The 71094-nt window shown below is 50.0% G+C and overlaps 1 protein-coding gene across 1 annotated transcript; it reads right to left on the bottom strand.

The window, feature by feature from the left end:
* Positions 1-45429: 45429 nt before the first annotated feature.
* Positions 45430-60394, bottom strand: Spesp1 (sperm equatorial segment protein 1). Its single transcript, XM_020182190.2, has 2 exons — positions 60331-60394; positions 45430-46550 (listed from the first exon to the last, which is right to left on the bottom strand). Exons 1-2 carry the CDS (start codon positions 60392-60394, stop codon positions 45430-45432), a joined length of 1185 nt encoding a protein of 394 aa, XP_020037779.1.
* Positions 60395-71094: the final 10700 nt, after the last annotated feature.

Genomic DNA, 71094 nt, shown 5'->3' with positions numbered 1-71094 from the left:
GAGGGAGAGGACCTTATGCATTCACTGCCCAGGGCCAACCGGAACTGTCTCCCAGCCAAATCTGGGGCCAGGGCAGGAAAGAGAGGAGAATTTGTTCCTTAATTTTTCACTGCCGTGCAGCTCTGGCCCCACATGTCAGCAGTGACCTTGCCGCTGCCATCCCCGCTGATCTGGACCGGGCATGCAGCCTGTGTGTGTGTGTGTGTGTGTGTGATGTGAGCATGTGTGAGGTGTGTGTATGCATGCATGTATCCATGTGTGGCGTGGCATGTGTTTATCTGTGTACGTGTGTGCACTCCAGTCTTTGAAGTTGAACTCAGGGCCTCATACTTGGTGGACCTTTTGTTTTAGTTTGTTTTTCAGACAGGTTCTCTTGGGGACTGTCCTCTCCCTGTCCTTCCCAAGTGGTTGAGATTACAGGCGTGAGTCAGCACACCCTGCTGGCTGAGGGAGATCTTGACCTAAGTGTGTCTGAGGCAGGTTGTCACCCACGGTGTGTGTGCCAAGAAGTCCTCCTGAGTCTGCAGTTCAGATGCAGGACACCTGTCCTAGGAGTCCTGGTGGCCCCTCACAGTACAGGTGTCTTGCAGCCTCCCACCTTTGCTCCAACTTATCTAGAGGAGGAGGGCAGGTCCCCAGGCCCTTCACCACTCCCACCTGGCCCAAGGGACTGACATCCAAGGGACCTGTGTTATTTCTCCACTTTGGGGCTGGCTCCATGAGAACAAAAATTTGAGGGCCTTGGGGGCAGCTGGATCCAGGTGGCACCACGCACATCCTGCCTTTGTGTCTTTCTCCACGTGCTCAGGCTGTTCCGGTTCTTGGAGTGCCTGTGCCTACCCTGTACTATCCATTCGAGACAGGATGCAGAGAGCTGTCTCCCCATCCCGATCCATCATTCCACATCCACAGTCCCAGAGGCCTTGCTTCTGCTCCAACAGAAAAACTCCACACTGCGTTTATCGCTGTGCTCCGTACTGGAGTGCCTCTCCTACAGGAGAGACAGGGATCTGGTTTATTTATCACTTGTCCCCATATCATAGAAGACATTCGGTAATGCCAGGAAAGGGAAGGGAAAGGAAGGGAAGGGAGGGTTTCCAAGGCCATGTCTTAATGCCCATCTGGGGATTGCAGGAGAAGACCAGGGCCTCCTGCAGCTAAGAGCCCGCTGGCTACTGTGAAAGGTAGGCAGCAGGTTCACGTCTGGGCCAAGCTGCAGTTGTTACCCTGGCCCTTTCTCCCCCCTTCTTAGAAGAGCCATATGCACTCAGCAGTGAATGAGGCCAACCTGGGAGTGTCCTAAACTCAGCAAGAATGTGGGCCACAGGAAGCAGCAGGTGTCCTGGGGTTGGCTCAGCAAGGCCGAAGAGGGATGGGAGGCTGGCAGGTGGCTCCCTCCAACAGTTGTAACCCCCGACTTCCATTGCTCTCGGAAACCAGCTCTTCTTTGAAACCACAGAAGAGAAAGACAAAAACAAAGCTCCCAGGGAAGTAAGATGGTGAATCAGGGATGAAGGACTTAGCTTATCCCCTGAGCTCCTCTATGGGCAAAGCTGAGTGACTTCTATGTGATGCGCACATAAAGCTGAGTGTCCTCCTCAAACCCAGACCTCAGAGCTGTTCAATGAGGCATTTGGGCACTGAGCGTGACACAGTGAGGACTGGCGCATGTGTAGTGATCAGATAGTGACCAGACCAGCTGTCACTGGGGAGACACAGACCAAATAGAGGGCAGCAATGGTGGTGGGGACTCAGGCCACGTCAGGAACCACAGAGAGGCCTCCTTTCAGAAATCAGGGATTCAGTCAAGGAGAGAGGAGAGAATTGAGAATAACTGTGAAATGCCTCCCTAATACTCCCTCCCACCCCCCCACCCAGGGCATCGAAGGGCACAAGAGGCAAGAGCTCAGCAGTAGAGACTGCAGAGAGGCCTGTCTGCATCCTGGAGGGCCTACTGCAAGTCACGGAGACCAGGGTCAAAGCCCAGCTCTACCACCTGCTAGTGCTGTGACCTTAGACAGGGCACTTGAACTCCCCAGGCTTACATTCAATCATCTACTGGTAATAAGAAGATTTGGGCTATTGCCTGAGGCTGGTGAACGGGAAAGGAAGAGGCTCCCAGCCTGGCATATTGGAGGTGCCCTTCCTCTACTCCATCCCCATCACACGACAGGAACCTGCCCTCCCAGACACTCCCTGCCAACACACCCAGGCAGCCTAGCTCCTGTCAAGTCAATGATCCAGTTTTACCTGCATGGAAACCCTCTGTGAGGGAGTGGCTCATGGAGTCTCCTTGGTGTAAAGCAGGGTTTCTTACTTGTCCCAAGGAATAGCCATCCAAATACAGATCATTCCTCAAGCTGGAGCAGGCTGGGTTGGAAAAGCATCCTCCTTCCCTGTCATGGTTTTATTGACTCTAATTGCCTCTCTGTCCAGACTTCCAGCCTCCCAACTTTTCAGCTTCAAGTGATTCATCTCAAAGGCTCCCCGCATGAGCCCCTTGCCTGCTGTCTAATTGGAGCCAGGAGTGCTAGGGGCTCCAGGGCTTTAATTGCTTTTGTTAATGGGCAGGTGCAATTATTTCTGCCACGCTCCTGCACTCGGCCAAGCAGACAAAGATGATTGAGGGGTTCTGTGAACTTCCAGCTCCCCGCTGCCCTCTCCGCTAATTGAGCAGTGGGGAAAACGATATTGAGCTGTCTCGCTCCTTTTTTTAAAATTAGCTCCTGGCTCCAAAGTGTTCCTTGGAGCAGGGCATTGGCCACATGGCTCAGAGCGTTCAGTTCCAATCTGTCACCTGTCACTTAGGCACGGGGCCCAGTCAGATCATCAGCAGGTCCATCCATCATCAACAGGCCAGGAGTGGGCTGAGGGAAGAGAGGTGCCTTTAAGGACCCCAGAGGGTGACATCATCCAGCCTGACAAGAGCACCTGACTTAACTGAGAGGTGATCCCAAGGTGCCCTACTGTCCTCTGAGCCTTGGCCACTTACACTCAGCCCATTCTGCCCATCACCATGGCCTGCTGGCTGGTGCCCACTTCCTGATTATGCAACAAGAACCCTTCAGTGATTTCCCAATTTACCCAGAATGCAATTCAAGCTCCACACTGTCACCAGAAGGCACTGGTGACATGGTGCCTGGCACCTTTCCATCCTCAACCTATATCCCTCTAGCCCTTGCTTATGAAGTTCCAGCCATGCTGGTCTGCTCACTCCGGTTCCTCAAACACACTAAGCTCTTTGCAGCCTCAGGACCTTTGTACCTGCTCTTTCCTACTTGGGAGACTTGGACTTCATCCTTCCCATGGTCAGCCTCTTCTCACCCATGATGTTCTGATTTATCACAGGCACACAGCAAGGGAGCCAAGTGACCATGGACTGAAACCTCTGGAGCTCTGAGCCTTTCCTCCTTTTAAGTTGTTTTCTAGGGTATTTTGTCATAGTAACAGAAAGTTGACTAACATGGGCTGTTTTTACCATCCACGGCTGGCTCTCTGACCCTAGGAGTTAGGTATTGAGAAAGGAGAAAGAGAAAGAGAGAGAGAGAGAGAGAGAGAGAGAGAGAGAGAGAGAGAGAGAGAGAGAGAGAGAGAAAAGAAGAAGAAGGAGGAGGAGGAGGAGGAGGAGAAGGAGAAAAAGGGGGAGGAGGGAGGGGAGGAGTAGGTAAGAAAGAGACAGAGAGAAAGGGAGAAGGGAGAGGAAAGAGGAGGAGGAAGGAAGGAGGGAGAGAGAGAGGGAGAGAGAGAGGGAGAGAGAGCACTGAGAGGTAGAAGATCAGTGAACCTGGTGGATGACACTGAGAATGGATACTCAGAAGCTTCCACCTTCCTGCTCTCCATGTCCTTTTTCCAACCACTGCTGCCTCCCACGTGGCCCTGCTTCTCTGGGTGGTGCCCCCGTCACACAAGTCACATCGTCCTTCTCTTTGCCCATAGACACTTCCAGCCTGCAGCCCATTGCGGCAGGGTGCCCTTGGGGTTTGGCCTGCCTGACATCCATTGCCCTTTGTTCTTGAGAACTGCATTTTCTTTGGGGACCAATCCTTAGCCCAGTGGGCACCGCCTTTGTAGGACTGTGCGACACAGCAGCCTGCCCTCTCCCAGCTGACAGGTGACACTGGCCCTGTCCCCAAAGCCTGAATCCTGAGTGAAGAGACAGAAAGATTAAAGATGGGAGTTTGTCCATTCTGATGAAATGATCATCTGGCACCTTGGCCCCTGAGGCTACCCTGCTGCCTTTCCTTTCCTTCTGCTGCACACCATGGTCCTAAATCCTTTTGTTTCTGGTAGTGGGAGCTGGTTTCTGTCACTTGCAACCAGAGCTTCCTGTCTGGTGCCAAATGAGCTGTCTCAGTACAGCAGACGTGTGTTCACTGGATGAACTTGGACTAACTGGATGAACTCGATGACATGGTTTCCTACTTGGTAAAATGAAGTCAACACTAGCATGTTCCGTTAATGTGAGCGAGGTTTAACAGACTTGAAGTGGGCACTTGCAAGTGCCCAGCAGCCCCTCTCCTCCCGTGCCCACCTCTCACACAAGTCCAGGGAGGGAGATGTGGTGAAGCAGGTGCCACAGAGGTTGCTATGGGAACCCCGGCCACATGGGCAGCGTCCCTGGGGTTCCCGGGAAAGGCTTGCCTTTCAGGGCAGAGCGCCTCAGCCGCTCCAGTCTCTGAGCACAGGGCTCCAAACAGAGCAGATGTGCAGCTTCAGAGACCAGAGCCGGAACTGCTCCTGGCGGCTCTCAGCTTCCAGTCTCCAGGGCGGCGGGTTGGGAGAAAAGCTGCACCGCGCTAAGGATCCTCAGATGGAAAGAAGCCTTGGGAAACCATTTTGCTGATCAACCCCACATCCACCCGCCAGTGAGCCAGTTCTGGGAGCCAAGCACCGAACGGTGGAGGGAGTTGGAGAATCAGGAAACCTCAGTGGAAGACTTCAGTGAATAAAGAAAGAAATTAAAAGTGGCTGCCACAGCTGTGGTTTGTGGAGTGCCACTGTGATTACCACACCACTAAGTTCATGCTACGCATCTCTACAGCCCGTGCCAGCAACTCTGCGGGGCGCGGTTAGCATTCCCTTCACCCGTGTGGCTGTGGCGCTCAGAGCAGTGAGCGTGTGTCCCCAAGGGTTATCCAGCCTGCAAGATATCCCAGTGACAGCCATCTTACACCCTACTTCACTTGTGCACTCACCCAGAAATGTGCCCACCACGAGGATGTTTTGGACTCTGTCCCTGACATGCTTGGAGTCGAGTGGAGAGGTGTGTGAGCACACAGCTGATGATGGTAGCTGAGAGGCCCAGGAGGGCTATGAAAGCAAGGGGAAGACCAATGCAAGGCCTTGAATGTCAAGGTGAAGCAGGAAGACCGGCTCCACTGGGCCTTGGAGGATGGATGAGTGACAGTTGGGCAAAAGCAAACGTTGAAGGGGTGGAGGTTACACAGTAAACACAGCCAGGGCCTGGGGGCCCTCGCTGTGCAAGGGGCTCATGCCAGGGCCTGAGCCAGGTCAGGAGCCGGAGGCTGGCCACACACAGGAGGTCAGGTGATTCATCCTGAGGAAAGGGGAGGCCTCTGAGGAGTGTTAACTGGAGTGATATAGTCACATGGGCCTTTTAGCCAGGTGACCCCTGCTCTTGTGTCGGAAGGGTCAAAGGTGGGCTGGAACTGGGGGTCCAGCAGTCTGGGTGGGAGTTAGAGGGCCTGGAGCATGCAGCATCTTGGAGGTCTTGCTTGTGTCTGTGCAGGTGAGTCTGTGTGCCCTTGGAGCCCTGCACACCTGTGTGGCTGCATTCGTGTGTCCACGGCCTGTGTGCAGCTATGAATGAGGCCCCACCCTGGTGTGCTCCAGCTGGCTCTGGGCAGGATTCTGTGTGCTAAGCACCCCCCAGGGACCTAAGCTGCTTTAGGGGCTCTCACAGCTTCAGCTAGCTGCATCTTCCTTCCGTTTGATGCTGCAACAGGAACCCAGCATTTCTTAAAAGGGAGCGGCTGGGGGTGGAGAGAAAGCCAGTGCTCATCCATAGGATTAATCTGGGTCCTGCCCCATAGGCGAGCTTTGATTTGACAACTTTCCCCCTAGGCCAGGATCCAGCAGCCCAGGAGTTCTGGGAACAGAGAGAAGGGCAGGTGCCATATCTCCCTAACCCCATCCCCACTCCCTGTCCCCATGGTTCCCACTGTCTGGGTCTTGTGAGTCCCTCTCAAGTGTGGAACAGGCTGCCAGTGGGCCTGGCCTCAGGCATGGAGAGAGAAGCCCTCTTTCCTACCTCTCTTTTCTCTCTTCTCCTTCCCCCCTTCCCTACCATTTCCAAAGGACACTGGGACTTCAGACTGACTCCTCTCCGTGCTATCTCTGACATTCATGGTTCTGTGATTGTGGGCAAGTGTGCTGTTTTAAAAGATAGCTCTTTTCTCCTCACAGGGTGTGTGTCAGCATTAAGAAAATCCAGGCATGCCCAAGGACAGCACATGCCAGGCCCACTGGAGGAGCTGAGCAAAGGGGCCATCTGCATCAGTCAGCTTTCTGTCGTTGTGACAAAAATCCCTGAGACAAGCAGCTTACGAGGAGGAAGGGTTTGTTTTGGCTCATGGTGTCAGAAGTTTCAGTTCACAGTCGCTTTGGGCCAGTGGCACCATAGTACATCACTGTGGGAAGGCATGATACAGATGGCCTGATGGTGATCCGGAAGTAAAAAGAGAGACAGGAAAGGTCTGGGGTCCCCATATCCCTTCAAGGACACACCCCCAGTGACCATGACCAAGCTTCCTTCCAAAGCCCCGCTTCTTCAAGGTTCCACCACTTCCCAATAGCACCGCAGGCTGGGATCCAAACCTTCTACACACGGCCTTTGGAGGACACTCCAGATCCAAACCACAGCACCGTCACAACTGTCATTATCACTGAACAATGATCATCACAGGACGTCGCTCCATCTCAGCTTGTTCTACAGCAGGTGAACCAAGCAGCCGTGAGAGGTCTACAAAAGTCAGAGCCCCAGGGTGCTTGGAGGGCCTCGAAGAGACAGGGCCCAGCCCTCCTGAGAGACGCAGGGGAGGGGACAGCTTCCTGGAGGACCTTGGATGTCACCGGGTCAGCGTAGCCTCCTTCCTGTGTGGGAAGTTTGTCTGCAGCCTGGGGAGACGGACATCAGATGATGTGTGCTGGGCTGAGGGGTCTGAGAAGACCCTCCCCATTCAGGCACAGGTTAGGGCCACCTTTCCCCAAGGATTACCTCTGCTGTGGGGCAGCAGAACCACAGTCCTGTGTCTTCCCAGGCTGTCCACATCCAGGTACTGACCAGTGCTGAGGCCAGAGGCAAGGCCACAGTCAGGTGAGGGCTGCTCTGAGGAGCTAACCCAGCTCCTGGCTCAATCAGGCAGTCCTGGAGCCTCTCCCCAGTTGATCTTTCCCTCTGCCATGCTGGCTTCTTTCCCTCCCTCCCTGGTGTGTCCCACCTGCCCTGAAATTCCATGAAACTCCTTCTCTGAGTCCCTTATGATCCCTTTGGGACAAGTGTTTCCTTCTTTTCTTCTCCCCAGCTCTTGCCTTTTTTGTTTGTTTGTTAATGAAACCTTATTTATTTAGGCAGCACTGGAGTTTGAACTCAGGGCCTCACACCTAGGCAGGTGCTCTCACTGCTGGAACCACTCCGCCAGCCTACCTTTTTTTTTTTAAAGCAAACTTTTTGTTGTTGAAGTACAACACTCAAGAGAAAGATACGAAACTCAACCAATTTCATGCATTACCCATCTGAGCAGAGGACGGGCCTGACCAGGGGCAGGTCAGGAAGCAGAAGGTCCCAGCACTCCAGAGTCCCTCTGCACGCTCTTCCCAAGGGTCACCCCGTCCTAGGTCCGAGCACCACAGGCTGAAGGCTGGCCTGCCTTTGCACTTCACGTTCATGGAATTACGCAGTGTGCCTCGTACATGTCTGTGTTCCTTCACTCAGCGTTACTTTTGTGAGATCTGTCATGTCCATTATTTGAATTCTGTGTTTCATTTCTCCATTTGCCACCGATGGACATTTGAGTAATTCCCAGTTTATGACTTCTACAAGCAGGCGGACTGACTGTGGACGTTCTTGCACTTGACTTTTGCTGGATGCATAAATAAACTCGGGCTCAGGGTTTTTGGAGTAGGTGTGACTACAGTCAGCTTTAGCAACCTCCGGACTGTTTTCCAAAGGGGCTGTGCTGATTGGCCCTGACCCAGAGAGTCCCGGTCAGCTACCCATCTTCATCAGCACTCCCTGTGGTTGGTCTGTAATCTCAGCCGTTCCGGAATGGTTCTAATCTGAATTTCCCTGGTGGCTGTGAGGTTGACGTCTTTACATGTGCTCGAGGGTCATTTGGATACTCTCGTTTGTGAAGTGGCTGTCCTGAGTGTTTTGCTTAGATATTTCTGGAATTATTGCCTTGTTGGTTTGTGGGAGTTCTTTATATTTTGTGTAAATGCAAGTCCTTTGTCGGATCCTATTAGGCTTTGGATAAGAGATGCCCCTCAAAACTGATGTGTTAAAAACTTGGTCCCCAGTGCAATACTCAGAGGAGGTAGTTGGATCGTGAGGGCTGACGTCAACAGATTACTTCACTGATGGAGTTTGGCAGTATTGGCAGGGGGTGGAAGCCAGGACGTGGGGCCTGGCTGGAAGAAGTAGGCCACTTGGGGACATGTGCTTGAAGGGTGGACCTTGTCTCCGGTCCCATCCCACAGTCTTGTATTACTTCCTGGCTGCTTTGGTCTACCACTCCCTTCAGCCATGACACTCTGCCTCACCATAGGCCCAGAAATGACCAGGCCAAGATTCCCAAGGACTGAAACTTCTGAAATGGTGAGTGCAAACAAATCCTTCGTCCCTGACCTTACCTCAGGTATTTTGTCATAGCAATGAAAAACTAACACAGATCCTTATGCTCCTTGTCCCCAGGGTAGGGTGAGGCCTGGCATTACCAATGCTGAGTGGCCAAACTGCTTTCTCCCCTCTCTGGGACTGTGAAGCCCCTCCAGAAAGGAGAATGCAAGTCCTCTCACCATCTTCCTTTAGCTGGGAGAAGCTGAAATACCAAGGAGGGCACACAGAAAACAGCCTTCCTTCCTTTCTTCCTTTCTCCCTCCCGCCCTCCCTCCCTTCCCACTCAGGCATGTGCTGAACACCCACTGTGCCTCAGGCCCTGTGCAAAAGTCAAAGTGAACAGACAGACACACAGCTCTGCCATCACTTGACTCACATCCTGGTGGCATGCAGGAGACGGTCTCTGAGCAAAAGGTCATCTGGGGACTGGGAAGGTGAGGCAGCCACACTTGTGTTCCTGGCACTGCAGACACCCCGTGCCCAGCAAGGAGGGTGGTGGCCCATGCTCTTCTTAGGGAGAGACTTCAGTGTTGCTGGGGAGCCCCAAGCTACAGGCTGCAGTTGCCAAGCACCCCAGAAGACACCTCCCCTTCTTCCTGGCTTTTGTCTGTGAAAACACATCAAGCTGGATTGTCTAAAAGGGGGGTGGGGGTGGGGAAGGAGACAGGTGAGATGGAAGCAGTTGAAGAGATTGGGGGGGTCTTCTTGCCACTAGAGATGGGGCAGATTTGGGAGGTGGGTACGGTGCCCTGGGGAACCTCAGACGGTAGTGAAAAGCAGGTCTTATGTGACAAGGCTCTTGACCTTGGCAAAGATGCAAGCAATTCCCCCAACCCTCCTACACCCCAAAGATAAACTTGACAGGGACGTTGTAGGGCCTCCAGCTCCAAGGACTAAGAAATCCTGAGCAACAGTCATGACCTGTGTCATTTAGGGGGTCCCTTGCCTGAGTGATGTGGCTTCTGTCTGTCCCTCCCCCAGGCCCTTGCTGTCCTGGGGTGTAAGCCCCATCTCAGCTGAGAGGGGTGCTGTTCCTGGCAGCGCACCCCCCTTCCCTGTACAAACCTCCAAGCCTCTGAGTTCTCACATTGTCTCTGACTGTCCCCGCGACCCTCCACTCCCTAACCCCGAAGTCACGTCTACTTTTCCAACCTTTTCCCCAAGTCTGAGGGTTTGGAGGGGAATGGTTCTGTGGCGGGCATGGGGTAGGGGATAATGAAACCCATGTCCCCATTTCATTCAGTACGGTGCCCGGCAGGTGGGCAGTGGCCAGTGCACGCTGGCTGTGCAGTGGACACTTTTCCAAGCGAAGCACGGGTGCGGGGGCCGTAGCTTGCCCACGAACAGCGGGTCAAGCTCCTGGGAGGGCAGCTGAAGAGGAGCGAGGGGCAGGGTCCACGCATGCGTGTGAGCACACGCGCCACTCTGTGGCCTCTGGGGCCCTGGCAGATGTCTCTGTTTTTAAGCAGGACTATTATTTTTATTTTATTTCCTATATGTGTGTGGTACTGAGGATTGAACCCAGGGCCTCACACTTGCTAGGCAAGTGCTCTCCCACTTGAACTGTGCCCCCAGCTCTTGTTTTTGATACAGGGACTCCCTAACATTTTCTTTTTGCCCAGGCTGGCCTCCAGCTCACACCCTCATATTTCTGCCTCCCAAGTCGCTGGGATTATAGGCGTGCACCTGCACACCCAGCTAGGACTGTGTATTTTGGGCTACAGTGAAGGAAAGGGATCTGAGTTGGGGAGAGACTCAAGACACCTTAGGTGCCACTGTCGCTGGAGCGTGCAGATGGCATAAGGAGATGGGGAGGGAGTCTAACCTATTTTTCCAACAACATCTCCTTTTAAGTGAGAAATCAGCTTTAACATCATGTCAATTACACTGTCACTCAGAGAAAAAAAAAAAAAAAGCCTGTAAAGAGACTGCAAGGTAGAAAACAGGAAGTTGGCAATGTGGCCCTGGCAGAGTGATTTGTGGACGGCAGCTCCCCTCCTGCCTGTCTCTACTGTCTGGTGGGGTTTCTTGCTCAGCCTATGCAGCTCTGGGGACAGCTCAGATTGCAAGGAGCAAAACAAACAAAAAGACAGAACCTCAGCTCAAGCTGGCTTCAACAGTAAAGAGATATTAGTGGCTAGCCTAGCTGAAAGCCTACAGGTAGGGCTGGTTTCAGGTGAAGCTTGACCTGGTGGCTCAAACGTATCACCTGAGACCCGATGTGTGCAATTCAGGCTTCCTCTTCAGGCATCCCAGAGAGGGAGAGAGAGAGAGAGAGAGACTCCAGGCTTTCTCTTGCAGTTATCAGTAGGTGCATGGGTGCCTTGTGTTTTCCAGGCAAGGTGGTCTCATCCACTGGAGGAATCCCTCTTTCCCAGAATTCTCTATTTTTCTTTTTTTGGAGGTTCTGGGGTTTGAACTCAGGGCCTGTGCTTGCTGGGCAGGTACTCAACCATTTGAGCCATGTCCCCAGCCCTTTTGCTTTTGCTTATTTTTCAGTAAGGTCTCATGTTTTTACCCTGGCTGGCCTCAGGCCTTGAGTAGCTGGAACCACAGCTACTTAATGCTATTAAGATGAGGTCTTGCTAATCTTTGCCTCTTGAGTAGCTGGAATTACAGGCACAAACAACCATGCCTGGCCCCCAGAAGTCTCCTCTTGGCTTTCTGCTGGCTCTTAAGTCACACAGCCATCCCTAAACCAGTGTAGGAGGTCGGGGCTGGGCCCTACCATCAGCTCAAGCTCTGCCACCCTCACTCACAGATCAAGAAGGGAGGCTATGGACAAGGTAGCTATGGCTCCCCTGCTCCCCGTGTCCCTTCCCTTCCTAGGACCCCTCTCTGGACATTTCGAGGCTCACTTCTCCTCCCACCCTTTGAGTCCAGGGTCTTCCCAGCTCAACCTCTCCTTCCTTCCTTCCTTTCTTTCTTTTTCTTTCCTCCCTCTCCCTCTCCCTCTCTCTCTCTCTCTCTCTCTCCCCTTCCTTCCTTCCTTCAGCAACACTTGCATTGGCCATTTTTGAGACAGGGTCTGGCTTTATTCCTGAGAAAGCCTGGACTGTGGTCTTCTCATTCATGATTCCCACAGTAGCTGGGGTGACAGGTGTACACCACTACATCCAGGATTTAGATGGGGGTCTCAAACACTTTGTTTTCTCAGGCTGGTCTTGAACCATGAACCTCCCAGTCTCCCTCTCCTGAGTAGCTAGGATTACAGGTGTGAGCCACTGTGTCCAGCTTCACTCTTGCCTTCACTGACCATCCATTCGCTGGTGACTCCAGATCCACAAGCCCAGTAGGGACAACACTCCTGTGCTCCAGAGACATATATCCCACTGCCATGGGACCTGCCACTCAGCCGTCCCACTGGGGCCTGACTCCCACATAGCTAAACTACAGGTCATCCCCCCCACCCCAAGTACCCAGCTGCCATCACCATCGCCACGGAGCAGCAAACCTGGTCCCCTCCTTCCTCTCCCACTCTCCCCAGGTCGACTCTGTGACATCCACCTGCTCAATTCTACCCACTCTCCAGCAAGTACTGGGCCCATCCTGGATGCGGGGCCTCCTTGCTACCCCTGGTGGCCTCGCCCTGAGGACAGAGTCCACAGCCTGGTCACTGCAGCCCAGGCCAGAGCCCAGGTTGGGGCTCATGGAAATGAGCAGAGCATGATAAATGACCAGATGAGAGAGAGCGAGTAAGGGGAATTTTTCTTGGGAGAAGGAGACCATTTCCTAGAAGACCTGGGGAGTCCCAGGAGCCTCAGGGAGGCTGGCCCTCCCTGGTCAGAGCTCATCAAGGGGGCTGCCGCTCTGGGCAGGGTGCTGCAAGGCTGTGGGTGGAAGGCGGCCAGCAGATGACAGAGAGAAGAATGCTTGGAGAACTCTGTTCCTGGGTTCCAGGTCCCAGGGCAGTACACTGGGCCCCAGATCACTTGCTCCATTTCCTGTTTATCCGTGTCACAAAACCAGCACATTGCAGCAGGGGTCTGGGAACAGCACGCCTGTTCTCCCCACCTTGGCACAGCTGGCAGGCAAGTGGATTAATGACACCTATGATCCCACTGTGGGTGACACTAAAATGTGGCCATCTAAAAGAGGCTTCTAAAAAAAAGCTTATGAAGTTTCTGCAGCCGGGCGGAGGTGGCAATCTGGAGGCACACACGCCAGCGTGGACATGGACACACAGCCGGGTGGCTTGCGTTTGCTTTGTGAGGGTTCTGTGCTTTTATAGGTGAGGGCTTGCTCTTACCTTTCTCCTGCGGAACAGGCGTCGCCATCCTCCATGGAGTGGAGGTGAACAGAGGAAGGAGAAGGAAGCTTGGTTCTCTTGTGTTCCTGCCCGGCCTCTCCCTCTGCTGGGCTCCTCACCAACACCATCTTACTTGAGCCTCACAGCAGTAAGAAACCAACATTCTCACCATCCCCAATTTTAGACAAAAAGCAGAAGCTCAGAGAAATCCCCTGACTTGCCCAAGGTCAAATGGTTGATGAGTGGCTAAACTTGGTCTCGAGTGCAAATCTTCTCTCCCCAAGGCCCTAGAAGTGCAGTGTGGATGAGCCATCGTGCTTACCTCCCGGGGATATTGGTGACTCCTGGGGAGATGGCAGGAGCAGAGCGACCTGGGGTCTATCACACTTCTGACTCGGGCCCCCATGGAGAAGGCTGAGTATTAAACTGCACAGAGCAGCCTGTCCTCCTATCTGCAGGGAGTTTTATCGGTGTGTAGCAGGATAGATTTTGGTACTTTTCTCCCCAAGTGGAGTGTCTTATTATGCTAGTTGAAACTTTTTTTTCTTAATAGAGAGAGGAACCAAGAAGAACACCAAAAGTGAATCATAATATCCCTGGTCAGATAGCCTTATTGACATTTAAAAATCCAAAAATAAAGTCATAAAATTCAGATAGCAAGAGAGCTTTAAAATTAAATCCATGTCTTCCCTGAAGCCAGTCTTTGCTAGCATTCTCTTGTGACTCCTTCCAGCACAAGGGAGCAGGGTGTGTGACTCTATTTTGTTTTTGCAAATGGGATCACGTACCCTGGAGGTATCAGAGAGAAACTTTCCATTTTAGCACAGAGCAGCTCACCTTTCTTTTCCGTTTTTTTTTTCTTATCAACTTCTTTGTGAGTTAATTAGTTCTTCATCAATCTTATCATTGTGGGGGGGCGGTGCTGCTCCAGGGGCTCATTGCTGGTTTAGGAATAAGCTCATGAGACACGGATAGTGCACACACAGGTAGATTAGAGAAAGGAAAGCTGCAGCTGGAGCAGTGCAGCGGAGTCCGGAAACCGGTGGCTCCCTGCTCAGGTGGAGGCTGGGGCTTTTTATGGCTGCTTTAACTCTGGAGTAGGGTGAGGGTCGGGTGGGTGCTTTCCATTGGCTGTGGAATCATGTGCGGGCTGTCTTCAATGAGCTGGTTTGTTTGCCCCTTATGGGGGGGAACAACCTTGAGAGCATCCTATTTATCAGCCCCATGGTAGATTTAAGAGACCCTGTATCTCCTCCTCAGGGTGCAGGGCTTATAGTGCTGTCCATGGGGGATGGGATCCTTGCTTATCTATCCTGTAGGTCCCCAGACCCAACATTATGCTACAAATATGTTCGCCTTGTTTTTCACTGCGGTAAAACTTCAAATAAACGCTAGCATTTCCTTCTGACTATACTGGATTAGTTTGTTTTGTGTTATAGTAACAGAATAACACATGCTGGAAACTCTATAAAGATAGGAGGTTTGTGTAGCTCATAGTTTTAGGGGTTGAAAGGCCCCAACTGGTGAGGGCCTCCTGGCATATCACAATATAGTGGGTAAGTGGGGAGGGAAATGCCACGTGCAGGTGAGCAAGCATGTTGGGTAGAGCTGCTTTGTAAGAGCCTGTGGTCCTACTCTAGTCTTGAGAGAGCTAGAGCTCCTGCCTGACAGCCTTCATCCCTTCTGCAATGATGCCCCATGCCTATCCACCATCCATGAGGCCACTTCTCAAAGTGGCCCCCTTTCCACCTCCATTCCACCACACATGAACCTTGGGGGACACAAGCTAACCCCAGCAGGTGGCCTCAGGAAGATCACAGCAGGGAGAGGGTGTGACAATGAAGAAACACAGATAACCCAGGAGACAGCTGAACGTTAGCACAGCTTTATCCAGGAGAAACAGGCAGACGAGTCTCCAGCAGATGCTACAGCCCACGGCTGCTTACAAACTCGGGGTGGGGGGGCGGTTATAGGGGAGGGAGGACCTGGTGAGGACTGGGGGAGTTTTTCATTGTGGCTTGTCTGTTGTCCATTGCTAGGGGTAATCAAGGAGCCGGGTCTTGTGTTCTGGCACAGGTGCTGGGAAATAAGACATTTCCCTTGGGGGCCCATCTCTACAGGAGCCAAACAACTCTAGAGTCAAGCAGAGTGTAAGATGGCATTAGTGATGTCAAGTTGAGGCTTAACAGAGGGAGGTATCAGTTTCCTATAGCTACTGTGACAGATGACCACGAACGTAACAGCATGGGTTTGTTTTACAGTTCAGGAGGTCCTGTGTCTACACTGCCCAGCAGGGCTGTGCTGTTTCTGGGAGCTCTGGGGGGCTCTTTCCTGGCTTGTGGAGATCACCTTGGCACACGTTCTCTTCCCTTATCTTCAAATCTAGCACCATAGCAACTTCTTTCTGATCTGTACTTAGATCCTACGTTCTTCTTTTTTATTATTGTACTAGGAGTACATTGTGACATTTACAAAAGTGTTTACCATATATCATAGTTGAAGTCACCCCTCCATCACTCTCCTTTATCCCCCTACCCCATTCTTGAAATAGTTTTAACAGGTTCCATTTTTCCATTTACATACATGTGTGTGCGGTATTTGCACCATATTCACCCTCCTACACCCTCTCCACACATCCTTTCCCTCCTACTGTCATCAAGCCCACAGGCAGGACCTGTTCTGCCCTCCTGTGCTCTGTTGCCATTATATTTAGGACGTGTTTGTTTGTTGAAGATAATAACACAGGCAGTTTCTTTATGACATTTTTCTCCTCTCTCTCCGAGCCTCGGACTTCCTCCCACAAGATCTTCGTGGTCACGCTGGGCCCACTCAGATGACCAGAGATAATTCTCCTTCTCAAGCTTCTAAGACCCTGGCCATGAAAGGCGACACACTCACAAATCCAGAGATTAGGACAGGGGCATCTTGGGGGGAAAATGGGGCGGAGGTGCAGAGGAGTAGTTTATTATTATATTATTCCCCTCACCTCTGCAGTTCTGGAACTTTCTACACTTCATGTGATCTAAGCATCCAAAAGGTGACATCCTTGTCCCGCCAGGGCCAGCGCAGCACTGTGTTTGTCCTTGTTCACTCCACCCCTCCCACATACACACATTCAACATGGGGTCCTTTCCAGGAATGAAGCCCCATGCAGGGATGCTATCTTTCCAGCTGGATCTCACCTCCTTTTAAGGTTCCAGCCCCTGGAAGCCAGGGCCAAGTGGGCACCTGGTGGTGGTTATGGCAATGGTTATTGTACCCCACATACCATGCCTGACATGCACCCATACTGATTAGAGAGAAAAGGGAGGAAGGAAAAAGGAAGGGCTCATTCTTGGCGCAGCTCTCCCTGCAGCCAAGCCAGGCTCAGCTTGCCTTCCCTGTCTTCATGAAGCCATCTAAGTGGCTATTGTCCACTGGCAGACAGGCCATCTAGCAATGACCATGCCCTGGTTCCCGTGCACCCTTTTTCTGGAACCAGGAGATGGTAAGGTGTCACCTCCTGTGGGATTTGGCTGGGTGGGGTGGCTCTGACGCCGTTGGCAGGGGTCAGAAGGCAGGGGAAGGGCTGGATGACCTCTCCAGGACCCTCCCCACCTGCGTTCGTTATCACAGGATGTCATCCCTGGAAAACCACCTCCTGCTTCTCACTTTGAGACCCAGCCTCGCTGTCTCCCTGAGCGGTTGGCCACGGAAGTTTTAACTCTGCATTACAAAAACAGCATATACCTCTTAATACTAAAAGTCTGGCCATTCAGAAAAGCACAAAACAGGAAGATGCCTGTAGGGAACCGTGGTGACTTGTTGACCATTTCCTTCTGCTCTTTTTTTCTAGGCATGTTTTTGGGACAGGCTTCTTTCTGGGGTCTCCTGAGAAGAGTGAGCCAGGAGATCTTGCTACTGTACGGTGGCCGCTTCATGCCTTGGGTCTTTTCTGAGGCTGCAAAGCCTTTCTCTGTGGCGACCAGGACCTGAGGGAGGTGTCAGCTGCACACTGAACGAGAGCAGAAGGTTGACTCCAGATTTCACCCAGGCAGAATCCTATTTGGTGGCGCTGGGAAGGAGGTGGGTGTCCCATGACGTTCTGCAGACGTTCACGAGGTCCCCTACATGGACCTCCCCTCTCTCTACTCTTCTGGCATTCACTTCTTTTCCCTAAGAAATCCAGCTCACCCCTCTGGGAGCCCCCTCTCCCTAGAGCTAAGGAGGGAATCAGGAATCCATGTGCCTCCTCAACTTCCCAGCTCTGCTCACTGTCACGTCTCTCCTCCTCCACTGCCAGCTGCTACTGCTCCAGAAGAGGACAGACAGGCTTCTCTGGGGGGGGGGGGAGAGGAGGGGGCTGTCTGGGGTGCAGGGGTTGCTCTTCCCCTTAAACCTTAAATAGTAGCTGCTTCACTCATATAAAACAAAGCACATCTCACTATCCAGAGACTAATTTCTTCCTGGAAAAACAGAACCTCACAAATCATATTCAGCCACATAAGAAGTTAACATTTCTCCCTCTCGCTAGACTCATAACTCCATTTCTTGTGAGCAAACAACACTGTGACCTTATTGGCCTGAGAGAGCATTTGCCTCCCTCCCTGTCGAGATTAGATACAAGACAGCCTTTGTTCTCTGGACAGAAAGCAATAGTGCGCTCCACTTCAGATCCCTCAGTCTCAGAAAGGAACCGCTGGTGGGAGGGCAAGGTGAGAAGTCTCTTTTCCTTCAATCACACTTATTTTTAACATGCTTAAAATTGTACAATTTTGGCTGTCTGTGGTTGTGCACCCCTGTATCTCAGCTGCTTGAGAGGTGAAGACAGGAGGATGGTGAGTTTGAGACCAGTGGGTGAAAGTTAGGGAGACCCTATCTCAAACACAAAATGAAACAAAAGGGCTGGGGCGTGGCTCAGGTTTTAGAGTGCTGGGCACCCTGGGTTCAATCCCCAGTACTGCAAAAAAAAAAAGGAAACTATATAACTTTGTTTCCTATTATGTTTTATTCCCCACCGTATCGTAAGAACACTCCAAGTTTTAAAAGTTCCCTAAGTAATCTGCCAAGTATTTTAGGTTTTTTTTTTTTTTTCTGGCAGTGCTAAGGATGGAATCCAAGTTGATGCATACCAGGCAAGTGCTGTACCACTGAGCCACGCATTGTCCCCCACCCCAGCCCTATTCATAGTCTTGTATGTTTTTTTTAATTTTAACTCTTGGTGGTACTTTTTCTTTTTTGGTGGCACTGGGATTTGAACTCAGGGCTTCACTCTTGATAGGCAGGTGCTCTACCACTTGAGTCACTCCAGCAGCCCTTTTTTGTGTTGGGTATTTTCAAGATATGGTCTCTCAAACCGTTTGCCTGGGCTGGCTTCGAACCACAATCCTCCTGATCTCTGCCTCCTGGTTGCTAGGATTACAGGCGTAAGTCACTGGTATCCAGCTCTATTCGCAGCATTTTAAATGAGGACATAACTATAGACCACAGCTATGGTTCTGGGATGTTTAGGAGCGGAAAGTCCTAAAGACTGGATGATCCAATATGATTCTTGCTAAAGTAAAACCTTAGAAGTCCTAATAGCTATTTCTGATGATTTCCCATATAAGCACATAGAAGGACCAGTTTACCTTAGATGACTGTAAACAGCACTCAGGCCGTCAAAGTTGTGTGCAGAAGGCATGGAGGCCAGGCTAGGCCGGAACCATGAAGGTGGAGTCAAGAGGTAGACCCTGGGAGGATCCGTGGTAAGAGAGTACAAGCAGAGGCAAAGGATCCAGCAGGAGGAGTCTTCTCATTCCCGGCTGCCAGGCCAACCCAGGAACAGAACTGAAGCCTTTCATCTGGACACGGGCAGCTGTGTTACTGGACACAGGCAGACAGCAGAGCCCAACTCTGACTGTCTGAGATTGTGCGCCCTCTGTTCTCAACTCTGGCTACACATTTAAAAAACATGCCTAGGACTTACTGCAGCTGATCAAAGAAAATAATCTGATTTTCCTTTTTTTAAAAATTTTTCTTTGTAAAAAACATTTTTTTTCTTTGGTCCAGACACCCCATTGAGACAAAGTCTGGGGCTTGCTGCTGCAGCCTGGGGAGCCAGAGTCTTTCTGGAGGCCATGGTGTCCACTTCTGTCCCCAGGAGGTCAGGCACCGAGATTCCTCGGTCAGGACTTTGTGCCATGCAGTTTCATTTCATTTGGGTTCATCTTGCAAATCTTATCTTTGGGTCTCACCGGGGCCATAGATGAGTAGGACAACAATTTTGGAAGCTGAGGAATTCAGCTTCTGCCTGCCTTGTGTCTTCTCCAAGTTCCCAGAGTTCCAACCAGGGATCTTCAGGGGACCCTCAAGGGAGGTGTGGGAAGCTCATTGCCTCTTTGACCTTCCTAGATGGCCCAGCCAGACAGGTGTGGCTTGGAAGTTGACAGGGGGTTGCAGAGTGGACCAGGAAGTCCACCTCCATGTGAGGTCCCACAGCCATCTCTGAAATACCCTTCTTCCTCCTGATCCACCCCATTGGTCAAATCAGCCACATCCCAACGTATACCAAAATCAGCTCCTGCACAAGCCTTGGATCTGACCTCTCCCTTTTTTCCCAACTCCCTGGCACAGGAGAAACCTCCAAACTGGTGTAGGAGCCTCTGGTGTTTCTGTGTAGCCTCTGTCTGGTCTCCACGCCAGGGCCAAGGCCATCTTTCTAACTTGACTGTGAGGCTGGCGTCACCCGTCGCTGATATTCCTATGGCCACGACACACACGCCAGTTCTGTCGGACACCGGGGAGGGGGCAGGGTATGTGGTTTCCTTCAGGGGACCCGCAAAGCTAGGTGGATGCCAAGCCCATTTTAGCATGGAGGGAAAGAGCGGGTACTAAGCGTCACCCGCGTGGTATTTGGCTCACCAGCCACGAAGGAATGAGTCGTCCATTGCACAGGCCAGGATGGACCATGCATTTTTCTTCTGTCGTATTTGTTTAGCTGTGGACATTTGGCTAATTCAAATACAGATGTATTTATTTGAGCACAATGACGTGTGAGTCCTTGTGCCAGGTTCTGGGGACATAACTATAAACAACACAGACAAGGTCTCTCTGCCTTCTGAGCCCTCACTGCAGAGAGGCAGTGTGAGTCCGGCAGCCTGGACAGGACTCTGGAATGGAGAGACAGGAGGCCACAGGAGAGGAGGTGCAGGCTGCCTGTGGAAGGTGAGCTGGGGACCCAGTACACAGAGACATCCTGTGGTGGGGAGAGAGGGCTGAGCCCCAGAGGAGCAGAAATGGGTTAGCAGGGCTGGTGCCAGAGAGGAGAGAGGCTAGAAGGGGAAAGGAGAGACCTGCACTGGCCTGGCAAAGCTTGCTGGGTCCTTGCTGGTGTGCTCCAAGGGAAGGCAAAATGTGGTGTGGAAACACTTGAAAAGGGAAACTGGTTCTTTGGTTAAGAATGCTGGCTTTATGTTGAAGTCTATCCTTGGACACCACAGGTCTATGTGGTTAGGACCTCTGAGGGTGTCAGTTACTCCGTGCTGTGAGCTCCTTAAGGACCAAGTCACCTGTTGACAGGCTGAGCAAGGCAGTGGCAGAAACAGCCCTGCTTTCTCTGCCTCATCAGGTCCCACGGGAGGCAGCTCGGTGAGTGCAAAGGCTAGTGGTACAGACAGAAGCATGACCACTTCCTGGTTTTCCACCCAGCCTGCAGGAGGACATGGGAAGAATGGGGTACTTGGTTGCCTCCAGATGTGGTCCACTGAGAGTCTGAGATCTGCCAACTCCGTCTGGCCTTGGGTACAGGGTCCCTTCCCGCCTCCTTCTCTGAAGAGGCCCAGGTAGGGCAGGAAGAAGAGAACATCTTCTCCACTCTACCCAGCCAGGAGCTCAAGGGAGAAGTAAACCAGTGAGTCCTCTCTGAGCCACCACTGCAACCTCAGGTTTTGTGCCCTAGGTCCATTTCTTCCCTAGGTCTTTATGCAAAATCCACCTGGAGACCCTGGCAGCCAAGTTGGAGTCCCTGCTGGATACACATCTCAGGCTGTCCCACACCCCATCTTGCCCCAGGCTCACCAGTACCCTTTCCCACTCCCCAAGTAGCATCTTCTCAGCCGTTCACTGTGTGCAGCCCCCATTCCTTACAGAGACCCCCCACGACCCCCACTCCATGTTCTGCAAAAGCAGAGCCCAGCTGGACAAGGAAAGGTGAGAATCGGGTCCCTGCAGTCCCATCTCTCCTGTTACCACCATGGCACCACTGGACACCTGGCCGACCAGGCCAGGCCAGGGACAGTTCTCCTTGTTAGTGTTAAGAGAGGCACCGGCAGTCACCACCCAGCAAGTTGTAAAATTCTTTTCTCCTGCATTCTCCCTCCCTCCCATCTCCTCTACCTGCTGCCTTTCTCTCTCTTTTCACAATCTTCCTCATTTTACCAGAGAATGCATGCATGTGTTTTCATTGCAGGGTGTTGAAATAATACATGAAATTACAAAGCAAAGTCACACAGCCAGCCACTCCCTCCCTATTTCCATATCCCTCCTGGAAGTAAACCCCACAGCAGTTTGGTGGGCACCGCGTCGCTCCTGGTTCACGCTTCTGCTTGAAAATGAGTGCACACATTACACAGATGTACATATGTGTACACGTAACTTTTTGTACTTTTACACAACTGGGACCATATAGAGCTAACACTAAATGGGGATCTTGGGGAGCTGCGGATGACATGCCCCTTGCATGACAGCATGTTCCAATCTGAGGATTTATACTGAGTTATTTTTATTTATTTATTTATTTATTTATTTATTTTGTGGCACATTGTCACAAACTTACTAGCACTCAGTTTTTGTCAGCCAGGACTCTGGGGGCTGCTTGGCTGGGTGGCTCCTGGGTCAGTACTTCTCACAAGGTGACAGTTAAGCGGCTGGCTGGAGCTGCAGTCTCCAAGGTCTGATTGGCGCTGGGGATCCATTTCTTTGCAGAACTGGCAAGTGGGGGCTGGCTGTTTGTGGATGACATAAGACAGCAAAATAGAAGCAACAATGCAATGCTTCTTATGACCTAGCCTCCCAAGTCACTTCTGTCACATCTACTCATTACAGGTGACACCGTAGAAAATATTTTTGTACAAGATATTTGGAGGGAAATTGTGTGGAGGAAGGAGAGTGTCAAAGAATTTTTTTTGGCAGTACTGGGATTTGAACTCAGGGCCTCACGCTTGCTAGGCTGGCACTCTACCACTTGAGCTACTCTACCAGCCCTTTTAATTTTTGTGACGGCTTTTTTTTCCCCCCCACAAAATAGGGTCTCAGGAACTGTTTCCCTGGACTGGCTTCAAACTGAAATTCTCCTGATCTCTGTCTTCTGAGTAGCTAGGATTATAGATGTAAGCCACTGGCACGTGGCTCAAAGAACTTGTGAATGTATTTTAAAACCACCAATATGATCCATACACATCATCTTTGTGTACACTTCGTATTTCCTTAAAATAGATTTCCAGGACTGGAATTGCTGGGTCAAGTGACACACACACACTTTTAATTTTGATTGCTCTTGTTAGTGTCACAAGGTGCTAATGGTCCCCTGGAGAGTCATTCTCTCTCCTTCCTTTTGGCAGTGAGCACCCTGAGTTTGAGCTGGGCACAGGCTGAGAGTTGTGCTCTCCAGATTCCCTAGCTGTGCATGGAGACCTGAACCCATGTTCAGGCAAAGAGGAAGTAGTCGGTCATAGATTCAACCATGGCAGGTAGAAAGTTATGGTAGTGAGGGAGGGACTGTGTCTGTACTGAGTATGTACAGAGCTTTTTCCTTGCATTGTTTCCTGAATGCTACAGTGTATCAACCACTCATTTAGCATTTACATTGTGTCAGGTATTATAAGCAGTCTAGAGAGCAGTTAAAGCACACAGGGGAGGGAGGATGTGAGCAAGTATAGGCACTTGCCCTGCCAATCTGTTATAAGAGACTTGGGCATACACAGGCTTCGGTATCTGCAGGGGTCCTGGAGCCAGTCCCCAGCAGGTACTGAACAAGGACTGTGCACTGTGAAACTTTTAGGTCATGACCTTAAGGAAGCCATTTGAAGAACAGAAGAGGTGTTGGAAGCCTTGGGGCCAGTGACACGGGTGTCACAGGGAAATGATTCAGATGCCTGAATAACCTTGAGGAACTGAGCTCCCCTTCTCCCCAGATCTTTCTATCAGGTTAGACTTTCATGTGAAAAACAAAACAACAACCAGCCTATCTTGTTGAAGCCTCATGAACAAAGTGTGCGAATCCATTTCTCCACCCTGTCCACACCAGATGGTGAAGATTCACCAGCCTTTAGAAAGTCACCACCTGACGATCCCCCTCACTTAGGGCTGCATAATCTCCTTCCAGTGCTTGCTACTCAGTGCTAGGCGCAGGCTCGAGGATATCCAAGTGTTAAAAAGAAAGTCAGTGGTGGTCCATCTTCAAGGCATTCAAGCCTCGCTGCTTACTTGTGGGTGTTGCCGGAGGTGCAACTTCAGTTGGGCAGAGGGAATCCCGATAGAGTGAGGGAATGGCTTATGGACCAGAAAGCATGTATCACATGGCGACCTTCCTGCCACAAAGGCAGATAACCACCTAAAGCCAGCTTCTAAAATTTGACCAATCCCAAGAGGCATATTTAAATAACCCCATAGGATGGGGGAAGAATGTAAGTCCCATAGTACTCCGCCAGTCCGGAGCCGGGGGGAGGTCCTGTGCACTGGACAGTGTGATGCTATTGTAACAGCTTCCCGGGTCTCTGCTGGCCAGGCACCTGTTCTTGCAAGATCACCATTAAAGTCTCACTTTCACTGTCCTCCATCCACGGGTCTGAGTCCATTCTTTGAGTTTGGACAGGTGAGTGTATTTCTCGCACAAGTGAAATTTTAAAAAAAGAAAGAAAGAAAAACTGCTACAAGCTCAGTGACTAGAAGACACCAAGATACGTTCTTTGAGGAAAAAGAGTCCTCCAACTACGAACAACTGCAAGAGTCCCCCTTTGCAGAGATGCTGCGTGTGCCTCAGAGGCCTCGTGGCCTCACCTGGGAGGGGACAGACAGCAGAGCAATGTGTGCAATATGGCTGCCCAACTCATGGTGCTGACCCAGGGATGGGAGGAGGGAGCTGGGATGGAAGACCTCCAGCTTCCCAAAGGCAGCGGTTCATAAACTTCTTGGGGAGAAGGGACTGGAGTGGCAGGGAGAAAGTTGTGACAAATGGTTGAGAGTGTCTCTGTTCCACATAGATACTGAGTGTCCTCTGTGAGCCAGGTGCTATTTGAGGGGATGAGGGACGAGAGGACAGACTGGAGAGTGGCAACCCCTGAGACAGCCTCCAAGCCATCCTGAGGACAGACTGGCACAAAAAATGCCCAGTAAAAGCTGCTGCCACAACTGAGGACGGCCGTGAGGGAGAGGGCCTCCAGCACTTCCAATTTCCTTTCTGTGCCCTTCAGTCCCCTCCCTGGTGCGTTCATGAGCTGTTCTAAGGCCTCCACTTCCCAAGAATCCCTGCTTATAACAGATCTTACCAAGGTGAAGATGGTCGTTGTGCTCCATGGGCTGAGTCCCTGCTGCACCTGCACCCTAGTGGGGCCATGCTGTGCCTGACTGCACCGCAGGGGTGAAGGTTCAGCCATGAGGTCTCCAGCATCGAGGCCAAGTGGAGAAAGCTGGCCCCAGTTTTGAGAAAGCTGACTCCAGTATTCTCCTCCTCTCCCCTCCCCTCCCCTCCTCCTTCCCTCCCTTTCTCTCGTTCCTCCTGTCCTCTCCTCTCTCCTTTCCTCCCTTTCCAACATCTTCTTGTGTTTTCTCTTTCCCTGCTTCACTCTCCACCCCTTTCCTTCCCATCAGCATCTGATCTCTCTCTCACTTCCTCTTCCTCCCCTCTGCTCCCCTCTCCTTCCTTTCTGTTGTCCTCTCCGCCTCCTTCCCCTCCTCTGTCTTCCCCTGTGTTTCCCAGTCTTTTCCTTGTCCTAACGGCCATCCAAGTCGCTGATGACTCAATGGGATTGTGCTTACACAGGCAGGTGTGTGTCTTGGTTAGTCACATTAAAAATAAATCATTTGGCCACATACAGTCGCTGCGTCAATCTGTTCCTCTCCTCTGCTTTCCAGGAACAGATTGCTCAGAAAAACCAAACCACTGTTGGGTGAAATGCAAGCGAGGAAAGGCATGAGGTGGAGAGTAAGTCCTTCCCAGCAAACCTTGCGGTCTTCTTGTCCACTCAGAGAGGGGATCGGTCATGGCACAGTTGGGCCAATGTCACGGGGAGCTGTGGGAGAAAGAGGTGAGGCCCTGTCCAGGAGAACCTGACATGCGCCAGGCCCCAGGTTTCTTTGCATCTTTCTTGTAAGATCCCGGCTGGGGAATCCTGCAGGAATTCCACCTTTCGGGGTCTCAGCTCCTGTAGACTAAACCCGTTAGCTCATTGTCTAAAGGTTCTTGTGGGCAAGTCTTGGGGTAGACAAGCCTAGCTCTGCCACTTTGGGCTGATGACTTAACATCTCTCAGTGTCTGTGTCTTCACCTGGAAAGAGGGGAAAGCTGGCAGAGTGGCCCAAGTGGTAGAGCGCCTGCCCTGCAAGCATGATGCCCTGAGTTCAAACCCCAGCACCACACAAAAAAATAAAAAACAAAGAAAGTGTGCTTGAAGAGAACTCTCTTGAGGAAACAAAGTATTTAAAATGGGATAAAATAAGACCACATGAGCTCATATTTTAAGACACCTCTTAAAACAGCTGAGATGATGGTGTTTAATCTCTACAGGCTGGGGTGGCAATGAAGGAGTATGAGTTTGTGCGTGTTTGTGTATGTGCATGTAAACATGCATGTGAGTGACTGTGTGTGAGTGAGTGACCGTGTGTGTCTGTGTGTGAATGTGTGTGAGTGACTGTGTGTGAATCTGTGCATGTGTGTGTGTGTGAGTGACTGTGTGTGAGTGAGTGACCGTGTGTGAGTGTGTGTGAGTGAGTGACCGTGTGAGTCTATGTGTGTGAGTGTGTGTGAGTGACTGTGTGTGACTCTGTGCATGTGAGTGTGTGTGAGTGACTGTGTGTGAGTGAGTGACCGTGTGTGAGTGTGTGTGAGTGACCGTGTGTGAGTCTATGTGTGTGAGTGTGTGTGAGTGACTGTGTGTGACTCTGTGCATGTGAGTGTGTGTGAGTGAGTGACTGTGTGTAGAAATCTTGACTCCAGTCTGCATAAGGCACTATTAGGCATTTGGTGAAGGGACAGCAGGGTCCCAAGGTGTCCCTGGTAGACCAGACCCTCTCCCCGCCCCTACACACATAACGAATGTGAGCTGGCTTGTGGCCTGTGGCTTGCTTTTGCCAGTAGACAGTGGTAGAGGTGACTGTGGTCTGGTCCTGGGCCTGAGGCCTAAGAAGCCCGGAAGCTCCTGCACCCGAGCCAAGGCACAGGAAGCAAGGTGTCCATGCCAGGAGGCCGGACAGTGAGAACAGGTGTGGAAGGAGAGATCCAGGAGTGTGTGGAGAGAGACACATGGAGGCTCAGTGTCTCTCCATCACCCCAGGCACGTGAGTGACCCATCCTGGATTTCCCAGCTCAGCCCAGATGACCTTGGGCCCAGCAGAACTCACATGCATGGACACCAAGCACGTCCAGAGATGATGAGGACCGGTTGGGTGCGGCTTCTCTCTGGGTGGCGCATCTGCAGCAGTGGATGGTGTTGTCACTGCACCAAGTCACGGACCACACTGGGGAGGCAGGGAAATCACTCAGGAACATGGCGTAGGGCTGGCAAAGTAGGGAGTCTGGACATGACTCATCCACACGTGTGTGTAGACAGGTGCACAGACACGAGTGTGTAGACTTAACCCACAGGCTGCTTAGGGCTGGGATCCTGGGGCTGGGAAGGAGTCAGAAAGCACATTCCCTAGAGAAGACTCTTCAGCTGGATTTTGAAGGACAGGACAGGTGACATTGCGGAGGTCGAGGGGCGGGGGAGGGAAGCAATTATAGCAACACAGCAAGAAAATGAGGCCCATGGGGGAGGGAGCCCACACGCTTCCAGGTTGATATTGGGTGGATATAAAACAATGGCGCTCAGTCTGGGGGCATGGCTTAAGTGGCAGAGCACCTGCTTAGCAAGCTCGGGGCCCTGAGTTCAAACCCCAATGCTGCCAAAAAATGAATAAATAATAATAAAAGCAGTGGAGCTTGGGGTTGGGGAGACTGCCCAGTCAGGTGCTAGACTGGAAAGCTGGGATCCGTGGTCTTTCCTTCGTCACCCCATCTGGTAAAACATAGCTTGCTGAGGTCAAGTTCTGAGTGCCACTGTGCTTCTGCTCAGCACCATTCTGCCTGGGACAGATGAGACGCCCTTTGCAGGTGTCCCAGAGCAGGTGTCAGGGGCAGAGGCAGAAAGGCTCCGAAAGCAGCAGTGGAAACCAGAGCTAATCCTTGGGCCATTAGCCAGGACAAGCAGGGCTGTGGCCGTGTGACTTTCGAGTTTTCTGCTCAGGTGTCTCTCCCCTCCTGGAGCCTCGTGGGGTTTGAAGCTCTCCTCCCTGGGAAGTTCTGGTTCACCAAAAGGCCAGAAGGTGAACGCTGCTCTAAGAAACACCGGCTCAGGAGCAAGAGAGCAGTTGTCGTGGTCCATTGAGGAACACGGGTGCGGTGCTCCCAGAGAAAAGCTGAGGGTCAGATGCAGATGCTTCATGACAGCATCTCTCGTCGGATCTTAGGGTGGGCTGGCAGAGTGGCTCAAGTGGTAAGAGCACCTGCCTAGCGAGCGTGAGGCCCTGAGTTCAAACCTCAGTGCTACCCATTTTTCAGACAGGGTCTTGTGCTTTCTGTCAAGGCCAGCCTCAGATTATAATCCTCCTACATACACCTCACTCATGCCTGGGGTTATGCCACCACTATGCCCAGCTTGCTGGTTGAGATGGGCTCTCACTGACTTTTTGCCTGAGCTGGCCTTAAACTGCCATCCTCCTGATCTCTGCCTCTCGACCAGCTGGGATTACTGCCACTGTGCCTGGCTCTGCTCCATTTGTAATCTTCGCAAACACTGTTATTATTATTATTTTTTACAGCTACTGAGTTAGGAACCTGCTTAATTGTAGTGACAGGACCCTGTGTCTAACAGTGTTTTAAGCAATATGGACCTTCCCTCAATCTGCAAAGGACTATTGAGTGGTGACCACCAGCCAGGGACTATTCTCAGAGCTTCAGATACCACAGAGAGGAAGAGCAGGAGGGAGCCCAGGCCAGGGCAGGCCTTGTCACTGTTCCCAAGTAGCAGGTTTCTGCCTCCTCGTCCTCACTAGGATGGCTCGGTGCAGGAGAGGCAGAGGCAGCCCTGCCTCACCCATTCCTCCTAGCAGCAGAGACAACGCCTTCCAGTTCTCCAGGCCTCCTCCCTGACCTACTGTTGCTGGAGAGGACTGGGCACTTGGCTGAATTAGAATTTTCATGACATGTGGTTACTGTTTATCACCTGGAGTTGCCCAGACCAGATCAGGGTTTGGCTTGCAAGGAAGACGGGGTATGGAGAGTGGGCAGTGGGTAGGTGGGCTTCTGCCTCCACAGTTATGGACAGTGGGTAAACAGTCCATGGGCAAATACCTTATTACAAATATTAAATCAGTAGCCAAACGATTTGAAGCAAGCCAAGATCCACAGTGTGCCTGTAGTGTTTTCTAAGCACTCCATTGGACCAGTGAAAGGGAAAGAAAGAATTCAGCCTCAGGAACTTTCAGAAATCACATACCCACACACCACTCTGTGTCCAGGAGAGAGTGAGAAGGGCTTTGGGGGAAACTGCGGTCAAATAAAGGCTTAAGTTCAAGGTAGTCATTGTCATCAGCATGTTCCCGGCCTGCCCTGCCCACGCCCCGTGGTATCCAAGGCCCATCCCCAGCCATGACTGATGTACCAGACTCGCCCTGGCTGTAAAGCTTTTAGCGGCTTCTCACAGCTGCAAGTTCAGGTCAGAGCTCAGCCTCAAGGCCGTTACCACCTACATTCTCCTCCCTGATGTCTCCCGACCTGGCCTTAGCCACCCGGGATAGATGGAACCCACCCTGCACTCTTGCTTCTGTACACGCCCAAACTCATGTGTGTAACCCCTTTCCCCATTTCCAGCTGGAGAAGTCACACTCCACTCCCAGACCACAGTCAGGGCTCATCTGGCCCTGCTCTGGCTTGGGCTCCTTTGCACGAAGCACTGCACTGGCACCTGGCTCAAGCATTGTATTGGTGCCTGGGCCTGTGGATTTTTCTCTGGCTGTAGGCCAGGGCTCTTTTTCATCTTCATGTCCCTGTTGCCTGGACGAAGGCCTGTGGGTGGGAGAGAGAGTGAGCAAGTGAGCCATGGTCTCAGCTGACTTGATATGATTGATGGTGTGAGGGGGTGGAGAACAGCCTAAGCATGGGGGTGGTGTCAGGGGCTTTTTCAGACCCTTTGTCCTTCCCCTAAGCTCCTCATCCCCCTTCCATTGCCATCTCCTTCTCACAGAGCTGAAATTTCCCAGGAGTGTTTCCTTTTCTGGGGAACAGAAGCAGAGCCAAAGAGCAGGGGCTGTGAAGAGGAGCGTGGCTCAGATTTGATAAGCAGGCGGAGGATTTGAGCAGCAATCAGGAGAAAAGAGAGCATACATTACCCCCATCCACACTGCAGCACTAATGAGCGGGAGGACTGAGTGCTCAGCTCCTCCTGCCACCTGCAGCCCACATTAGCAGGGCTGGAAAGGAACTCCGGAAGGGACTGCTGTCTAGCAGTGGCCCTGCCCTCCCTGCTCCTGCCTTTGCTGATCCCTGGGTCAGCTGTCCTCCCTGGGAGGGAGAGCACTGACAAGGCCCCCAAATGTAGTTCTGTCACCATGGGGCTAGGAAGCGGGGCAGACAAGAGGGGGAATCCAAGGTGACCCCTCTACTGAAGAGGAGTGAAGCAGAGAAAGTCTGACACTGGAAAGTTCCTGAACCACCATTGCCCTTGAAGTGACAGTGATAACAGGCTGAGCTGGGCCAGCAGGGTGATGATGCATTTGCACTTTTCTCTGTGCCTAGTGCTAAGTGGTTTACATTCACCATCTTGCCCAGGTCTCCACCTCCACCCCAAAGACATCACTCACTCCTGGAGCACCCATGTCGCTCATGCATGCACACGCATGTCCGCTTCTCACCCCTCCAACTCCCAGCATCCTATGGCCACTCCCAGGGGTAGACATCTCGAGAGCTTGGCTCCTGGCACCCGGAGCCCCTGGAACCACTCCCTCCCTTAGGTTTCTCAGGCCACTCACCTTCTGGAATGTCACTGTTGAATCACGCAGGTACTTGGCTTTGTGGACTGTCTTCTTTGACCCTTACAGAATGTCAGATGACATTCTATAATGTCATGACAGGCATCTCATGTATGGTAATTCGTTCACCATCGCCCCGCCTAGGACTGCTGTTATTATTACAACCCCATTTTTACAGATGGAAGAACCGAGAGCAAGGACCTCGATTCCCTCCACTGCTGAACCCCAACTCCCAGAGCTGCAGAAATTCAACACATTCACCTGCCGAACAGCACCCCAATGTGCATCCACCTACAACTGGGCCTGACAAACCCCCCAGACAATGGCTTTGTGGGACCTGAGAGATGGACTGTGGCTCTAAGCCACTCTGGAGGGTCTACCCTCTGTCCAGCCCTCTTTCCTCCATTCTTACTTTGTCAAGGCATCCCCATGACGGACTCATGAACTGAGAGAGACCAGGTCTAGTCTCTACCCCTAAGAACATTTTAATTACAAATGGGAATAAGCTGAGCACTGTTGGTTCACACCTGTAATCCCAGCTACTCAGGAGGCAGAGATTAAGAGAATCGTGGATCATTCACGAGATCATATCTAGAAAAAAACCTCCACAAAAAAGGGCTGGTGGCTCAAGGTGTAGGCCCTGAGTTCAAACCCTAGTCCTGCAGGTGTGCGTGTGTGGGGGGGAGCAGAAATAACCTATACCTAAAAATTATGGCAAAGTAAGTTTCAAAGTAATAAGTTAAGGAGAAGCAGTGTTCTGCAATAATTTCATCATTCATTTGTTCACTGAGCTGAGGCCTGGGATGCAGGCTTGAGTTATCTTGGGCCTCTTAGGCCCCCCGCTGGTCAGCTGAGGTAATCACTGCCTCCCCAGGGCAAAGGCTGGGGGAGGAGGCTGCAGCCCTTGCTGGCCTCACCTCTCTACTTCTGGTCTGACCCTGAGCGGGGCCTCCAGGGCTCTGGACTGTGCTGGAAAGGAGGACAATAAGACTCCTAACTGTCCCTTTCAGGGTCTCTCCAGCTTCCCTCCTCTGAGGTGGCTGACGGAGGGTCACTCATGCACTAGCTATCCACAGACCCCACTCACTGGGTCCCATCTGGCCAGAGCCGTGCTGGCTGCTCAGTACCGAGCACGTCTTTGAATAATAACTTGGCAAAATCACTCTCTTTGTTTGCTTCCCTTATTTCTTATTCATTTGCTCTTTCTAAGTCATCCATCTCTTTTGAGTTAGAATAAGAAAGAGGGAGAAGGAGGAGGAGGTGGCACAGAGGAACGAGGGACTGTGAACCCCGCCTTTCAGAGAGCATGCTGGAGAACCACTGTGACCAACCTTCCTAGTCTGGGGACTTTAAAGTGGCACCTCTGCCAGTCAGGTTTGTAAATTGAACCTGAGCTCTGCTCTGGAGCAAAGCGAGTGTGGGAAGTCTGAGAGGCACAGGTAGAACGATCTCAAGCCCCTGTAAGGCTGTCTTGTAGGAACAGTAGGAGCAGGACTAGTCACCCTTGAAGGGGAGTAGCAGAGAGGATGGGAACAGGAAGGAGTCGGGGGTTCCAGGCAGTTACATCAGCTCACCAATGCTTTTACTGATCACCAGGTACAGGGGAAGCAAAGACTAGGAGGACAGCTGCCCTCCGGTTCACAGACCAAGGGGTGCTGCACAGTGGGATTCGGGATGCATGCGTGGGCAGAAGCAGGCACAGCCAGCATTTGGACAGGCAGACTGGATGAAGAGGTCCCAAGCTGCCCCGAGGGGGAGGGGCCCCAAATGTCCAGCACTGCAGAGGCAAAGACTAAGGGGTGGTGTTCAGAGACAGAAGAGTGAGGTGGACTTTGGCAGGACACGGGAGGAAGGCAAGGGCCAGGCATGGTCCTGGTGGTCATGATAGTAGAAGATTTAATGAAGTGTTTATGACAGGGGACGGCTGTGTGCCAGGCACTAGACCTGGGTGACTGCTGGAGCAAGTGGCCCAACAGGGAGGTCAGCAATCTGACCAGCCACAGCGTAGGAGACAGGAAGGCCAGACAGCAGGCTGTCACCGAAGTGCAGGTGAAGCAAACGAAGCCATTGCAGAGCCGACAGGGAAGGGACTGGGTTTGAGAATGGCAGGACTGGGGGATTGAGGAGAGAGGTGTTCTGGGGGCAAAACAAGGAGTGACGCTGTGTAGTCACAGAGGACACGGAGACAAGCCATTCATTCCCCTTGAATGTCCCTCAGGGTTTTTTAAAGGCAAGCAGTGAGGCTTGGGAGGCCAGAAGCTTCCCTGAGAGTCAAGTTCCCCCAGGTCATCTAGGCCGTTCAGCTTGAGTACCCGCCCCCACCCCCGAAGAAGTTCCTTATAAAATAAATGTGTTGTCTGAGTTAATCTTTTTTAAAAGGAGAGAGTCACCATATTGTAAAGACAGATCACAAAAGGCCACATCAAACTGTCAGGAAGGCTGGCGGAGGGAAGGGTTTGTTCAGCCCAGACAGAGGCCGATGCATCTAGACCCAGGCTGGGTCAGTGCTGGGCTCGACCTCCTGTCCCACAAGTCCCCTTCAATGCCCTGGCCTCTGCAGTCCTCTGGACACCCTGCACTGCTCTTCATGGGGCCTTTTATTTAATAGCTAGCATATTTAGGCCTGGCAGCTTTGCATCTGTCCTAAGGACACTATGTCTGGCGGCCAGTATCTGAAATATCCACTTCAGAACAAATCAATAGGAGCATCTTAGATGACATCACAGAGAAGCTCTGCCTTTTGGTTTACTCTTCTGAAAAGTCGTGTCAGCCATGCGAAAGCACACAGGTAAAAAATGTCAAACATCCCATGAGAGACACATCAAGTGCCTGGTGTGCGCTGTGAGACAGGACACGGGCATATGTACTTAAATGAAATGGGTAAGAGAAAATGGAGGCCGGGCGGACTGGGTCAAGTGGTGGCACCTGCCTAGCAAGTGTGAGGCCCTGAGTTCAAACCCCAATGCCACAAAAAATTAAAGAGGAAATGCTAAAGCCCTCCCGAGCAGAACACCTCCACAGCTAACCACATGCGTTCCCATCTGTTATCCCTATGCATCTCCTTTATTTCTGCCACGTGAATAGAATCACACAGACACTGGGAACTTGCTTTTGTTTTTGTTGTTTTTACATAATATTCTAGTTTTGATTTCTTTTAAAATGACTATAAAAATAAATCTTTTATCATAAAAACTTGAAACGTCAGATAGGGATAAGAAATAAAACAAAGGAAATGCCTAAAACTGCAAGTCCTTTCCTTCCGGCCCCTCGTTCCCACCCACCTCCAGAGAACACAGATAAAATCCTGGTTTTATGTCAGCCTTTTAGAAGTGACCGTGCATATACAAGCGCACACATCCCTGGTCTGTTCATTTTGTAGATGAAAAAATGAGGGCTCGGAGAGCTCAAATGACGTATCCAAGGTCACATGCAGACCACGGCATGTGTCTGGCTGTGTTTGCTCAGAGCCAGTCTTGGCTGGTGTCTCTACTCTCTCCCTACTCCGACTCTTCTCTACAGGGCTGGTGACACTTCTTAGTGTGGCCTACGTCACTCTCCCCTCCTAGGACGCTGCTTGTGGGGCGGGCCCAGCCCGTTCATTTGTCTCACTGCCTCTGTCCCTGTGGGAGCTGGCGTCTCAGCAGAACGGGGCTGGCAAAGTCATTCAGTCCACTTGTATTTGCACTTTCGTTCCCACGTTCAGATGCAGAGCCGTCCGCTTCAGTTTTCTTTTGCCCTGGTGGCACTGACCTCAGTGAAGCCCTTCGCTCCTCCCTTATGCTAGATTTTGGGGTCAGAGGCCTGAACTTGGGGGCTGTCAGCTTGATGGGGAGAGCAGGTGCCCACCCATGATCTGCAGTTAGCTGGCGTTCTCTCTGCCTCTGTCTCTCTGACTCTCTCTCTCTCTCTCTCTCTCTCTCTGTGTCTCTGTGTCTGTCTCTGTCTCTGACTCTCTCAGCACGTCAGCCTCATCTGCAGCAGCACCATTTGTTTCTTGTCGACGGCAGGACGGTGACCATCTGGACATCTGAGGAACATCCTATGGCACAGCAGTGGGCTGGACGCTCATAGAGCCAGTGCTGTCTCCTGTGTCCTTTGAGGGCAGAGCCTGGACCTGTGAACTCTCCCCACGCCAGGCCTCTTCAAGGCAGCTGAGCTGGTAGAGGGCACTCTGTCAGAAGGAGGAAAGAGGGATGGCCAGAGAGGGACAGTGGGTATAGGAAGGGGGACATGAGGAGGGCTGAGAGGTGGCCCAAGACTGTACCTGTGGTGCTGCCTGGCACAGGGGAGCTTTGGGGAGGGGTGCGGTTCCCCTGCCCCTTCGTTTCCTTCACTGGCCCTCTGGAGCTGGTCTTGCTTCCCTGCTTTCCAGGCAGACCCTGCCATCCCTGGTTGTGCAGCGCCCTCCTGTGGGATGCTGGCGTCTATGGACAACAAAGCTGGACACAGGCACCTGGTCCCAAGTCAGGTGCAGGGCTGGCTGCTATGGATGTCAGTCTTCAGTTCAAGTTCTTCTGGCTGCTGCCACCCAGCCATATAACGCTCCACACCACAGGCTGCTGGTGCACACGAGCGAGAGAGGACCCTGCTCCAAGAGCAGAGGGTGGAAGACAGGGCTCCGGTGTCTTCCAGGACTGGACAAGATGTGAAGTGGTGACGAGCGTATGTGGGTGTGTGAAATCCTGTGCTGACCTGATGCTGCTGAGTTCCCAGGTGATTTGGCATCTGTCTTTGTAGGTTCCAGCCCCGAGTCAGGACAGCCTCTAATTTCTTCTGAACCCCAGAGAACAAGAGGGTTTTCCCCCAGGCCCGATGACAGGGACCACAAAGACTGCACAGAAGGAAAGAGTCTCAAGCATGTGTGGCCCAGGCTGGAGAATCTGTGGCTTTGGAGTTCACTCTGGATTTGCTGGTGTTAAACCAGCCAGAACTTCTGGACTTCTGCCAGAAGGTCCGGCCGAAAGCCTCCAGGGGAGTGGGCCCCTCCATTCTGCCTATCTTCACCCTCACAACTGTGGCCAGGGGACATGATGAGAGGAAGAAGCAGAATGGAGAGGACTGGCTGAGCTGAGCTCTGAATTCCAGGCTTGGGGACCCTCGTGTCCCCACAGAGATGAGGAAGTGAATTCCAGGACAGTGCCTGGGCTCCGGGACTCACACCCTTCTGTTCCTTGCTGTGTCATCTCCATCATGCCTGCACACATGAAAGGCAACTTAGACCAAAGGGCCAAGGGCTGAGCTGGTGGCTCAGATGGCCAGTGCTACTGACACACAGGGCAGTAGCAGACAGAGCTGCTTCCAGAAGGGTTGGGGATTGGGTTGGGTCTTGGGAAAGGGGCAGGAGTCAAGGGGAGGTGGAAGGAAGGTTACCCAAGAATGGGAACAGCATGAGGCTTTGGAGCAAACACCACCAGAGCAGAGGACACTCGGATGGGAGTGAAAGGAGTTAGCTGGAAACGCCTGGGCTGTAAAGAGACTTGGCTAGGAAAATGCAAAAATGCTGGGCTAGGAACTGGGAAGGTGAGAGGTTGTCCCAGCAGGGGCAGGACATGAGGAAAGTTGCTGTTTGGGGCATGGTGTCAGAGGCTGGAAGACACAGGGAAAGACATTGGCTCTGTGTGCAAGGGTGCTGAGATGAGGATTCCCCAGCCTGCAGGGCAGTGGGAGCTCCCGGGTGGGCACCTCTGTGTTCAGGCCACTTCCTATGTACCCAGATGTGACCTACAAACTAACCTTCTGTACCACTGCCCATGGACAGCATCTAAGGGAAGGGGAAAGCTGTGCGCATGAGTGTGTCAACTTTGGCTTCATTTATGGTAGAGGGGAATCGGGAATGAGCACAATGCCTATTAGTGGGAGCTGGGTTCAGTGATTGATGCACGACCCTAACTGTGCCACTCAAAGCCCTGAAATACGCCTACGACTTCTAGGCGTGTTACGATTTGTTACTCTCACTGAAGGTGCCAAGTAGTCATTAAGCACCAATTCAGTGTGTCACCCAGTCCTTGTGACAGTGCAATGAGGTGGGCACATAGTTTGCAGATGAGGAAACTGAGGCAAAGCAGTCTGCATATGCCCAACCTTGTATAGATAGCTATGAAGGAGCAACACTCACTCTCAGAGTGAATAAAAACTAACGTGTGACACTTCAAATTATAAACCTCAAATTCCTCCTTATATGCAAGGGTTAAGGTCATCTCCCGGGGACCGTGACCTGGATTTTTGAATGCTTGTTGTTGGGGACTGCACCCGTTGGAAGGTTTCCAGTAGAAAGCTGCATTTGTGTACTCAGACTTGGATATAATCTGTGTTTATCAAAGGGATCTGAATTCACCCATGGCAACCCTGGGATAATTAAAAAGCTACCTAGGATCCAGTTCCAACGGGCTCAACCTATCTAAAACCACACGCCGGCTCCCTTGAAGCTAGAAAGCCATCTAAAGAAACTCCTCCGTGTGTGTTACTCCCCGAGTAAAAGAAAACAGAACTTCAGGGTGGCTCCAGCTGATCCACCTTAGAACACACCGCAGAACCTCGGTACTCACACACGCGTCTCGTGGAGGTCACGGTGTGACACATTTATCATTTTATCATTCTTAGAAATGTCAGTGATGACAGGCTTACTCGCTTCCTTAGGCCTCTCTCTAAACCTTTTTTTTTTTTTTTTTGGCAGTAGTGGGATTTGAACTTCGGGCCTCATGCTTGCTAGGCAGGTGGTCTACCACTTGAGCCACTCCAAAAGCCCTTTTGGCTTTGGTTATTTTTGAGATGGGGTCTTGCTTTATGCAGGCCCAATCCTATTTCTAGCTGGGATGACAGGCATGCACCACCACACACAGCCACCGGTTGAGATGGGGTCTCATGAACGTTTACCTGGGCTGGCCTGAACCCCAATCTTCCAGAGTAGCTCGGATTATAGGCGTGAGCCACTGAGCCCAGCTCTCTAAACTTTTGATCACCACCACCTATCAGGAAAAATGCCAAGCATTCACTCCCATTAAACGTGGATGTTTATTTACACGTGTGCCCTGCTGACAGATCTTCCACCTCAAGCAGGTGCAGTCAGAGAAGTGGTCGAAGCGCAGGAAACAGAGGCCTCCTGGTTTGACCGACGGAGCCCAGGGAGGTCTCTGGATGAGGGTGGGGCTTGCCAGGCTCTGTACCAGAAAGGGGAACTCAGAGAGCAAGAGAGGGAAGGACAAGGGAAGAGGGAGGGAGGAAGCAGCTCACCAGCTCTGGAAATCTGCACACGTGTGAAAGAATGACCAGAAAACACTGGGTGAATAGTAGTGAGCCCTCGAACAGAGCGCAGAGGTTGTGATAACCAGGCACCAGGAGAGGCCTCAGAAGAGACCGACCACCTTAGCACTGGGCTAAATCGACCCTGTACTGAATGCTGTCCTGGACACACTAAGGACAACCAGAGGGCCTTGAAGGGATGCAGGCTTCCAGTGGGATGACCCCATCGTGGGATGGGATTGCAGTGAGTGCTGTCACACATGGAGGACAGTGGCCTTCCCACCCCACATTCACACAGCACACGGCTGCCTTCCAAATACTTCCTGCCATCCCTGCTTCTTCCGCTCTGCGTGACAGTCTGGTGGGCCGTGGCTCAGAGACATTAGGTACTGAGCTGAGGTTCTCAGCAGGTTGGAGGGGAGACAGTTCAAATCCAAGCTCACCACTTGCCCCCTGCATGCCTCAGAGACTCTGCCCTTGTTTAAAACTTCTAGGTGGAGCTGGACAGCTCCAGGACCCACCGGGCCCCCAGGGTCCCCCCAGGCCCTCCAGACCCCCCAGGCCTCCCAGACCCCTCCAGACCCCCCAGGCCCAGGTGAACTCTACACTCACAAGGCAACAGCCATGTAACCCCCCCCCCCAGGCTCTCTCTGCAACCCTCTGGACAGAGGCTAGCAGGGCGTCAGGACCCCCTTTCTGAGGCAGTCTGCCAGCCACAGGGCTCCAGGTACACTGGGGTGGGCTTGGTGGGAGGGGATACTCCCTAGCGTGTCACAGCAGAGTGTGACCCTCCACTGTGGCTGTGCTTACTCTCCAGCTCACTCTAACCCTTGACAGTTGCCTCTCTGCCTACCTGTCAGGTGGTACCAGGGTCCCCAGCTCTGTCCCTCCTGCCTACCCATTCTGTGAGTGCCACCCTGGGCATTCTGGGGCTTCCCTCCTTCTTAGCCTTCTCTGCCCCAGCTGCTGCCCGTCCCTGCTCCAGCACGCTGCACAGACGATAGGTGCGACTGAAACTCTGCTGGAACATGGCACTTGAGCTCATGGGACAGCATCAGAATTCCTGAGGCCAGGCCTGGACGTGAGATTTCGATAAGCACCCCGAGTTGCCAGCTGGACCTCTGGAAAGTTAGCGTTCCCTGGTTTTCCGCAGTGTCCCTTGCCCACTCTGCACCTCTGCAGGCTGTGTGCCCTCTGTATCTCCAGGTTTGACTTCTTCATTGACGCGTGATTTATGCTGTGTGCGTGTGCACGTGTACACACATCATATATTCCCTTGTGTGTGTGTGTCTTACATGCTTAGTGCACGTGTTTGTCCACTGAAATAAAGCACATTGCCTAAGCTTTACGTATTTCATACGTGCGCCGGTGTATGTCACGTATACATGTGTATTGCATAGCCTTCACGTGTGCATGTACACATATGCATCACACATGCCTTAGAGGATGTGTGTACGCAAACCTCAGATTCCTCATTATTACGAGAGGGGCGGCGGGCATGGTGGACAACTGTCTAGCAGGTAGGAAGCTGGTGCTCAGGACAGCTTCCTCTTCTTTTCATGGCTGCTAACTTGCTGCTTGACCTTCCACGTCAGCAGTCTGGTATGAGTTCCCATTCCTGGTGGGAACACAGAGAGGTGTCCTCCCAGGGTCCCTGCAGGGACTCCAGACTGGACACCTGAGCACACTGCCTGAGCCAGGTGCTGGCTCCCTCCTGGTCTGTAAGCACGTGGTCTGCGGCCTGGAAATCTAGCCACCCACGACACAGGGCAGCCCCATGTCCTCCCTGGCAGGGCCTCGGGCCTCAGTGTGCACTCCACAGTATACCAGCCCCTAGTCTGCTGGCCCTTTGACCTGTGGGGAACTGTTGGCTCTTTGACCTTTGGGGCCCCATGAGGTAGGCATTGTTTTTGTTTTTTTTTAATCCCTGCTGGGCCATCATAGAAATAGTGGAGGGAGCTCTGATCGGACCTTCCTGTCCCCAGTGGGCCCCAGAGTCAGCCTTTCTTAAGATTAGCCTGCTCTGTGCCTCCTAGGTGACTTTGCGGCAGTCCCAAGCTCAGCCCTAAGCTAAAGCCCAGGTCCCCTCGCTGTCCCCAACAACCACCTTCACCCACAGGAGACTCCTGGCCTCTGCAGCCACAGCTGGAGTGCATGTTTCTGCTGTCCCTGAGCTGGAGCTGGCCTCCTACCACTGCCCTGAGACCCTCACCGCCTCTCCCCGAATTCCAGCCCCTTTCAGCTATCTCCAGGGAGCCCTATAGCCCTCCCAGGGGGCCCCAGTGGGGCCATCTGTCATCCGTGCTGTCAGAGACAGGGGAGCTTGTGAAATGCAGTGTGCTTACCTGCTTTAGAACAGGGCTGGTGAACCTGCACACTTAACCTCGCCCCCCATGCTTCTACCCTGCACAGCTGGCCCCAGCCTCCACCTGGGAAATGATGTCCGAAGGCTCCAGCCGAGACAACCCTGGGGACAGGCTGCTTGCCGTGCACACATGGATGGCAGGACCGGGAGGGGTAGTGCTGGCCTCCCACTCTCAGAGTTGCACATGGCAACTGTGGGAAGTGGTGAGAAGAGGCTGGGACAGCCCCAGGGAAGTTAAGTGATGAGGCTGTGGGGAAGAAACAGGTGGCACTAAAGGTGGCCAGAAAGGGGCATCTTCAGATTTCAGAGCTCAAATGAGTGATGCACACCAGAGACTAGGATTTGCCCAGAGGCCAGAATCCTAGGTCCATGTTCTTTCTTTTGCATCCTGCCAGGCAAGCAGGCAAGAGCTGAGCAAGTCGATAACCTGGCCATCTGGTGCAAACCTGACCACTTAGTGTACTTTAGATGTCTCTGCTTGTGGTATGATGATATTTATTGTCCTATTTTCAGCCACAATTCCCAGCTCCTAACTCCTCCAGGGCGGGTCATAGAGACTAGAATTTCTCTTCCCCAAGGGAAGCCACAGACACTCCAGGCTTCCCTGGGCTTTCTGCGGTGCAGCTGGCCCTAGAGAAATCCTCTGAGCAGCCCCATCCCACCACAGATCGTGAGACCCTCCGCTTTCCAGACGGCCCTGCCCCACACCGGCAGGAAGGAAGGCCGCCCAGAGAGGCCGAGAAGAGTCAGGATGGACAGACCTCTCTGGGTTCCCACACTGCCCGCTAGCCCTGGGTCATATTCTGCTTTGTTTGCACATGCGGGGCCATGTGCTCAGCCACTGAGCCACACCCCAGCCAGGTCACATTTGTCCACCCTGCAGTCCTGCCTGTGCAACCTCCGTGCAACCCCCAAAGGACAGGGCTGGGGAGCTGGCGGCTGGCTGAACACATGGGGGTTCCCTGAGGGTGTGGAAGGCACCTCCTCTCCCATCACATCACCCAGGCATCCCTTCATCTGTGTCCCTTGTCATGCCCTGTGTAAGGAACCAGGATCAGTCTCTCCAGCAAATTCACGGAAGACAAGGAGGCAACTGTGGGAGCCTGGTCAGATACGCAGGTGCGCCAACATGGTTGCACACACAGACGTGTGCACACACCCACAAACGCACAGACATGCATGCACACCCACAAACACACACCAGCATTCGTAGATACACAGACACACTTCAACAGACACGCTCTTGCAAACAGGACGCAAACACACACAGATACACACTCAGAGCACACACACAGTCACACAGATACACGTGTGCACACACCCATCTAGTTGTACACAGACTCCAGCTCACACTCACAAAACCCACACACAGAGCTATGCTCACAAACACACAGAAAGACACACACTCAGAGTGAGTCCTTCTCCTCTCCCACACGGTGGTCGGGAACACGCGAGCCCAGGTCCCTTGCCTCAGCTTGGTACGTGTGATGTGTAGGCCACAACTATCCCTGGAACAGGACTGATGCCACCTTCATAGGACTTTTGTTGAGGTGGTCCTTGTTTGGCTTCCCACTTTCCTGTCCTGGCTCCCCAACTCTTTACCAGTATCCCCTGATACCCTCAAAAGGTAAAACACCTCCAAGTTGATGTCATGCCTGTGAAACCACCATGACGCATCTACGGAGGTCTGTGCCCTGCGACTGAGCCCTGAGTCAATCTTGGCAACACAGGGTGGGCAGTGAAGGCCCAGGACAGATGCTGGGTGGCATCCCGACCTCACTGTCCCTGAGGTGACTTTGCTGTGTTCCTAGCTCCCAGCTTCCCTTGAGACAGTGGTAGAGAGAGCATGAGGGGCTCCTCCCTGTCCTGCCTCTGTGAGGGCTCCCTGAGAGATGGACGGGAGAGGCTGTTCTCTGCCCTACCCCATGTGAGGACCCCCTGAGATACTGATGTGAGGGACACCCCCTGTCCTAACTTGTGCGGGGACCCCCTGAAGGACTGACACAAGGGAGACCTCCCAGTCCTAACCTGTGTGAAGACCCCATGAGACACTGATGTGAGGGACCCTTGAGAGACGTTTCTCTGTCCTGTGTGAGGACCCCGAGAGGCGATACGAGGAGCTGTTTTGCGTCCTAATCCGTGTAAGTACTCTCCAAGGGAATTACACTCTAATTTTTTTGTTTGTCCTGTGACCACAGTGTAGAACTAAGAGTGCTGTAAATGCAGTCAGGGACTTTTGTCAGGCTAGACAGAAGTCTCCACGTTTCATTCTTCCAGTTTTCCTTAAAGAAGAAAGCTGCTCCATTCAATGAATAATCAATGTATTTTTTTTTAAAAGTATCTTTATTCCGGCTGAGCACGGTGGATTGTTCCTGGAGCAGATGCCACAGGAGGAGTGATCACATAGCATCACAGTCAGACTTCGTGATGACGATGTGTTAATGGAGGCTCATCAGCGGGACAGGTGTACCTCTCTATCCCGAGACGTAAAGAACGGGAGGAAGGAAGGAATTTGGGAACACTTTGTACTTTCCCACCCATTTTTTTAAGCCTAAAGTGCTTAAAAAATTAAGGCCACTAAGAGTTTTTTTAAAGTCATCATTGGAGAATTCTATGGATGCATTTTTCTTTTTTTGGCGACACAAGGGTTTGAACCCAGGGCCTTGCTTGCTAGACTGGTGCTCTGTCTCTCAGCCATACCCCGGCTCTTTTTGCTTTTGTTATCCTTCACATAGGGCCTCACAGTTTTGCCAGGACCGGTCACAGACTGTAATCCTTATACCTATGGACAGGGTTGTGACACCACTCTTGGCCATTGGTTAAGATGGGGTCTCACTAACATTTTGCCCAGGATAGCTTGGAACCACAACCTTCCTGATCTTCACCTCCCAAGCAGGGGCATTACAGATGTGAGCATTTGATCTCCAACACAGAGGGCACCACTGGAAATTCAAGTAATAGATGAGACAGAATTTCTCTTTATAGAAATTTCAGCTACTAAAGGAAGAAATGGAATCTCTGCTTCACGTCACCTGATCAATGGATCTATCTAGGAGATAATCAGCAAACTCCAGATGGAGTGCTGAAACACCGCCCAGAGGGAAGGAGGGAGGGAGCAAGGGACAGGGCCTGGTGGTGACACCTGCCTGTGGTCCCAGCTACAAAGGAGGCAAAATGAGGAGGCTCTTGCTCTGTGGCACAGCCAGCCAAAATGGTGAGAACCTATTTGGTGGAAATGAAAAAGAAACAAAAAACAGAAAACCCTCAGCCTGATGAAGCTGTGTAGATTAAACTACCAACCTGGCCAAGGACTGGTGGCTCACGCTGGTAATTCTAGCTACTTAGGAGGCTGAGACCAGGAGGATCATGGTTCAAAGCCAGCCCTGGCAAAAAAGTTCATGAGACCCCCATCTCTAGAGGAAAAGCTGGGCGCAGTTGCACACACCTGTCATTCCAGCTAGGTAGGGAAGCACAAACAGGAGGCTCACAGTCCAGACCAGCCAGGCATAAAGCGAGACTCTATCTCAAAAGTAACCAATGCAAAAAGGCTGGGTGAGTGACTCAAGTGCCAAGCAAGCATGAGGCCCTGAGTTCAAACCCCGGTGCCACCAAAAATAAATAAATAAATAAAATACCAGCTTAAAGAAAATACAGACGACAAGAGGGCGTGAAGAGGAAGGCAGTGTTGCAGTAAGCAGCGTCCATATGGAGGGAAGCCAACAAAGCCTCTTCCATAATCAAAGATTAAGGGAGATTTATTTACGAGTCAGACCAGCCAGTATCCATGTGCCAACTTTATTGGATCTGGATTCGTACAGAGAAACTCCAACTTCCCAGCTGTGTGATAATTTTTCAAATTTAAACATTGACCGGGTATTTGTGGTTAAAGAATCGTTGACTTTTTATATGTGGTGAAATTGCATACTGTTTTCAGAACGCTTGCAAAGCTGCTTCACGTTGTGTTTGAGGTTCAATGACAAAAGTCTTTGGGGTTTAATTCCACGCACAGGAAGGGGCAGGAGTGTCGGGCTCATTACTCCATTGTTTACTTTTGCAAATGAAAGTTTTCATAGTAAAACGATTTTTAAAATAGCCATCAGTGAACAGTGTGGTTCATGAAACAAAATCGATGCAATGCCTTTTACGGTACAACTGTGTGGGGTTGGTTTTGATCTGTCGATCATACACATGCACTCAGCCCCAGATCCTACTGATTGCACCTGTCAGACACCCTTCTGTCCATCTGCTGCAGGCCACGCTGGGCCTGTGCACGGGGTGTCTGTTTTGGCCCACCTCTAAAACAGCAGATACACCACGCACAACCCAATCCAACCCAAGTCTGATAGCACCAGTCCTTTGCTTGAAATCCACTAACAGCCTCATAGATCATAGGATGCAGGCTAAGTTATAGTCAAGGCCCTGAAGTCTGTCCCGACCCCGTGTGCTCACCGATCCGTCTTGGGCTTCTCTCCCTTGCCTTCCTATTCTCCAGGTACTTCCTGCACCTGCGTCCTGGCTCTTAGCACAGGGCATCTGCTCCTTCTGCCTGGGACGTCCCTTCTCCAACACCACCGCGTCTGTCAGACCTCACCTCAAGTGTCACTTTGCCGGGTAGCTTTCCTATTGTTTTCAGTCTAGTAACTTCGAATATCCCACCTTCATAACAACTTCTCACAACGGGAGTTTAAAAGTTGTCTATCTTTCCTGCTATGATGAGACTTCAAAGACAGAAGGAAATGGGTCTTACTAGTACACCCCCAAGTCTAGTGTTTTTGTCCTGGGAGATTGTCACTAAAGCCTTTACTGAACTGTCGATGGCTGGCTTGATGAACGAAGAAGTAAATGAAGTTTGAAAACGGTACTGATCAATCGTGAAACAGAATTACTGCACCTTAATTAAAGTCTTACAGGTCAGCGTGAAGGGTGTCAACCCCACTCAAAAGACCTGCAAAGGTTCAGTGTGTGTGCACAGTGAAAGAGGAAGTGAGTGTGGCTTCACTACCGATACAGATGACACACCCTTGCCAGCATTCCACACGTACTGGACCCCACGAGAACGGGGTGTCCTCAACCCAGCACCCGCCGTTCAAGGGAGAGCCACACACACCGCGCTCGCTCACGGAAACCCCACACGCTACGCAGACAGGAAAGTGCACGTGGTTAAGACCACACGCCTCAATGTTCGTGTTTCTGTGCAATTCTTCTGACCCGGTTCCATGCAGAGTGCAAACAGTCTCTTAGCTCACAGGAAAGGGGCAGGTGGCTGACCAATTCAAGGAAGGCTTCCACATTTCAGAGATTATAACGTCCCAACTTTTAAAATTAATGAGAAAAAAAAATTACAAAGTCCCAAGCCAAAATTTTATTTTAAATCATTAGGTTTTCAGTGCGTATAAAACATCCCGTAACACATGGCAGACGAAGCGCTCTGATATGCAATAGAAAATACCTGTGGACAACTCGGAAATCACTAATCTGCTTAGTTTCTTGTGCGCGAATGCAGTTTTGCATTAAGTCTGTTTTGTGATGGAATGTCAAGTAGGTTTAGGATTTTTATATTGTTGCTTAGTAACTTCCTAATAAGGTTTTGGGTTTCCATCTGACCGGAACATAAGATTTTTCTCAAAGTATGAAGTACTGTGGTGACCTTCCCTCTCATCTCTGGTGGGACATATCTGATGTTTAAATATTCTGACAACTTAGACCTGGAGTTATACAGTGTGTTAATGACCGTTTCCATGTCCTTGACTCCATGGTTGGATCGTCCTCCAAAGAACACGTGTGACCTGTGCATCTTCTGTAACCTGTGCTCAGCGGCCGCCGCCAGGGCCAGGCTCCGCTGCAGCTGCTCCCTGGAGGCCTTAATGTCCTCTCGGTATTCGGGGTTGTTGCTGTCACCCAGAGGTCCATGATGCACCTCTGCGCTGATCTCTGAAATTTTCCTCAAAATGTCATCATTGCTCAAAGTGTGTGAGTGGGGCTCCAGTGGCTCCCCAAATCTCGTGGCCAGCTCGCCCGAGAGCTGGGGGACGTCCTCTGAGTCCATCTCGGAGTGCTTGGTTGCCGTGGTGATGTGGGAAGTGGTCCAGGTGTGGGTGACGATTGTGGAAGCCCGGGGGGCTTTGGTCACACTCACGCGGGGCGCTGGCTCGGGCTCGGGCTCGGGCTGGGGCTCCGGCTTGGGTGCTGGTGGCAACTTGGGCGGTGCCTTGGGCTTGGCCACCGGTTCTGGCTCGGGGTCATCCTTCTCAATGTACGGCTCGTCTGCGCGTAAAACCACAGACACGTTGTTGGGCTTGATGGTCCAGAACACAGTGGTGGTGCGTGGGCGCTTCCTCCTCCCCGGCCGCCGCGTGGGCTCTCTGGCGGGGTGGGCCGTGCTCTCCTCGCCGGAAGGACTGGGTAGGGCGTCCTTGCCCAACCCCTCGCCGGGGGTGCTCGCCGCCTCCTCTAGTAATGACCTCACTCCGGCAGAATAAACATGTTTTGGAGACTTTGATTTTTTCTCAAGTTCCCGAGTGGGAACGCTGAGTAGTAGGTTTTCTAAAACTTGTACGTAGCGGTTCAAGTTTTGCTCTTCGTCGGGAGACACAGTAATGCCTTAAGGGGAAAAGACCAAAGCAGCAATGAGTAACCTTGATTAGGTGTGACACAATTTATCACCTATGCCATCACTTAAAAGTTTAAAATAAAGAACCAGAAGGCAAAGCGCTACTGGGCGGAGTCGTTCACACCTGTAAGCCTGGCTACGTGGGAAGTTGAGATTGGGAGGATTGAGATGTGCGACTTGTCCCCGGCAAAAAGTTAGCAAGATCCCACCTACCAATAACTGGGTGGAGGGGCTCACATCTGTCACCCCAGCACAAGGGAGGGGGAGAATGTAAGGTCACGGTTCTAGGACAGCCAAGGCAAAACTAGCTTGAGATACCTGTCTGTTGAGAAATACTAAGCAAAGTTCTTCAGGTCAAAAGCAAGTGACCACAGACCAACTCAAATCCTCATGAAGAAATGAGCAGCATCATCACAGGTAATTATAGAGCACACTATAAAGGCATGTTTCTTCTCCTTTATTCTCTACTGATTTAAAAAGCAAGTGTAGGGGTTGAGGATGCAGCTCAGTGCCCTGGTTTTAATCCCTGTCACTACAGGAAAAAAAAGAAAAAGAAATTGTACAAGTAGCATGCACACAATTATATTGTTGGGCCCATAACGTATAAGAATGTGATACAGGTGACAAGGTACAAAAGAGCCAGGAGGGGAATAAAGATGTACTGGAATGGGAAATTATAAAAAAAAAAAAAATAGCTTGAGAGACCCCATCTCAGTGGGAAAGGCTGGGCATGGTGGTGGACACCTGTTATCCTAGCTATGGTGGGAAGTGCAAAATAGGAAGATCACAGAGGCCAGCCTAGGCGAAAGAACAAGACCTTATCTCCAAAAGAGCCAGAGGAAAAGGGCCACAGGTAGGGGCTCAGGTGGTAGAATAGCCGCCTAGCAAGTGTGAGGCCCTGAGTTCAAACCCCAGTACCACCAAAAAACAAGAAGGCAAGAAATTTCAAAAACGCGTTTTAAATTCCTGTGTGCATCTCACAGCTCGGTGGGTGTGGAGAAGCTCTCAGTCCCACGTGATTGTCATTGTGTTGACATCGCTGTGTGATCTGCTGAGTGCTTTCCTGCCCTTTGTTTCGTGAACATCTGTCTCCCAAAAGCAAGTGGTGCCCCCAAAGCAAAGGAAGAGTGAAGATGGTTTTGTTTTTTTTTTTTTTGCGGGGGGGTGGTGGTGGTGCTGGGGATGGTACTAGGGTTTGAACTCAGGACCTCGCACTGAGTTCAGCAGAGCAAGGCAGGCACTCTACTGCTTGAGCCACTCCGCCGGCCCTGTGCGTGGGTGCACTTCATGCAAGTGATAAAGTGACAGCCTGAGATGTACGGGAAGGCAGCATGTCCTTAGCAGGAGTTGGGCAGCACTGTGGGGAAAAGGAACCCAGCATCTGCGTGACAGCCCTGGACGCCTGAGCAGCTGTGGTTCTCCTCCACGGCCGGCTCTCTGGAACCAGATACCCACGGACACCAGGCGTCTGCTGAACAGGGTCAGGGATGCAGCTTGGTGGTAGAGCTCTTGCTGGCAAGCCCAACGGCCCTGGGTTTCCTCCCTAGCAACACCCCCAAAATGCCAATATAGAAATGTCAACCAGTTAGAGGACAAATGAAAAAGAAGCTGCCACTTAGACAACAAAAATGGAACAAAGCATCTCACCATAAATTTTAAAGACACCCCAAAAATCTATACGAGGACTTACAGCAGGCTAAACAGTGAACATTCAAATACATAAGGTGCTGATCCTTAGGACCTGTAAACACTACTCTGCAAAGAAAAAGGTTTTTGCAAACAGGAGTGATGTTGGGGTGGGTTTTAAACCCCATCGGACGTTCTCTGGGGAGAGAAGCACAGCACAAGAGGAGGCGGAAAGGTGGAGGAAAAGGCAGAGACTGGGGGTGTGGCCACAGGCCATGGGGTGCTGGCAGCACGAGGAACTGGGGAGGAATGTGTTCTTTCCTGCCTCGATTTACACTAGTGAGACTGACCTTGGGCCTGGGGCCTCTGGAACTGAGAAAGGGAAGATTTCTATGGTTTTGAACCATTAGGTTTGTGGTGAATTGTTACAGCACCCACAGCAAACCAGTACAAGCAAATGATAAAATATCTCTCAATGTAAACAGCAGCCAATGGAAAGGTTCCACCACTGTCCTCCGGAGAGACCCAGCATCCCTCAGGAAGGTGACTGGACGTCATACTACTTCTGTTACTGTGCACCTGTCATGCGTTCCCGATGAAAACTCACTGAGTTACGAAACCTGACTGTAAAGTTTATAGAAGCCAGGGGCTAGCCCTACCAGGTATTAAAACCAGATACGGAGATGTTACAAGGCCTTTATTATCAGGGCAGTATAGTATTAGCACACGAAGAGACAGATTAACAGAACAGAAGAGAGAAGACAGAAACAGGCATATGAAAAATAGCTCCAGCTCAGGGAAGGATTCAATTTATAAATTATTCTGGCTAGCAAATTTAGAAATCATTTTTTTTTTGGTGGCATTGGGATTTGAACCCAGGGCTTCACACTTGCTAGGCAGGTGATCTACCATGTGAGCCACTCCTTCAGTCCAGGAAATCATTTTTAATCCAATCATTTTGCAATGACTTCCTGTAGTCAATGTCATAAAAAGAGCACACAGTGAGACATGAGGTGCTTCCCGACACAGGAACACAAACTGACCTATTAAGTTCTCTTGCAAAAAAAAAAAAAATAGCCAAACCTGGCTCCAACAGTCCTCTCTAGATCTATTCAGAGACAGCCCAGGATGAAGGGAGGATAGCATGTGACTCAGGAGAGGTAACCTGCAAAATCCAGACTATGGAAATCACAGAACATTCACCTAGTTTCTTCAGCAATCACACCGCGAGCGGAAAAAGAGAGATGGAGTGTAATTAACTGCTTATCAGTAAATTACATGTATCATTCTTACTGAATCCCAGTTGAATGGGATGAACTGGGAAAAGGAGATAAAACAGACAATCAGAAAGGTTTAAGCACGGACCAGACAAGATATTAAAGAATTACGATCTGTCTAGGTGTGAAACTGCACAGTGTCATGCTTTGTTACATCGTTATATTTTGGTGTTTCACACTAAACTAGTTGCTGATAAAATTATAGGACATGTAGAATTTGCTTCTAAATAGCCCAAGGCCAAGAAGTAGGGGCTGGAGTGGGGAGGTAAAGGGAGAAGGAAGGTGGTGGGGACATCAGTGGAACCAGACCAACCAAGAGTCAAAGCTGGTTATATTACAGATTTATGGGGATTTTTAGACCACTTTCTACTTAGGTATATAGTTATATTTGCTGATAATAAAACGGTTTTTTCGTAAATAAAAACAGTTTGGAAGAGAGTTCAACTCTGGGCAACTTAGAAGCAAACAGTTGGGTACGTTCTGTACAAATGTGCAGCCCACAGCGCCTTTAAGAAGAGATGCCATTAGCTTCAAGCTGTGAAGCACTTGATTTTTCAAATAATTTAGCTTGTCTCTTCTCAAAGTACTAAAGAGGATGCCCAGGTTAGTTGTTGGGTAAGTTCAGGCGTCAGAGGGCAGGACGAGAGGCTCTTGCTGGAAGCTGATTTCTGAAAACACTGAGGTACCCATTTATCCTCGTCTGTTGCTTGGCAATGCCAAAACGCCCATTCTTGACTGCCTAGCAACCGCGTGGCCTCCTTCCTACCTTCATTCTCCTCCCTTCTCAATGCAGCCTGCTCTCCATGCTGCTCTATTCTTAAATCCATCCTGTCTCCACGCGCGTCCCACCTCCTGCCTCTGTCTCCCTGAAAACATCTGTGTGTTTCCTGCCCATCCTCTCGGTTCTGCTAAGCAGGTCTGCTCTTGTAACTCAATGTGATCTTTGTAAAAATGTTTGCAGACAAAGGCAGCAGGAAGGAAGCCAGCCTCAACTGTCCTTACACAAGGCCTGTCACCATGAAATTCTGGTTTTCTCCATTCTTCAGGGGAGGTGCCGGACAGCTGAACAAAACTCAGATTCTTACAAAGGACAGATTACCGTGCTCTGGCTGTGTTACCAGACTTGGAATATTTGTGGTCTGCACTGGTGTAATGTCTCCTCTATTTTCTCCAGCTAGAAATCCATGCAAAGGCCACTGTCCCAGAGCAGCTAAGGTCCTCCTGCCCCTGCAGGCAGCAGGTGCCTCTCTCTCTCCAGTGCCCCTTGCAGGCTGGATGGCTGACTGCCCAGTGCACTGGGGTTTGGGGGAGCTCAGATCTGCGGGGGCTGCAGTTTAGCTCCAGTTGCCTCCAGTACACGGGGAACTGGTCACAGGAGGGAATACCAGGGAAGTAAAGCCATCAGTACTAACAGCTGTTGGGACAAAAACGCAGGAATCCCCAAATAAGTTGAAGACAGAAGTTAAAAGATCATGAGGCTCTCAGGCTTGAAAAAGAGGAGAAGGGAGACTGAAGAAAGAAACGTGATTTTCCCAGGACAGGATTTGAACACCGGCCTTGCCCTTTAAAGTTCCCCAGTGCTGTCATGAAGAAAGGTCCCAGGCTGCTGGCAAGGCAGGAAGAGTGTGACAAAGCCACACTTTGGTCCTGAGGGACCACCTAGGATTATTAAGTAAAATAAAAGCAGCAAAGTACGTGAAATTTTCCTCACTGTCAACTGGACCAAAATAGTTGAAGATGCTCGTGAGTACTCAGATACGGTAAGTAAATAATAGAAACTTTTCCTCTACTGTACCTTTCATACATTCACACGCATCTAGAAGTGCTGGTGACAATCCAAATACGGTTCCTTACTAAAAACTGTGAGTGGGAACTGACAGCCAGAGGCTTAGAAAAGACACGTTAAAAACTTTTGAGTTTGCCCTGAGGAAAACAATAACATCAGGGCACTGGAGACAAACCCAGTTTCCCAAGTATCATAAATTCAGAAAATTCCACTCACTCGCTTCTTCACTGGCTTTGAGACATTGCACATGTTAAAATGCCATGCTACCAGCAACACCTTGCGTCTTGACTTGGGCACTGGTTACACAGGGAAGTCAGGGTCACTGAGCCATCCCCTTGTGACTGGGCGTATTTAAAATTTCATGCTTGTCACTCTGTTTTGTGCTTACATCAACTACAACATTATAGCATGAAGAAGGCAGAAAGTCACTTTTAGTGAGCTCAAGTTTAGGGGTGATGATAAAAAGTATGTGACATGTGTGTGTGAAACCCATTACCCTGCAGGATTAATGTGTGGCACTCAAAGAGAGCTAACGTTTGTTAGTAGCAATCTCTTTTTTTTGTGGTGGTGCTGGGGTTTGAACTCAGGGCCTCACACTTGCTAGGCAGGAGCTCTAGCACTTGAGCCACTCCTCCAGTCCCAAAAGAACTAAAGTTTATTTACACTTAATTTTGCCAATAGATGGTGTGTCCGCCTTAGTTAATAGAGCTAGCTGATGACATTTATAAACTGGGAGTTGTATTTCCCACTTTTGTTAGACCTTAAATTTTTATTGCGTTAAACAAAGAAAACTCATATTAAAGTTCTTAAATTTAAGATGTGAATCTGCAAGTACAACTCCTGGGATTTTTTTTTTTTTTCTTCTTTGACCATGGAATTAGGAGCGTCAAGGTTCCTCCATCTCAGTAAACAAACTATGGTTTCTGTAGCCAAACAGAATGGGGAATACGTCATTTTTAAAAGATAGACAACCCAAATTTGAGAGATTTTACACGAAATCTTTATTTCAAAGGGCAATCAAATCTCGTATTATAATAATTTATAGCAATTGTCCATGTCTTTGGGGATTTTCTTACTTAATGCTACATCAAAAGTTTCAGAAGAACATTTTTACTGACACTTAAGGCTTTTACCAAGTTGGGCTGGAGGAGTGGCTGAAGTGGTGGAGTGCCCGGGGTTTAATCCCCAGCACCGACAAAAACAGTTTTTAAAAAATGGAATTTTATTTTGGGGGTCTAGAGCACACCTCAGGTGCTAGAGTGCTTGCCTGGCAAGCATGAGGATCTGACATCAATCCCCAGTATCGCAAAGAAAAAGGAAAGAAGTTTTACTTTTTTAAAAAAAGTGAGTGTGCGTGTCGTGTGAGTTGTGTGTGCTCTCTGTGTGTGCGTGTGCACGCGTGTGCTGTGTATCCATGCATGTGTGTGCACATATGTGTTTCTGCAGTTATCACAGAATACACAGCTGGAAATAAGTGTGCCAAGTCCAAGTACCCCCGCAATTTGGATTTTTGCAGTTCAGCTAACACAGGCAAGCTTTTTGAGAACTGAGCGGAGAAGTGTCAACGTCGAGTGGGTACGAGATTTCGCTTGAAACGTGTTACTCACCAAAACCTGGTGTCGTAGGAAGTGACTGTGATGCAGCCTGCACAACACTGGAAATCGTTCACCCAAATGTCCACAGCTTTCAGTGTTGCAATTCTCTGGTACTGTGTAACACACATTGTCCTTTATTTTGGCATTAAGTAGATTTTATTTTCTGGCATTCTGAATTACGAATCTGTAAGCTAGAATGTCTCAACGAATAACATATGTATTTATGTAAACATTTTAAAAAGAACAAACTACCAGTTTGGCACCAAACCACTCCTCAACTAAAAAGAAAGTTTGCAGTGAATTAATGCATACTGATTGTCTATGAAAATGAAAAGTGACCGAGTAATTTGAAGCAAACCCTTGAAATCTTGACTGGATTTCTATTCTCCCTTTCTGAGTTATTTAGATGAGAGTTTTATGAATCACTACTTAGATAACATCCAATCTAAATAATTTAGACAGGCATCGGGGCAAGCAAAGATTCTTTGTCCTTTACAATAAACCAGTCCTATACCTGACCTGGGAAGTGATATAGATAAAAACATTATAAATATGTCTTGACCAAAATTTAAAGTTGATACAGAGCGAGGTGCCGCAGGTGGCTCACGCCAGTAATCCTAGCTACTCAGGATGCAGAGATCTGGAGGATCACAGTTCAAAACCAGCCCTGGGCAAATAGAAGAGCAAGACTCTTCTCAAAAAAACCCCATTATTAAATGGTAGAGTGGCCCAAGTAGTAGAGTGCCTGCCTAGCAAGCATGAGGCCCTGAGTTCAAACCTCAATACCACACACAAAAAAAGTTGAAACAGGTCATGACATAATTCTCTTTTATGGCATTCTTGTTTATTTGTAAAACACACCGTCTTTTCCAGAAGGCCCTAATAAAAGGCTTTAAAACAATATATCTGGACTTCTGCTCCCATGAAGACAGAGGGTGTGTACTCTGCCTTGTTCTTCCAGTCGGCACAGTTAACAACCTTGGGCACTGTACATGAACAAGCCTCAGAAGAAGCTGGAAGAACCGACAAGAAAGCAGACCAACTAGGACTGCAGGGCCCGAAAAAATGGTGCAGCAAGCTTTGGGGTTTCTTTCTGCCACATCACCCCACCCTAGGGATGGAGGTTTGGCAACCCAGAGACACCACTATGCATTCCCCAGGAAATCTGTTCTCTCTACAGCTGGTGCTTGCCTGACAAGCACGAGTTCAAATCCCAGTACTACGAAAAAAAGTAGACTGGGAAAAGATGGTAACTAAGCTGATCGGCACAACAGCAAAATGGAGGGGACAGACGAAAGAGTCAGTGAGCCGGAAGAATGATAGCAACTATCTGAGCATCAGAGAGAGAGAGAGAAAGAGAGAGAGAGAGAGAGAGAGAGAGAGAGAGATGAACCGAGCCTTAGAGACTTGAAACCATAACAAAAAAACCAGGACAAGTCGGAAAAAGTATTCAAAGAAATAATGGCTGACAATTTCCCAAATGTGGAGATGGGAACTTACAGATGTAAGACGCTGAGTGAGCTGAAACAGAAGAAACCCATACCAAGTCAAACTTCTGAAAACAGACAAAGAGAACAAATCTTTAAAGAAGCGAGAGAGACATGGTACCTCTTGAATAGGAGGAAAACAATGCAAATAATTTAAATTTAATCGCAAATCATAGAGGTCATCAGGAAATGGCGTCTTTCTCAAGTGCTTCTCAGAAAAGAACTGTCAACGTCCACGGGTGAGAAGGTGACAGCGTGGCCTGTGACAGGAAGTCAAGAGAAGCTGCTACCAGACCTGCCCTGGAAGAATTCCACGAGCCTCACCAAATGGACAGTAATGATGGAAGAGGAGTCCTGGAGCACTGGAGAAAGGAAAGACACAGGTAAAGCCACAAACGCTCCTTCTCTTCTTGATTTGTCCCACTGTGCTCTGACAGGTGAGGCAAAAATTACTACCCTTTCTGGTGTGGTGCTTAATGCATGTAAGAAGGAAATATTTAAGACAGTTGTAATATGAGTGACGGCAAAAGGATACAAGTGAGGTGAGTTTTCAGCATTTCACTCAAACTGGTAAAATGCTGACACTAATAGGCTGGGATGAGCTTTATTTGCACAGGTACACATGTGCACCACACACGTACACATCGCACACGTGTGCACACACGTACACCTGCATGCACACATATGCACGTATACACACATGTGCACATTGTGCACACATTGCACACCCACATCCACACACATGGCACAAAATGTAACACCTAGGCCACACGAAGAGGTACACTAAGTCAGTGGAATTCTAAAAAATATCCATTTCCTTCAATACGAAATGTGCTTAAATGCAAGTTACGTTTTAAAAACCAAGGCTTTAAAGCCAAATAATGTTGTTAATTTAAATATATGGTTTGATACAAAAATAAAGGTCTAGTAGATTAAAGGTAGTAAAATAACACATACTTTTGTCATTTCAGTTGAAAGGAAAGATGAATTTTAAAACTTTTCACCTTGATATAGCAACTGGTGTTTACACTCAAAGTTTGATCGAAGTCTGGAAGCTTGTTTTTTGTTTGTTTGCTTGTTTTCTTTTTAAAGATTCATATATAGGATTTTTATTAGCACAGAGTGGACAGCACACTGGTGGAGTGGCTCAAGTCGTAGAGCACCTGCCTAGCAAGCATGAGGCCCAGAGTTCAAACCCCAGCACTCAAAAAAAATTCAAATAAAATTAAGGTAAATAACTGACCTCAAGGATTACCCACTGAAATCAAAGCAGGAATGACTGTTTCCTCCTCATGTACACAGAGAAAGGCCAAAAAAGGAAACACTGTATCTTGTCATTGGTCCACAGAATGTCCTGTAGCTATTACTAGTAATTAAATGTTTAACTTTTGCTGACAGATTAAATCAAGCGTTCAGTTAAAGAAAGGAAACTTTAGGGCTTTGCCCTTCCTGACTTTTGTTCTCTTGGTGTTGGCGTAGGCAGGTAGGCAGCCATAAGCAGCAATGCCGGGCTACGCGAATCCATTCCCGAGAGCCCCAGATGGCCACGGCCTGGACCAATGGTTGAGGTCACGACCTTTATCCTCCTGATGGAGCCACTCAAGGTGGCACATGTATCTCAAGGGTGTAATGACCGCTCTGTGACCTTCCACTGTCTGAACTAAACTGGAAAGGACAAAGTGACAAGCGCTCAAGTGCCTGTCCTGCCCCTCTCAAAAGCACAGGCACGGGACTTCCTACTGTACCATCACTGAGCCATCTGGAGAGGGGCCAGAGGGGAGGGCCTTGATATTGTGACACCAACTAACCCTGGCCCATCGGACAAGCCCCAAAACTTCACGCAGTCAGCCCTCATCCAACTGCCCGCCTCGCCCCTCCAGGTGCGCTTTGGCTGATTAGTCACTTTCCCTGTGGCTCTTTCCCTGCACCTAGGACAGCATCCTAATCTTGGACGTTGGATCCCAAGAACCAAGGAACCTCCGGGACACCCCCTCCGCCAGTGACATTGGGTCCTGTCTTCCCACATTGAATAAGGGCTTGCCCTGTGCCACCTGCCTTGGCCACAGGACACGACCGATTCTGGCACAGCACAGCCTCCTAAGAACTTGCACACTGGGCCAGGAAAGCTCCCCTTGGAAGCCAGCTGCCATGGCCCAAAGAAACCTTGGCAAGAACTCACGGAGAGAAAGACCCTGCAGGACAAGAGGCCACCTGGGTCTCTCGTCTCAATAGGTGTGACCAGCTCTCCCAGCTGCAGCAGGAGGCCAGGCAACCCGCAGGATGAAGAATGACCCGCCAGGCAGCAGTCCGGTTTGCTACAATAGGTAACCGAGACAGCCTGGCTAAATTTGTTTCCAAAAAGGAATACAGTTGACTTCAGGTGAAGAGTCAGAAATCAAGAAGTTCTCCTATGAATGAAAGTAAAAAACAATTGGAACCAAAACAAACTGCTGACCTTAAACTATCTCTTCTAGTTCTGTTTGTGAAAATGACCAAAAAAACAAAAACAAAAACAAAAACACACCAGTCTTTAGTCTTTGTCTCTTTGGAAGGTTGGCCAGTTCTATTCAGAGCAGGGGAGAAAGTGAGCTCTGGCCACCCCAGTGGCTCACACCTGTAAGCCTAACCACTCAGCAGGCAGAGATCAGGAGGATCACAGTTCGAAGTCAGCCCGGGCAAACAGTTCGCCAGACCCTATCTCGAAAAAAACCCATCCCAAAAAAGGGCTGGCAGAGTGATTCAAGCTATAAAAGCACCTGCCTAGCAAGTAGGAGGCCCTGAGTTCAAACCCCAGTACTACCCCCCCCCAAAAAAGTCACACATATGATACCAAAAAAGGAAAATCTTTCCTTTTCAAATAACTAGTATTATACTTGTGTTATTTTTTCAGATAAGGAAAATTGTTGAAGTTTAAATTTACATATTATCGGGAGGGTCAATAAGGCCTTCTGGACCAGTCAGATGTCACACTGCTCCTTGGCTTCTCGCTTTCAAATGCTCCACTTGCAGGTCTGAGAAACCATCTCAGGAGCCACAGCCTCGGGCACTGACACAGCACGGTGCCCAGGCGAGTTTTACCTTCAGGATGGACTTAAGTAAGAGCTGGCTGCTCCATCTGGTGATGGATTTGAACAACTGTTGCTTGTGCTGCCTTAACGCTGCTCTGACTGCGTGGTTCATGAGGACAAAGACCTTCCTAAGGTCAAGGACAGAGCCCAGTGACTCACACATGGAGCCGCCTTTTATACCAGCCTAGAGGAGCCAGTGGAGAGATTTTGCCACCCTAAACTAAAACCTTTGACCACGAGCTCTATTTTTGCTGATCTATACAAACAGATGGCCTGGAAAAAAACTCATGTGTTTGTGAGATATGAAAACCTCCCAAGCTAATATTTCACAGGCATGTCACTGTAGCTTCAGGCTACACCAATAGTGATTTAAAAAATTATAAAACGGTAGCAAACCCCAGCACTCAGGTGGCTGAGGCAGGAGGGTTATGAGTTCAAGGTTACCTAGAGCTACATAGCAAGACCCTGTCTCAAAAGAAAGAAAGGAAAACAAAGTTGAAGAAGGAACTTAGGAACCTTGCATATTAAAAATTATATAGTTTTAATAGTAGTTAATATTATTTAATCATGTAACTTTTTAAAATGTTACCTTAGAAGTTATTCATTTTGGGGGAGGCGTTAAACTCAGGGTCTCACACTTGCTAGGCAGGTGCTCTACCACTTGAGCCACTCTGCCAGTTCTTTTTAGTGTTGGGTGTTTTCAATATAGTGTCTTGAGAACTATTTGACCAGGCTGGTCTCAAACCTCCATCCTCCTGATCTCTGCCTCCCAAATAGCTAGGATTACAGGCGTGAGCCACCAGCACACAGCCAGAAATTATTGGATATTTTTTAAAATCAAAAAGAATTCTCATTAAGTCCTAAAGCAAGTTATGCAGTGCAAATACAATGCCAAGAACTAATTTTTTAAATGAGAAAGTATTTAGAACTAAAACCATGAGAAATCAGATACAGGAAACGAACTGAATGTAAAGAAATTAAATATGGAGTGTACCTATCCAGCACCATGAAGATGTGTGCACATGTAGGGGTGGGGTGTGTGTATGTAGTGGAGTGTCCTTCTGTCCGTACACTCAAGCTCATTCATGTCAAGCTGAATTCAGAGCAAAGCACACTGACATTTTTGACAAATATTTCTCATGCCTGTGATGTTTGAACAAGATAACCTCAAAACTGAGCCGTCTAGAAGCAAACTGTCACAGGAGCACCTTCCATTATAAAAACCTGTGTGCCTTATCTGTGGCACGAGAGAGCGTTTTTATTTGACTTTTAGCAGTTATACCAACAGTGGCCACATAACAGAATTTGGAACTGATTTAAACCCAACCCAATGAAGTAAGCCTTCCAAATATTTTTGATATATATTTGTAGCTAAAAGTACTTAGAGAACATTAAGAAAGATAGCCATAGAGAAAGCAGCGATGTAGCACTGCCCTACAAACACCTTAGTCTCTCTCTGTGGAATGATGTCTCTGATGCCTATGCACGCATTCCATTCACGGCTTAGATCAGCACAAAATCAGGCCTTTTTCTGAGGATGTCTTTTCATTTCCTGAAAGTCTAAGAAAGCATGAGAGTGACAAGAAAGAGAAGAGGCCTTAAAAGCGTGGAGCTGGGTAGGCCACTGCACTGTGTTGAGTGAGCACCCTGTAGTGCTAGGTAACAGCCCCAGGCTGCACTGTGTGACACATTAATGTCACTTAAAGTCTTCCTGTATGTTAGTCAGTTACAGCCTCCTGTTCCTGTTCTACCACTACCAAACCGCCACACCTGCTGTTAGTAGCAATGACCATCAAATATCAGACACGATGTCATCTTCGCTGAGGTGTGGACTTAGGATTGAACCCAGGACCTCCCAGGTGCCAGGCATGTGACCCGCCTCTGAGTCATGACCCTTGCCCTTCCATGAGTTTGGGGCCTTTATGTGAGGGAAGGAAAACTTTACAAAGGTGTTTATTAAGAACAACCAAGTTCATAAATGATAGTATTTGAAAGTCTAACTTCAGTCATCTAGGATGCTTCATGCGGCACTTTCCCCGCTAGTATTCATAATGAGTTAGCTTGTGCTGTATTTTCACTTTTTGATCTGATTTTTAACCAAGATCTTTTAGCATTCTAAATTTTAGCTCTGCACAATTAGAGTGCATTGTAATACTTCTATGAAATTCTACCTATGAAATTCTGCCGAGCTCCAGCATTATTAAAAGCTGCAAGAACTACAATCAGGCTACACAGACAAGCCTGGAGTCTCAGACACCACACTTAAACTTCTCGAATGGCCACGTGACGTTGTTCCTAGTCTCAGCACTGCTGAATTGGACCTTACTGGATTTCAGCTTTGGAGAGGAACGAAACAGCTGCTTGGGACATCCTAAGTTAGAATCCTGCCTAACTAAGGCTTTGAATTTTGGCACCCAAGGATGCTCTGTGGTGGGCATCCTCAGGTCAGTGTCCTGGACTGCTGCTCTCCAACTGTCACCGTGGGGTCAGACAACCTTTATTTGTCAAGGGCTAGATGGAAAATACTTTGTTCTTTGCAAGCATAGAGTATGCAGTAAGCACTTAAATGCTACTATAAAGCAGGACAGCAGTCAGGAGCAATACACAAAGCAAGGTCATCAGCTGTGATCCCATGAATCTTCATGTGTGCACAGTGAGATTTGAACTCCAAACTTTTTCACATGCAATGAAAGAACACAATTCATATTTACATCTAAAACGACAAGACTGCTGTCAGCAAGCCAGCCCTACAAGACCAGGCCAGCCAGGTCATCACCTGGGAAGAGGACAAGGACGCCAGACACCCGGGCAGCACCCTGGAAGGTGGGGTGGGAGGCAGGGAGGGACTCAGGAGTGGAAGGGTTGGACTGGGGCGCCCAAGCCGAGCCCTATCCCAGGGGGTCAGGGCTCCTTTATCCGAGGGTCACTCACTTGGAAATGCCAGCAGGGACGCGGGCCAGAGCAACAGTGCAACTAGGAGGACAACGGGCTTCATGGGCGTCGTCCGCAATACTGCGCCATGCGACAGGAACGTCCTGGGGCCACCAGGTCAGGTGCCTCGGGACCGAAACGGGGTGTCACACAGAGGCCGAGCGTCCCACCTCAGGGCCCGGGGCCCCCCCGCAACGGTTCTCCCCCACGGGCGGCGCGGGGCGTGGTGGTGGGGCGGTGTGGGGCCGGGCGCGCGCTCGCGGAGCGGGGATGCTCGGCTCGCGGGGGCGCGCTGGGCTCATCCGGGCGCGCTGGGCTCGCGGGGGCGCACTGGGCTCATCGGGACGCACTGGGCTCATCGGGGTGCGCTGGGCTCATCGGGACGCGCTGGGTTCATCCGGGCTCGGTTCTCGGGACTCCACATGGGCTCGCTGGAGGTCGCCGAGGAGCACTGGGGCTCTTCGGGGCTTGCTGGCACTGGGCTCGCCCGAGCTCGGCGGCGCACGGTGCGACACTGGGTCGTCTCCAAGTCCCGCTGCTGCCCACACTGCGTCCGTCCCACCGGGCAGCCCCAGCGCTGGCGCTGGAACTTCGTGAAGCAAGAGCCCGCCTGGTGCTTAAGCTGTGCGCATGGAGCCCAGGAAAACCTCCAGTGCACCCCGAGGGCGTGAGGTGACCAAATGGGGGGCCTCAGAACGTGCCAAGAATTGAAGACAGCCCGACCCTGGGCGGGATGGGGGGGCAGTTTTGTGGGGGAGTGGGGATGAGTGGGCAGGGCAGTAAAGATGCCTGCAGGGGTTTCGTTTGTTTTTCTTAAGTTGGGTCTTCAAAGGGTGAGTGTCTGACATTTTTGAAAGGCAGGGTTAGGGATGAGGAGAGCGTTACTGAAAGGAATACTCTCGGGAGCTTTGGAGTGATCATGGTGTGGTGGCCACAAGAATCTCTAGATGTTTAAATTCGTGGAACTCTACACCAAATTTTCTTTTATTGTATGGTTTTTGATCCAATTAAAGCAGATTAATCAGCACAGGTTGGCTGGCTCACTTATGAAGACACGTCAGGTGCGCTGCTGGCCTGGGGAGCTCAGAAATGCTGACCAAGGGCCTCAGGCCTCAGGCAGGCTGGACTTCCACTGGAGTGAGGGCGGGCGTATGGACTACACTGGCAAGGTAGCCAGTGCTCAGGAAATACGAGCCCAAGTGCAGGCTGACCACAGCTTGATTCTAGTGAGTAGAATGTGACAGAAATGGTGGGAGATTAGGACACAAAAGGACTGTGGCCTGCCTGTCACAGCTATATTATGAGTTGTCCTTTGGAAGGAAGAATCACATGTTGAGGAACCAATGTCTCCTGCCGACCTGAGGCCTACCAATTTCAAGGGCACAGACATGAACTTGGAACTGATCTTATCTGGCAAGCCTGGCCATGACCCAGTTGATGCTCTGACAGCAGCCTCCCAAGAGACCAGGAGCCAGAGGCACTGGGTAAGTCACTGACCCAGATTCCAGATTCCTGGCTTGTGGAAACTGTAAGATGAGCGAGAAGAGAGAGGAGAGAGAGGTGCTTTTACTAGATGGGGGAAGAAAGCAAGTTTCCCCATTGGCTTCTCAAAAGGTGCCACACCTGGAAAGCCACTTGTGGTTGTGGTTGACTGCACTTCTGGATGGAGTTCATGGTTTCCAGCGTCTTTAGGAGCCTCTGTTTGCATCGGCCACCTAACCGGCCTGCAAACCGTATCTTCGCCTCTCCGATGTGACACTTAAGCTAGTCTTCAAAGACTGGTACAAGTTCTGTTTCACTACTTGGGTTGGAGGAAAGGAGGAAAGGGGAAGGCTGCCCTGTGGGTCTCCACTTAGTCTTTTCTATCACACTCACCTGGTTTTAAACATCAGGAAACCAAAGGGAAGATTCTGCCACTGCCTGGGCCCCTGTCTCTCAAATGTACACTCAAAATATTGGAGAAGTAGCCACTGGAAGGGGTTGGGGTTCCCCTGAGCTTACCACTAGGTGGACTCAAGTTAAAATTCCTCTGATTGCTTCACCCATGTAGGCCCCACTCTAACTAGTGAACCCCTGTGGGGCCCTGGATCCCCAGAATCAGGGTGAGCAGCCAGCAGTCTGTGACCTAAAGGACTGGGGCTTTGGTTTTTCAGAGCAAATTTCTCTACAGATGACTCCTAGTCCCTCTGGGGAAGACGCCGAGTTAAGAGTCCCAGTGTAAACTTGTGGCATTGTCATTGACTCCTTCCCCAGGGGTCTCCAGCTTCTCCTTCATCCAGCAATTCTAAATCTGGAAGTGGAGTCTGGATTGTGAATTGGGTGATAGCTGGAAGTAAGACGTCTATTTTGTTGGCTTAGAAATTGTGCCTGTGCATGTGTGTGTGTGTGTGTGTGTGTGTGTGTGTGTGTGTTGTGGGACTGGGGTTTGAACTCAGGGCTTCACACTTGCAAAGCAGGCACACTACTGCTTGAGCCACACCTCCAGTCCATTTTGTTCTGGTTACTTTGGAGATGGGGGTCTTGCAAACTATTTGCCTGGGCTGGCCTCAAACCTCAATCCTCCCGATTTCAGCCTCCCAAGTAGCTAGGATTATAGGATTACAGGCATGAGTCACCAGTGTAGGTATTTTTCTTATCCCTTGAAATTTTCCAGATAAGATTGTATTATATACTAGTCATTGCTCATGCAGTTACAAGTAAAAATGATAATTTCTTACAGAATCTAGGCACTTGCAGAAGAGAGGGTCATCAGTAGAAATGTGTATCTCGTACCTCGTGTTTCCCTTCCTGACATCACTGAGGTATTTGTGAGGGGGCTAACTCACAGCCCCACTCCCTAAAGTGCTCAGCCTGCGTTTCTGGTTCTGTAATTGCACTGTAACTGATCACAGCTTTTCCTTCTCAGCGATGCATTTTGTCTCCCTTCGTAGTTGTTCATAAGCTTCTCCCTCACACACCACACCTTTTTGGTGCTCAGTGAAGACTTAAACAACAGCTCATGCTGTACTCCCACACACAGCTTCCAAAATCCCCTGGTGTTTCAAGGCTGTAATGCCACATCTGCTTGAAGCCTCTTCGTCATCCCACCAAGAATGTCCTCACCGTGCCACATTTCCATGAGGCTGTGTACAGCATTGTTCCACTGAACTATTGCAGCTTGTGGTTAGGAGCCACTCATCCTTACAGCATGGTCACTGAGGAAGGGAGCCAGGTATAAATCGTCCTCGTATTGCAACTTTCCAGTTGCATTCACCAGGTGCTCAATAAGTGCATGTTTGAGTCCCATTGGAATTACAAGGTTGGGAGACTTTATGTACATTTTTGCAGGCTCTTAAAAGGAGTCAACAATAGTTACCTTGCTGTAGAGACAACTTCCAGTGTAATTCTTACCTCTTCTTTCCCTGAGTGTCTGTGACTGGCACTTAAACCCAGGAGAAATGAGTGACGTAGTCACCTTTGCTCTTTTCTCCATATGCCCTGGGAATGACTCTGGACAACAAATTTCCAGACTGTGGGATTTCTGTCAAAGGGAACGCACCATATCCATCAACACCGTAGGCAATTGTGAGGGGCACAGGTGGCTCACACCTGCAATCTTGGCTACTGGATCAGGAGGATTGAGGTTGGAGGATAGCTCAGGCAAATAGTTTGCAAGACCCCCATTTCCAAAGTAACCAGAACAAAATGGACTGGAGGTGTGGCTCAAGCAGTAGTGTGCCTGCTTTGCAAGTGTGAAGCCCTGAGTTCAATCCCTAGGCCCACCAAACCCAAAAAAGTACAGGAAAGTGCTAACAGTGGAGCCCTCATTTTTGAGGACCAACTATGACAAATGTGGTATTGTTGTAAACTGGCCCCTTTGTTTTTCAGTAGATAGGGAAGAGTTCTGCTTACAACCCCTCTCCATCCCAACATTGATTTTCCTTATACTCCTGGTGCACATGGAACTCACATTTAGTCTTTTCTTCTTTCCCTATTAGCCAATAGATTTGTGTGAAGAGGCTCTGCTTAGCCACAGGTGCATCTGTCTTCCTGGAGGAAGAAGCACGTTTGGCTGGTCCCCCCTCCATCATCACACATTACCCACTGGCCACCCCCTGTTCCCCAGGCCAAGGCTCAGGGCAGCTCTGATGACTCCCCCTGCCTCCTTAGCACTGATGCCTGTTCCACATCTCAGATCTCAGATGTCACTTCCTTGCAGCACTTGGTCCAGTGCCTGGAAAAATGGTTGAAGTTCAATACTTAGTAAGTGGAGCATACATGATGGAACCCACTCGTCTCTACCCAGACCTCCTCCTCTCCACCATTCTAGCTCAAAGGTCGCTCTCAGTGTGAGCCTCACTGAGAAAGGGACTCAGACGTGCAGGGGCAGCAGAGCCTCACGACTGGCAGGTATGGACCTCATGATTGCCTCAGAGCCCAGCTCTGCAGAAACCAGGTTTTGCTTTTGATTGCTTGCTCTTGTGCATTTTGCTTTGCCTTTGTAATTTGCATTACGGATGCACTACAGAATGTGCTGGTGTTAAATGATTTAATAACAGCCATTGTGCTCCAGAAGATTTCCTTCAGAGCAGGCTGACTAGAGGAATGTCACCCATCCTGTCTTTCGCCAGCTGTGAAAGCTGGTGCGATGCAGCTGTGTTGCAGGCAGCCTGGGCTGAGATGGGGGCGGGGGAGCAGACTAAGCGGTGCCCTGCTTTGACAGGTCCTGCCCCGCCTGAGGTAGGAAAATGCATTTTTATTTCCTGTACAGGACTCTGAATTGGCTCCATGGAATGTTTGTATTTTAATAAATGAATAGCACAGAAATCTGGAGTGTGGCTGGGGACAGCTGGGAAGGAGCTGCAAATACGAGCCTCGGAGGGCTTTTAGCTCTGTGCAGACTCTGTCTTTTTAGCTCAGAGAGTACAGCTGGTGACGTCACAACATAACTCCATGAATACTGTCACCTCAGATAACTCTAAAGAATTCTCAACTTGTTTACTTAGAATTCACTTAACTTCTGAAATCTGAAATTTGCCCACAATAAGCAGGAAGATTCCTTTTTAAAAATCTATTTTATTAGCGGATGTTCATTGTACAACATAATAGCTTTAATTATGACATTTCATGCATTTATGCAGTGTCCTTGGATCACATGCATCTCCACTACTGCTCTTGTCCCTCTCCCCTCTCTTGCTCGTCCCCTCCTGTTCCTAAATGAAATACCTACTGCTCGTTTCATGCCTTTTTTTCTTCTTTTTGCAGTGCTGGGGCTTGAACTCAAGGCCTACACCTTGAGCCACTCCACCAGTCCTTTTTTCGTGAAGGGTTTTTTCGAGATAGGGTCTTGGGAACTGTAGGCAAATGTAGGCCCCAAAGTGACCACGTGGAGAGGAGTGATCTGACCAAGAGATTCTTTATTGCCGGGTGGGAGAGGGAGAGAGCAGAGAGAGAGAGAGAGAGGGAGGGAGAGAGGGGCAGGGGCTTAAATACCCCTCAGTGGGACTCAGCATGATCTGATTGGTTAGGATCTTATGGCTCATGCTGATTGGAGGTTGGGTCAGAAGGAAGAGTCAAGCTAGACTTGAGGCTGGACCGTGACCCTGGGAGGCAGGACCGTGACCTTGGAAAACAGAAGCTTAAGGGTGCAGGGAGAACTGAAACCTACCGGCGCCATTACTGCCAACATTCCTCCCTTTTTTGTTTGTTAAGGAAGGGGGGCGTTGTGTTCGCTCTGGCTTCTTCGAGCTGGCAAGGGGCGGTGTAGGGGAAGGAAGGGTTAGTTGGCAGATGGTGTCGGGGCAGTGAGTCTCATGATGGCGTACACCCAGGCTCTGAAAATGAAGATTTCCTCTTCCCTGAAGTTGATGAAGGTCCCTTGCAGCCATAGGTCGTAAAGAGTCTCGAGCCAATCCTCCGACCTCCGCGTGGTGGGTATCGGGAGTCGAGGAATTGTAGTAGGCATCCTGTAAGGGGGTCTTGATGTTTATAACCCGGTGTCCTGGTGGGGTCCATTATAGGTGTCCTCTGGTTGTGCTATCAGGGCTTGGTATCCCTGCTTAAATTTTGATTAGCAAGAGCAGACATGTAGTGTGATACAAGGGAGCAAGCTTAAGAATAGGAGAGCGAGAACACAGGCATCAGGATGGGCATTGGCCAGGAGAACCACTGTGAAATGTTGTTCCCTAGACAATTTCAAGAGTCCTCCAACTACAGAGAGAGAAATGGGTGGCCATACATTATCTAAGACCCAAATAGGAATATTAGGAGGAGCATAAAAAGGTGTCTATTCAGGGACTACATACCTAGGGATCTAAATTCTGCAAAATCCTATAACTGCCAGGAAAGCTGTAAGCTGTCTTATGGTATGGGGGTTGGGAAACGGAAGATTGGGTTGATGCATTTATGACTCAGGGAGTGAGTCTGTCCCTTTAAGGCCACACCTAGGTAGGTGACCTGTGGGAGGCAGGGGCTGTCAGGATTTAAATGTAACACTCTTGGATAAAAGAGAGCTTTAGCTCCTTATTTTATATAAATTGACACTTTTAACCTTTTAAATGTTTATACCATATTCAGATAACACTGTTACAAGGTGGTCATTTAAGACACATAAGCATAAGCAAATATGTAAATGAACTCTGATTTAGTAGTACTTAAAGCTTGACAAGATCAGCAGAAAACACAAATAATTTCTTTGATAAAATCTTTCTCTGCAATGGTTTTTTGTAGATGTTACTCAGAGCAGGACAATATTAAGATAACCTTGTTATTTCATAGACATAGAGGATTTGATTTTAGTTTGACATGACCCTAAAAATCCTTTAGGCAACTCTTAGATTACATTCAACTTTAACTTTATCACACACCAAAGCTTTTATTATACACTTTTCAAACTTACTCAGACCCTCATACAACATACTAAACCCTTTGATGGTTTGTCCTTCTCCTTCCTATTTGAAACAATCTTTAGGACAAACCCTTCTTTCCAAAATCCCTTCTCATCCAAAAAACCATACCTTTTTCCTTTAACTTCTCAAAAAATACATTTATCACCTATCTATATCCTTTCCAGTTGTTTACTTTGTAACTTGTATTTTAAAATTAACTTTTATAAGAATTTTAAATTTATTATAGGGGCTGGAGCAACTAATTAGTAGCCCTTATTGTTTTTAGGAATAGACATAAGGCCTCATCATCCCTCAGGCTTGAGGGAATATTGTTTTAGGTGTGGAAACTGTGAGGGATTTTTGAGTTTTATTTGAATAGGGAGGGCCGTCCTGGCTCACCCTACACTCATCTCATCAGTCCACACTGTGGGATCTTCTTTGTTCCTGAAGGAGGGGGCAGCAGAGATAGCTGCCTTTTAATTGAGATGGTGAATCCTGTCCCAGCAGGGACACTGGAGTTTCAGGTACTATGGGGAAAGAGTGACAGAAGAGCAGGTCTCCCCAAGAGCAGGCCAGAGGCCAGGTAAACTAGCGCTCTGGGGGCTGGCCAGATTTGCCCCGAATGATAACTTTTGTCATTGGACCAGGGACCAGGAGAAAAAGGTAAAACAGAGAAACGGGCTCCACTGTCTAGGAGGAAAATGACCTTTTGTTTTTCTGCCATTATGGCTCCTCAACATTGATGCCAAGAAGTGGAGTGTGGCCAGGAGGCTGGGACCCATCAGTCCATAGGAGGAGGCACCTCACCTTCCATCTGGTGACGGGGGCACTTAGACCTCCAGTGGTTACCCTTGCAGAGGGCAGGGTCCCGGTTGGGGGCGGGGCTGTGTCCCGGGCTGTCCCCCCTTAAGCATTCTCTGCAGAAGTGCCCCTCCTGTCCACCATGGTAGCAAGTTCATGATACAGGCCCCAGTCAGGTGGGGCCCTCTCTGAGAGCAGCAGTGAGGCCATGGTGTCTCTTATCTTTTTCTCTCCTGTTAGTAAGGTCCCGGACATACAGACATAGCCATAAATACAGACATGGCTAGCTGTATTACTTGACTCAATGACTTTCCCTTCAGCCACAGTCTGAGTTTTTTACGAATATCTGGGGCTGACTGTTGGAAATTTATCTTTGAGGAGAACCTCTCCCCCCTGTGACTCTGAGTCCACCGTGGTATGCTTTCTGATAGCGTCCTTAAGATGCTGTAGAAAGGTAAGAGGATTTTTTTTTAAGTTGTTGCTGTAAAGTAAAATTGTTATTTTACATTGACACCTGACACTCTGGAGAGCAAGTCTCTGGACTGTTCTGGGCCTCAGTTTCCTCGCTTGAAGAACGAGGGATCTGGTCTAGGTTAAAGTACGTTTTTCTACTATGAGATGGCTGAAGTGACATTCATGCCACTTATCTTCTTTACCATTTAAAAAAAGTTTTTTTAGTAAGACTGGGGAACTGAACCCAGGGCTTTGCACATGCTGGTCAGACATTCTCCCATTGAGCTACTTCCTCAGCCCCAAATATTATTGTTATTATTATTTTTACTTTGGCTGTACTGGGCTTGAAATCAGGACTTTATGCTTGTAAAGCTGCACTCTACTGCTTGAGCCATGTAATCATTTCCAACCTGAGTGGCCTGGGCCAGAACCCATTGCTTCTCTAATGAGATAAGAGTCTGGTCTAGTAGAAGCATAATATCCTTTCATGTCAGTTGAAAGGTTTGGATCACAGAGATAAAGGCTTGGATGTATTTGGGCATCAGTACAGCTGTTTAGATGTTTTTAAATTTCCCTTAGATCTGATAACTGGAAGGGGACATAAAACTTGCCCTCTTCCTACCATTGCCTGTTGAAGAGGGAAGCACTCGTTAAGAGGTTCTGAGTATTAGTGTGGCTTAGAAGGTAGAAATTTGTATAGGGGACCTCAGTTTACTTTTTTACTTTTATAGAAAAGGTCTAATTGGAGTATGGTATTGTAATTTAAGGAACCCTGTGAAGGCCACTTCTCTTGGTCACCCAAGGCATAGTGAGGCCAGGCCTCAGTACAGAGCTTACAACATCTACCAGCCAGAAGACTGGAAGATGCAGGTCCCATCTGGAAGGAACAAAACGTTAGGATCCTGTCTTTTAGTTAACAGCAGGCAGCCTCTTTAATAAAGGCTACCTTTTTAACAAAGAAATCATTTGTGAAGTTAGAGAAGGGCATTCAGAGGGCATTTCAGGCCAATACCAGCACCATACGGGACAACTAGTGTTAATATTTGGAGGGAAAAATTTACGCTGAGGCCAAAGGTATAGAAAATTCTAAATGAGAAGTTTAGAGACCACGGTAATGTACATTTTGTTATTTCTGGAACTATAACCTTGAGCTAACAATTGGCTTACAAGGGCTGGGTCTGATGCCCTGAGTTGTGAGGTGGGGCTAGGAGCAGGACTTGTGCAAGGCGCCACTCCCTCCACAAACACCTGGGACAAATGACCCTGACTGCCTAGGCCTGACCCTGTGGCCTGTCACCCCTCCCCGCTTCCTGCGTATTCTGCGTGCGTTTATTCTAGGGGAAGTGGTGGCCCAGTATGTACTGGGTCCTCTCTATGGATTTTCTTAGCTGTGGCAGGCGTTTTTGCTGTGTCAAGAAGCCGGCATCCTGTGCACAGGTGCGCCTGTTCGCTTTCCCTCTTCCCCTTGTGGGGGTGGAGTTAGAGCATCAGTGTAGCAGCTGCAGTTTTTTGTAAGTGGTTTGGTAAAGCAGCCGATTCAAAGTTACTTTAGACCGAGAGGCCTGGCAAACTAGTTGGAATAACTTAAGTCATAAGGTACCATGCTACAGGTTCTTCATGGGAGGCAGGGTCCCAGTAAGCCCAGGGAGGGGAAGGCAGACAGAGACAAAGACACATGGTGAGACCATGGAGGAGGCAGAAAAGGTGTGCTGACATCTTAGGTAAGGGAGGGGAAGGCAGAGCCTGGAGGCATGACACAGGCCTGAGGGATCAGCCATCACCTGTACCTCCAGGTTGCTCCCATTGATTGGTACTGGCAGGCTTTCAGGAAATGACACCTCCACTCTCCGGTCACCAAATAAATCCGGGGCTTGGTCTCAGCCCACAGGAAGGGAGCATGAGCTCTCCCAGAGCTGGAACCGCCTTGAGGCCAGAAGGCAAGGAGTGGCTTGCTTAACTCCATGATGGGGAAAGTTTTTCAGGAAGATAGGAGGAGATAGGTATGGTAAGCAGTGCAAGAAGTCTGCTTACATGGGGAAGGAGGAGGTTTGGGAGAGGAATTGGCTGATTTAGAAGCTGGTTTACAGGCTGATAGAATCTGCGCAGGGGAACAGAAAGTACAGAGGGAGGGTTTGAGGTGGCTTGCAAGTGGTGCAGAGAACCGGATTTAGACGGAGGTATGAAAAAGCTTGGATATATGGAATCTCTCCCCATCATCCCGATTGCTCACAGTAGTTATATGTCCTGCAAAAGGTTGGGATCTAAAGACCTGAAAAGGGGCCAGTGATTTTGGTTGTCTAAAGGATAAGTGGGCCAGATTTGAGTGCAAAAGCGGATTAAATTTTGGGTTTTATATCTGGGGTCAAACCCAAGGTGTCTAAATTATTGAGGAGGCATCTCAGTGGGGAGTCAGATGGCAAAGAGGATGTAGAGGCACCCATTGTGTGGGACCTGGTCCCATAATGGGGGAGGGGGGTATTATGAATCAGGGGGCATCCCCACGTGATCAAATACCCGAGAACAGCACAAGGCACACGAGAATCAGTCGTCACTGAGTTCTAGTGGTGTGCAAGGCCGAAGGGCCGAGGGCTATGGGTCACCTGGGCCCAGGCTTTTTGACGATGGGTCTCTGAGACCCGCAACA

The sequence above is a fragment of the Castor canadensis genome, chromosome 19, assembly GCF_047511655.1.
Source record: "Castor canadensis chromosome 19, mCasCan1.hap1v2, whole genome shotgun sequence".
Taxonomy (NCBI): domain Eukaryota; kingdom Metazoa; phylum Chordata; class Mammalia; order Rodentia; family Castoridae; genus Castor; species Castor canadensis.
The sequence above is the reverse complement of the archived record's forward strand: the minus strand, read 5'-3'. Positions and strand labels throughout refer to the sequence as shown.

Coding starts and splice junctions, on each gene's coding strand:
- Spesp1 (XM_020182190.2), bottom strand. CDS start 60,394: ATGAAGCCCGTTGTCCTCCTAGTTGCACTGTTGCTCTGGCCCGCGTCC. Junction 46,551..60,330: donor GTCCCTGCTGGCATTTCCAA/GTGAGTGACCCT, acceptor TTTCCCCTTAAG/GCATTACTGTGTCTCCCGAC.